This window comes from Xenopus laevis, chromosome 2S (assembly GCF_017654675.1).
Source record: "Xenopus laevis strain J_2021 chromosome 2S, Xenopus_laevis_v10.1, whole genome shotgun sequence".
Classification (NCBI taxonomy): domain Eukaryota; kingdom Metazoa; phylum Chordata; class Amphibia; order Anura; family Pipidae; genus Xenopus; species Xenopus laevis.
This window is the reverse complement of record NC_054374.1, coordinates 71158351-71230439: the sequence shown is the minus strand read 5'-3', so window position 1 is coordinate 71230439 and position 72089 is coordinate 71158351. Positions and strand designations below refer to the sequence as shown.

General features: G+C 39.9%; 3 protein-coding genes across 3 annotated transcripts; all 3 read left to right on the top strand.

Annotated features, from left to right (window-relative positions):
• Positions 1-10293: 10293 nt before the first annotated feature.
• On the top strand, positions 10294-12507 carry gja9.S (gap junction protein alpha 9 S homeolog). Its single transcript, XM_018241313.2, has one exon. The coding sequence runs from the start codon at positions 10311-10313 to the stop codon at positions 11871-11873; it is 1563 nt and encodes a 520-aa protein (XP_018096802.1). The 5' UTR covers positions 10294-10310; the 3' UTR covers positions 11874-12507.
• A 4164-nt stretch (positions 12508-16671) lies between these two features.
• On the top strand, positions 16672-24372 carry mycbp.S (MYC binding protein S homeolog). Its single transcript, XM_018241311.2, has 5 exons — positions 16672-16827; positions 20477-20549; positions 21715-21763; positions 23217-23346; positions 24182-24372. The coding sequence occupies exons 1-5, from the start codon at positions 16813-16815 to the stop codon at positions 24224-24226; spliced, it is 312 nt and encodes a 103-aa protein (XP_018096800.1). The 5' UTR covers positions 16672-16812; the 3' UTR covers positions 24227-24372.
• A 13719-nt stretch (positions 24373-38091) lies between these two features.
• On the top strand, positions 38092-57018 carry rragc.S (Ras related GTP binding C S homeolog). Its single transcript, NM_001094934.1, is given in 7 exon segments — positions 38092-38315; positions 45776-45979; positions 46444-46643; positions 51365-51479; positions 53897-54039; positions 54668-54816; positions 55107-57018. Coding segments are annotated over 7 exon segments (1149 nt in total). The 5' UTR covers positions 38092-38129; the 3' UTR covers positions 55259-57018.
• The last annotated feature ends 15071 nt before the right edge of the window (positions 57019-72089 follow it).

The window sequence follows — 72089 nt, the reverse complement described above, 5'->3', positions numbered from 1 at the left end:
CGTACGCGCGTCGCGCGTCTCTGTTATTGAAGGCGCAATGCGCACTGACGTCATGACGTCAGCTCGCAATTGGCGCGATATTCAAAAGTTTAAAAGGGACATTCATATGTAGAATCTTTGCCCGTTATAGGAGTTTGTTCCTGGAGCTTTCTGAGCGTTTGCTATACTGTTTTGAACCTGTTTTGATTCCTGTTGTGACCCCTGCCTGGCTTTTGACTATTCTGACTTCTGGATCCTGACCCCTGCCTGAATACCGACTACCTCTTCTGCTTAACCCCTCTGATTGACTTCCTGGTTTGACCCTTGCCTGCCTGACTACATTTATTCTCTGCCTGCCCGACCCGGCCTGATCTGACTACTCTATTGCCTAACGCCTTTTACTAAGACCTTCTGCCCAAAGACTTTGCTTTACAGTCGTGGCCCTATGCCTATCCAGAACCTATTGCCTTGCACCTCTCGTTTAAGTCTGATGTTGGGTGCCGACCGTGACACATTGACTTCAATTGAATCTCGCAAGCTTATACTTGCCAAGTTTTTCTTGGCATTCTAATACTGTCAATTCAAGTTTCTGAAGAATATTCTTGAGGATATTTCCGTTCTTGTTTTTTACTGTGTTTTTTCTCGAAATCGTGGCAAAACCATGATATCTTCATTACTACTTCATAGAATCAAACAATACACTGAGACCTGAAACATTAACTTTTTATATGCATTTGGGCTAATAAACCAATACTTTGACCATCAGTCAGGGGGTCTCCCAGAAGAACCTCTCATCTTGTTTGTTCATAAACAAAAATATCATCAGGAAAAGCTGGGAGTGCAATTGGGGGCATAGGCAGGGGTATAATAGGAAGAAGCAAAGACACCCCCACTATTTCTTTCAGTCTTCTTTTAAAACATAGCTTTGTAATTTATAAAAAAAAAAACTCTTCACATCTATGATTTTTTAAAATGAGGACGGTAAAGGCCAAAAACATGTTTCTTCTGTGTACCCTAGTCACATTTGATTCTATGTTTTCTAACTTATCCCTACTTATTAGTTCAAAAGAATCTTTCTGTCAGGATCAGCCCGGGACTTGAACTCTGGTGGTGCTGTTCTGCTCATTGCAGCACTTACCTGATGAGACACTGGGGGCTCTCAGGGCTGATTCTGAACTTTGGTGTGTATTGTTTTCTGTTATCTGCCATTCACAGTCTGTTTTCCACCCACCTCGTTTACCCTCATGTGTTTCCCATTTCCTAATCACCTTCCCTTTATAAACCCCGCCCTGAGCTTTGCTCAGGGCTGAGTCATTGATTGTATCCTGTTTGTTCCTGACCTGCTATTTTGAATCTGAACCTGAACCTGAACCTGAACCTGAATCTGAACCTGAACCTGAATCTGAACCTGAACCTTGAAAACCTTGTTTGTCTTGTTCCTGAAAACCTTGTTACCTTGTTTCCTGAGTGAGTACTTTTGTTCCTGTGTTCCCCTTTTTTCCCTCACCATGTGGATTCCTCGATCAGCCATTCTGCTTGTTCCTGCCTTTTGTGTTTCTGTGTTCCGTCTGCAATAAACCTGCTATAACTTCATCACCATCATGTTTTTGCCTACTATTACCTATGGCTACACCCCTGGGCGTCCACCATATCCACTCCCCTTGGAGTGGCTATCCTCGGTCACAACAGTTCCTAGTTGTGAACGTTACAGAATGACTCAGCCAAACTACAGGAAGCCTTTGGGAAAGCCCTCCATGCCTTCTGACTCTGTTGTTAAACTGCAACTCCCTTGGGATGGAGAGGGTAAGGCAGAAGACGCCATCCATTTCACTGATGATGTCTGGCAGGATTTTGTCTCCGATGATGAGTGGGAGGATTCAGCCTTCGATGAGGACTGGGAGGATCTAGACTCGGATGAAGATGAACTACAAACCGCTATCTGGCCTGTGTCAGATCGGCCACTTCCAGTTTTTGGGCCCTTGTCTCCTCCACAACCTTCTGCTCCTGTGGCAGCTGCCAAACCCAGGTCACCCTCTTTTTCTCTCAGACCTGAACCCCAGTTTATTAGTTTTTCTACAGTTTCCCAGCACCCTCTCCAGTCTCCAGCTCGTGTGCCGGCTCGCCAGCCTCCAGCTTTGGTGCCGGCTCGCCAGCCTCCAGCTTTGGTGCCGGCTCTCCAGTCTCCAGCTTTGGTGCCGGCTCTCCAGTCTCCAGCTTTGGTGCCGGCTCTCCAGTCTCCAGCTTTGGTGCCGGCTCTCCAGTCTCCAGCTTTGGTGCCGGCTCTCCAGTCTCCAGCTTTGGTGCCGGCTCTCCAGTCTCCAGCTTTGGTGCCGGCTCTCCAGTCTCCAGCTTTGGTGCCGGCTCTCCAGTCTCCAGCTTTGGTGCCGGCTCTCCAGTCTCCAGCTTTGGTGCCGGCTCTCCAGTCTCCAGCTTTGGTGCCGGCTCTCCAGTCTCCAGCTTTGGTGCCGGCTCTCCAGTCTCCAGCTTTGGTGCCGGCTCTCCAGTCTCCAGCTTTGGTGCCGGCTCTCCAGTCAGTCCTTGCTCCTGTGCCGGCTTCCCAGCCAGTCCTTGCTCCTGTGCCGGCTTCCCAGCCAGTCCTTGCTCCTGTGCCGGCTTCCCAGCCAGTCCTTGCTCCTGTGCCGGCTTCCCAGCCAGTCCTTGCTCCTGTGCCGGCTTCCCAGCCAGTCCTTGCTCCTGTGCCGGCTTCCCAGCCAGTCCTTGCTCCTGTGCCGGCTTCCCAGCCAGTCCTTGCTCCTGTGCCGGCTTCCCAGCCAGTCCTTGCTCCTGTGCCGGCTTCCCAGCCAGTCCTTGCTCCTGTGCCGGCTTCCCAGCCAGTCCTTGCTCCTGTGCCGGCTTCCCAGCCAGTCCTTGCTCCTGTGCCGGCTTCCCAGCCAGTCCTTGCTCCTGTGCCGCTTCCCCAGCCAGTCCTTGCTCCTGTGCCGGCTTCCCAGCCAGTCCTTGCTCCTGTGCCGGCTTCCCAGCCAGTCCTTGCTCCTGTGCCGGCTTCCCAGCCAGTCCTTGCTCCTGTGCCGGCTTCCCAGCCAGTCCTTGCTCCTGTGCCGGCTTCCCAGCCAGTCCCTTGCTCCTGTGCCGGCTTCCCAGCCAGTCCTTGCTCCTGTGCCGGCTTCCCAGCCAGTCCTTGCTCCTGTGCCGGCTTCCCAGCCAGACCTTGCTCCTTGCCGGCTTCCCAGCCAGACCTGCCTGTGCCGGCTCCCCGAAAGCTGCCTGTGCCGGCTCCCCGAAAGCTGCCTGTGCCGGCTCCCCCGAAAGCTGCCTGCAGCCCAGCCGGTTCCAGCCTCCGTGCCTGCAGCCCCAGCCGGTTCCAGCCTCCGTGCCTGCAGCCCAGCCGGTTCCAGCCTCCGTGCCTGCAGCCCAGCCGGTTCCAGCCTCCGTGCCTGCAGCCCAGCCGGTTCCAGCTCCGTGCCTGCAGCCCAGCCGGTTCCAGCCTCCGTGCCTGCAGCCCAGCCGGTTCCAGCCTCCGTGCCTGCAGCCCAGCCGGTTCCAGCCTCCGTGCCTGCAGCCCAGCCGGTTCCAGCCTCCGTGCCTGCAGCCCAGCCGGTTCCAGCCTCCGTGCCTGCAGCCCAGCCGGTTCCAGCCTCCGTGCCTGCAGCCCAGCCGGTTCCAGCCTCCGTGCCTGCAGCCCAGCCGGTTCCAGCCTCCGTGCCTGCAGCCCAGCCGGTTCCAGCCTCCGTGCCTGCAGCCCAGCCGGTTCCAGCCTCCGTGCCTGCAGCCCAGCCAGACTCCGTTCCCGTGTCAGCTCGCAGAAGACTGCTTCTTCCCGAGCCAGTTTCTGTACGGTTTGCCCTGGCCTCCGGGCCTGAGGACCTGTTTGCCCTGGCCTCCGGGCCTGAGGACCTGTTTGCCCTGGCCTCCGGGCCTGAGGACCTGTTTGCCCTGGCCTCCGGGCCTGAGGACCTGTTTGCCCTGGCCTCCGGGCCTGAGGACCTGTTTGCCCTGGCCTCCGGGCCTGAGGACCTGTTTGCCCTGGCCTCCGGCCTGAGGACCTGCCTGCCCTGGATAGTGCCACTTTCCCTGCTACTGGACCTGGTAGGGCGGTTAATCCTGTCTCTATCAGGTCTATTGCTGTAGGTGTTGGTATTGCTGTCCTGGCTTGCCTCTTCCTATTTCTAACGGGTGCCTGTGCTCCTGGTCCGCCACCTGTGATGGGTGCCTGTGCTCCTGGTCCGCCACCTGTGATGGGTGCCTGTGCTCCTGGTCCGCCACCTGTGATGGGTGCCTGTGCTCCTGGTCCGCCACCTGTGATGGGTGCCTGTGCTCCTGGTCCGCCACCTGTGATGGGTGCCTGTGCTCCTGGTCCGCCACCTGTGATGGGTGCCTGTGCTCCTGGTCCGCCACCTGTGATGGGTGCCTGTGCTCTTGGTCCGCCACCTGTGATGGGTGCCTGTGCTCTTGGTCCGCCACCTGTGATGGGTGCCCGTGCTCCTGGTCCGCCACCTGTGATGGGTGCCCGTGCTCTTGGTCCGCCACCTGTGATGGGTGCCCGTGCTCTTGGTCCGCCACCTGTGATGGGTGCCCGTGCTCCTGGTCCGCCACCTGTGATGGGTGCCCGTGCTCCTGGTCCGCCACCTGTGATGGGTGCCCGTGCTCCTGGTCCGCCACCTGTGATGGGTGCCTGTGCTCTTGGTCCGCCACCTGTGATGGGTGCCCGTGCTCCTGGTCCGCCACCCGTGATGGGTGTCCGAACTCCTGATCCGCCACCCGTGATGGGTGCCTGTATTCCTGGTCTGCCACCCGTGATGGGTGTCCAAACTCCTGATCCGCCACCCGTGATGGGTGTCCGAACTCCTGATCCGCCACCCGTGATGGGTGCCTGTATTCCTGATCCGCCACCCGTGATGGGTGTCCAAACTCCTGGTCTGCCACCCGTGATGGGTGTCCAAGCTCCTGGTCCGCCACCTGTAATGGGTGCCTGTATTGATTTTGTCTGTCTTCATGTCCTGGTTTCCGACTCTGGCTGTGATATCTTGGCTCCTAATTCTGCCAATGTTCCTGTTCTGGCTCCTGACCCCAGCAATTTCTTTGTTTTGTTTTCCAATCCTCAAGAAGCTCCTGTTCTCGTTTCTGGCGAGGCTTCGGCCCATTTCCCCAGGGTTTGGACTAAAATGGATGGGGGACCATTTGATCCTGGGATCGCCCGGAGGTCGATCCTCAAGGGGGGGGTAATGTCAGGATCAGCCCGGGACTTGAACTCTGGTGGTGCTGTTCTGCTCATTGCAGCACTTACCTGATGAGACACTGGGGGCTCTCAGGGCTGATTCTGAACTTTGGTGTGTATTGTTTTCTGTTATCTGCCATTCACAGTCTGTTTTCCACCCACCTCGTTTACCCTCATGTGTTTCCCATTTCCTAATCACCTTCCCTTTATAAACCCCGCCCTGAGCTTTGCTCAGGGCTGAGTCATTGATTGTATCCTGTTTGTTCCTGACCTGCTATTTTGAATCTGAACCTGAACCTGAACCTGAACCTGAACCTGAATCTGAACCTGAACCTTGAAAACCTTGTTTGTCTTGTTCCTGAAAACCTTGTTACCTTGTTTCCTGAGTGAGTACTTTTGTTCCTGTGTTCCCCTTTTTTCCCTCACCATGTGGATTCCTCGATCAGCCATTCTGCTTGTTCCTGCCTTTTGTGTTTCTGTGTTCCGTCTGCAATAAACCTGCTATAACTTCATCACCATCATGTTTTTGCCTACTATTACCTATGGCTACACCCCTGGGCGTCCACCATATCCACTCCCCTTGGAGTGGCTATCCTCGGTCACAACAGTTCCTAGTTGTGAACGTTACACTTTCTTTAAAAATCATACTTGGGATAAATGCAGACATATGTGATCTATAATAAGGTTTTTTTTTATTTATTTGCATTATTTTCCATGTGTAAATTCAGAAACAGATTTTTTTTTAAAAGAAAAACTTCAGTATGGACAGGATTCATAGTCTGAATTCATATAATTAGGTTGTTAGCTATTGTAGCAACTGTCAAAATTTTAGAATGATGGGCGAATGATTTGGTTCTTTTTTTAGATCCAGACACAGTATATACTGAGAAAGAGCAGACACAATAACTTGTGGGTTTATATGTTTCTGTCGATATGTATAGATTTGGTTGCCTGTACACTCCAGCCCATGTTTCTGTGCCTTAAAGCAATACGCCATCATAAATGGATTTTACATTGTAGCTACAAAATAACAGAGTAATAATCTTTGTAAGAAGCTCTTAAAGGAGAAAGTAAAAGGGAAGGTTTAAAAACTATCCAGGTGTAAGTTCTGCTTAGGGTGAAGAAGTAAGAAAAGATTCAGTTCCTAGTTTGCTGAAGTTGCTAAAATGGCCCCCAAAATTGTTTACAGCTGGATTAACTATATTTGGACAGAAGATGTGAAATATTTGGCTACCAAATTAATAAGGACTGGCAATGCATTGATATTATTAGTATTAGCTTTACAATGTCATAGTAGCCCTGTGGATCTCTAGTCACCTGCCTATTACTACTACACACAAGCATGTAAAGCAATCATGTAGTTGCTTACCCAAATCGTGAGTTCTTTCCCACTTGGAAAATATGTTTCTTGCAATAAAAAACTTTCTACCTTTTTATATGTCTGCATCTGCTAGATATATTTTGTATTATGGCACATGAAACTGGAATGAGTTGTGTTTCTATTTGGTATTCTGCCTTTAATCTTTTCAAATGAAATTCCAAATGTCATTCCAAAATTCAGAAACTTAAAAAAAGACTTAACAAAAGAACTGAACTGTCTCCTCTTATATTCTCTGTCCATCTCTTGATCTTGATAGATGAAAGTATGTAGGTTGCTTCTGCCAGAGGATCCTTTTTGCTTATTCCTTGCAGAATATTGTGGGTTTCCAAAAAAGCTGTTTTTGGTATATCAGTGGCTTTTTTTTTTTATTTCCCTTGCTTTCCTGTGATTTCAGGTTGGTTTTTTCTTTGTTTTTTTGGTGTTTTGACTTCCTTCTAAGTTAGCCAATAAAATCTACCTTTAAAATTCACTTGCATTTAACTGCTGCTTCTAAAAGCTTTACATTCAGTCACACCGGGTTCAGTTATTCCTAGTATTTTTTTACCTTATGCAGTTTACCAAATTTAAGGGGCTTCTTTACTAAAATCCCCATATTCCTCTCTATTTTCTGAAAACCACTGACCAAACTCCAGTGCATGTTTTTAGCCTATTTACTGTATCGATAAATTTACTTAAAAAAAATTGGTGCGGGAAAAGACTCTTGAAATCTTGAAACCTTGAAAAAAAACTTGTCCTATTTTTTCAGATTTGATGCTTGAAAACTCTGACTTTTTCAGATAATCACCCAAAAGCCACACATTCTTCCAATTATTTTACGAAACCCAGCATAGATCATATCTTCCAATTGTAAATGGGACAATGGGTTTGAGTTGGGAGTACTTTTTTATTTGGACTTTTAGCACCATTGGGGGTCTGAAAAATTGTGTTTTCCCCTTTAAAAACTCCAAACCCATGGCCAAAGATTGGATCAGCCCAAATTGATCCAAGGGGTTTATTCAGGCAAAAATCTGCTTGTGTGGGCCCATGCATCATCCTCTTGTGTCCCCCACTTGTGCTGGGGTGGTCTTTACATGTATGGCCACCTTAAGGCTACAGTGTAGTATATCATTCTCTTCCTTATGCGGTATTGAGGTATATGATTATAATAATCAGATATAACAGACACCTATCCGTTTCTTGTCTCTTCAGCATGTTGGCATGTTAGCAAGCATCTCTTGCACAAATGTATTAGCATATTGTGACAGATATATAGATATTTTTACAGTTATTTTAAAAAAATTCTTACAGTGTCAGCTCCCAACTTTTACATATTTTAGCATAGTATCAGAGCCTCAGTTTGAGTCTTAATTGAATCATGGTGCACTTAAGATCCAACGTAAGCTCTGGACCAGTTCCACTTTTTAAGAATTGTAAAAGAAAAGAAGAAATGTCTAGTTTACCTAGTGCAGCACAAATAGATAGCTTGAGATTTAATAAACATAATAAAATATTACACAGAGCATTGTCTCCTATTCCCATATGATTATTCAAACTGTAACAAATGCTTGGAATAATGTGGGTTAACCAGTTTGTTTTAGCTGGAAGCTATGTCAGGCTGTCACACATTGATTTTTATATGCTGACTATAAGTTCAACGCACACCATTAGTCTTCTTTTCCTCTCGCCTTCATCCTGGAAGCTTCATGGCAAAGAATGGATTAACCTAATGGATTCCCACATAACCCAGACTAAACACAAACGGTAATTGTAAACAAATTTAAACTTTTTGATCTTAAACTTGTTTTTTTATTGTTTTTATCTGTTTCAGAGAATGTTGTGTATATTTTCTTTACTTCAAAATAGGATAACAATATGAAGCCTTAGAAAAACATTTGGATTAAACGCTTAAAAATATGTCCACAAAAGCAAAATCATTGCACTTTTTATACAAATAAAGATCAACATAAAGATCATAGAACTGGGGACATCAATTACATTTTTAACAATCTTGCCTGGATGCCAAGAGATAAAACTCAATTTTAAAACATTAATTATTTTGCAAAGCATTTTGCAGTGCAGCATTTTTAAAATATAAATAATACAGAATTATATATAAGAAGTCCACTTTCAATTGAATACAATTAATTTAATACACTTGGGGGCACATTTAATTAGCTAGAGTGAAGGATCAGAATGAAAAAAACGTTGAATTTCAAAAAAATTTTTTGGCTACTTCGACCATCGAATTGGCTTCTTCGACCTTCGACTACGACTTTGACTTTGAATCGAACGATTCGAATTAAAAATAGTTTGACTATTCGACCATTCGATAGTCGAAGTACTGTCTCTTTAAAAAAAACTACCTACCTACTTCGCCAGCTAAAACCTACCGAGCACCAATGTTAGCTTATGGGGACCTTCCCCATAGGCTTTCTAAGTAATTTCTGATCGAAGGAAAATCGTTCAATCGATGGATTAAATGATTTATCCTTCGATCGTTCGATCGAACGAAATGCAGTAAATCCTTCGACCTCGATATTCGAAGTTGAAGGATTTTACTTCGATGGTCGAATATCTAGGGTTAATTAACCCTCGTTATTCGACCCATAGTAAATGTGCCCCTTGATTTTGAGATGTGATTAATTGGTAGTTTTTAATGAATGCTGAATTCCCCACAAAAGCTTTGCCCAAATACCAAACAAATGCAGAATCATAATCTGCATATTCATATTTGATCAGAAATAGCACAAATTGACTATGAACAAAAAGATGGTGTCTTCAATTTTCCATTATAAACCCCAACACAGGGTTCAAATATTGTTGACTGAATACAAAGGATTATTCAGAATTTGGAAATCTGGTACTCATATTTAAAAGAATTGAGAACCTTCATCTGGAGTCTCTACAACCCTATTTGTTGCACCTACCTAACAAAAATTATTTAATCTCATAATATTATTTTGGCTAGATATGTAGAATGCTTCTCAAGGTTTTTTTTCATTTTGTCACATATGAATTTTATCATAGTGTGTGTACATGGTGGGAATCTTAGATCTATTGGGGCAAAGACTGATGAAAATGATGACTACTGTGTGTGTGTGTGCACGTGCTAGCAATAGACACATAATATTTACCTTAGGTTTTTATCCCAGTTTGCAATAAGCTTCTGTAAACTATGCCATACAGAGTATTGAATGCCAATTTAATCAGGCCATGGTGCTGTGTGCAATGCAAATATTGTTCAAGTGTATCAGATATTGTAGTTAAGGATGAGATTTGATTGTTTTTGTAGTTTTGAAAAAAGGCTAATACAGTTTAAATTTGGCAGATACCAAAATCCCTTACTTAGGTATACAGTATATGGAAAACTAAATGAAATCATAATCTATGAAACTAGAACATGAATAATCTGGTCATGCCCTAAAGATATTTCTACTGTTTTCTGTTCATCCCCACCCTCATCAAATGTCCCCTGGATGTGGGCAGCTGCACTTATAAGACTATGATCATGTAAACACGTTCACTGCTTTAAATATTTACATGTTTAACTAAGGCAGAAACATATTCAAATGTAAAATTAATAAAAAACGATGACATTAGCTCCCCTTTGAACCCTAGAGATAATATATATGACCCAGTCTGTTTGGAAATGACCTGGGAAAGAAGTGTTTCTCCTTCTGATGTTTCTAGTAAACTTAAAAATATCAATAAATTTGAAACTGCAGTAAGATTCATGCACCAATAATTACCCATATAATTCCTTTTGCATTGCAGTTTTTAGATGGTGGACTAATCATGGGAGACTGGAATTTCCTTGGGGTCATCCTAGAAGAAGTCCACATCCATTCCACAATAGTTGGAAAAATCTGGCTTACAATTCTGTTTATATTTCGCATGCTTGTCTTGGGAGTGGCAGCTGAAGAGGTCTGGAATGACGAGCAGTCACAGTTTGTATGTAACACAGACCAACCTGGCTGCAAAAATGTCTGTTATGACCAGGCTTTTCCTATCTCACTTATCAGATACTGGGTTCTTCAAGTAATATTTGTATCCTCGCCTTCTTTGGTTTATATGGGCCATGCAATTTACAGACTGAGAGCACTGGAGAAAGAAAGACATAGAAAGAAAGCTCACCTTAGAGTGAAGCTTGAAGGAGTAGAGTATGATTTGAGTGAAGACCGCAGAAGGTTGGAGCACGAACTCAGACAATTAGAGCAAAGAAAGCTGAACAAGGCTCCATTGCGGGGTTCTCTTCTCTTCACCTATGTAATACATATATTCACAAGATCGGCTGTCGAGATTGGTTTTATGATTGGACAGCATCTGCTTTATGGAGTTCATCTGAATCCTCTTTACAAGTGTGAAAGAGACCCATGTCCCAATGTGGTTGACTGTTTTGTATCCAGGCCTACAGAAAAAACAGTATTTTTGCTTTTCATGCAGTGCATAGCAGCTGTTTCTTTGTTTCTAAATATCTTAGAAATTGTACATCTTGGGGTTAGAAGACTCAAAAAAGCATATATGATGAGATATAAAATGAAAGAAGAATTTGATGACTTTTATGTAATTAAACCCAAGAAAACATCCACAGTAAGTCATACTTGCATAGGTACGTCCTCTAGTCCACAAAAGACCCATCCTTCTGCACCTAGCAATTATACATTGTTGATAGAAAAACAGAGTGATCCCACTGTATATCCAGTTTTAAATCCTCCATGTGGATACCATCCCATACAAGATGACCATAATGATATCTGTGATACTTTCATGGAGGATGAGCAAGAAACAAAATCAGTCAATGGTATCATTGCTGCAAACATACTTGAAAGTCACTATCATGACAACAGCGCCAACAATGATGAGAGGATAAACAAAATATTAGATGCAGATGTAAAAAATTTGCATTGCCATGGAGAAAGAAGAACTGGTTTTATAAAAAGTACTTATTCAAGTGTAGAAAATGCTCCTCTTGTACAGACAGCAACAAGTGATGATACTGTGAATTATTCATTACAAAATATATCCTGTCCAAAGTCCACGAACCTGCTCCGGAAATCCGGGAGAGTCAGTGCTCCATGGAATGGCTCTAAAGCAGCGGAGAAAGGAGGCTTTTTTCAAGATTCAGGATGCAGCAACAGGGGACGCAATAGCTGCAGTGCAAATATATCATGGGAACTCTCCAAGTCTGACCTGAAGACAGTTAGCAGGCCATCCACACCAGAAGTTATAGGAGAAATTAGCCCAAAATACAAACAGGATAAAGCATGTGAAGGTTCTGTGACCTTCTCTCCATCACGACGGATGTCACTGGCAAGTAATGCCAGCAGCCGGCGTGCCCCAACTGATCTACAGATCTAAACGTTAGTTGCCTTACCTACACATTACCTTGACGGATTTCCAGGCAGTTGAGGCAAATGAGGCAATATACTTAGTTTAACCCTCAAAATCAGTATATATAACTGAACACTTGTGAAAGTTGCAGGTGGATATAAAATGTAAAAAAAACAGAATATCTGCATTGCCTTACCTTGATTGGAACAGATATTAATCAGTACTATTTGCCCTTTCATACTTCAACAAAAGATTCTGGTGCATTTATTGCAAGTATCTAACACATACACATGAATACACATCTACCCCAGTGGCAGACACAGATACTCCAATGGGAAACACACAATAGGAAACAATTAAAAGCATAATATTTGTGCTTATGATATGAATTCTCTGTATATTTTCATTTTTGAATATGAATGGAAACTATATAGTTCTACAGACTTCAATAAGTGTTATTCTTACTGAAGTCAAAGGGCAAATACTTTAGCTGCTTATTTCATAATGAAATTTTGAACAAAAAAATGGTCAATGCACATCATAATTCCTTTTCATATTCTACAGTCTAAGTAAAAAATTGGAAACTGCTAGGTACAGCCTACAATATGTTATACTTGTAAGAACATGCTAAAAGGATACATGTTAAGAGCTAACTTGTAACTTGTTACAACAACATATTAATATATTTTTTTAATATTTTGGGTTATTAGATGTTCCAACTCCTTGGGGTATATTTATCAAAGAGTGAGAGTGAGAGATCGCCATAGTCTGCTTCACTGAAATCCCGCCAATCTCCATTCATATCTATGGGAATTCTAAAAGAGTATTTATCAATGAATGAAAATTAAAGTTTACCCTTTAGGCCTTTCAAAATGCCATAGGTATGAATGGAGAGTGGCGGTATTTCACTCTAGCGGACTGTGGCGATCTTGAAATTTACTTTTTTTGCCCCCTTGTCAAGTTGAAGCATTATGCTTCCTGTTTGAATACAAAAAGTCAAAGAATAGGGGACAGACCAGCCTTCCACCTGTCAGTCAGGATTTTATTTTAACATGAAACCAAGTCAAATAAATATTTACAAATATTTATTTATATGCATTCTTAAGAGATTAGCTGAGGAAAAATATTAGTGTTTCCAAGTGCTTTTAAATGATTCCAGTGAACACAATGGTAAGAGGTAATAGTGAGTTTATGCATTTTGATAATATATATAGGCTATATGTAGGTTGAAAAAAACACCCTGTGGACAACATGCAGAGAACTGCTTCGTGAAACAGGCCTAAGGGGGAACTTTACACTGGGTTACATTGCCTTTACTTTTCTGTAAATATGTGGCAAATGTATATGCTATGCTATGTTAAAGCTGTGAACATTTTAAGTGCATCTTATTAGTAACCGTATTTTTTTTTATTGCAGGTGCCTCCTTAACACTAACAACATTCTTGACTGGCTTGTGGCAAAAAAAAATGCTATAATTAGGAATAATCTTAATTTACTTTGCATGAATAGCAATAGAGAATGATTTCTTAATCCTTAAGTGTTTAGCATTGTTCCATTTACTGGACTGTCTGGCATGTGGCGATTCACATTGTGTGCAACACACTTTAGTATTCTGCTGCTCTGTGGGAAGCTATTTTGCAGCAGATGACAAGTGTCCACTGTGCCACTGCCTAAGTAGTAGCTGGCACAAAACACAGAGTGGTTATACAATACAATCTATAAAACACCAATCAACATTCCTGTTTGGAAAATCAGGATGTTTAGGCCAAGCCTTGATACTCCTGATTCACCCTAAGCTACACCCACTTTTGGCTAACCCTTGCCCATGTTCTGTACCACAAATAGGACCTGTCCCATACATATATAGAATACTGGTATGGTATGTATGCCACGCATTATTTAAAGTGTCAAACCCCAAATGTGTTCAAACACCTGTCCAAAAATTGATATTGGAAGATTAGTGGTTTGCTTCTGTTTAGTCACAAGAGCATTAATGATGTTGGGCAATCAAACCTGGTCTACAGTCATTGATCCAGTTCAACCCACAGATGTTCATTTAGGTTAAGGCTCAATGCAGGCCAATTAAGTTCTACCAGCAAACCAATACTGTAAAGATACTTTGTGTGTAATACATTTTATTGCATTTTGTATTCAGGCAAGTAATACTTTCTTAGAATTAGCCAAACTCAGACTGCTATTCTCTGAATGATTAGTTCTTGAGCTGAGAAAGCCATATAACATGACAGTTTTAAACATGGCACTGAGTGTTCAATGTTGATGTTTGAAGGATTGTTTTGTGTGCTCAAATAGGGGCAGATTTATCAAAATGTGACATTAGAACTCCCCACAGAAAAAATTACTAATTTTCTATTCATTCCTATGGGATTTTTTAGAACTGTATCTATCAATTGAGTTCACTATTTGATAAATATTCTTCTAAAAGTGCCATAGGAATGAAGTGGGTGGGTTTTTCTGTGGTGAGTTCTAATCTCACATTTTAATAAATCTGCCCCATAGTGTTTGCATACCGAGATGCACAACAATATTTCCTTTAAGAAATTATACCTGATGCTTTTCCTTCTGTCATCAATAGCAGAAGCATGTCAGGCATAGCCAACCTTGCCCAGATACCACATAGTTATCTGTAGTCTGGGCAAGGAACCATATTACAATATTATTGTTAATACAGATTTTTAAAGGTCGGCTGAAAGATCTAGTTTATTTTCAGTGTTAGGACAGGTATAATGAATTGTATTTCTCTTTAAGAATAATGAGGCTATTTAATATAATAAGAACAGCATATATTGTTTGCTGGACAAACTGACTACAGATACTGATAAGGGAATACATTTTGAATTATGTTGCAAATTGAAATGTTCAAAGGAGATGATGAGGCAAGTGAAGTATATTCTAATGACACATATTAATAACTGAAACTTACTGAAACAGAAATCATGTCCCAATAAACTTAATAAGTTTCTCACTTGTCCTGCCTTACATTTTTATTAGAATTTTCTTTATTTCCAGGCTATGGTTTTGCAATTGTCTTCACTCATGAAGAAGCATTAAGAAATAACCACAACAACAGCCTTATTGATTGTAAATTATGAACACAACATCATACCTACCAACATTTTGGAAACGGAAAGAGGGGAAAAAAAATTTGTGTGTGGCAATTTTTTACCATGCCCCTTTTTGCGGCCACACCCCATAATTACCATGCCCATTTTACAAAATTTACCAGGTTATGAACACAGTTCTGTAGTTTTTATGTTTTATTACAGTTTTTTTAATAGTACATGTAAGTAGTACCAGCAGTGCAGAGAGCGACATAGCACAAAAACTAAAATAGTTATATCTTAAAAATAGGATGATCTCTGTTAGTTGGAATACTAATTTGGATGTGATATCCATATTTTGTGGAATACAAAATATAAAGTCAAAACTTTTTTATTTTATTTTTTAGAAATTCTAGGGATTATTTAGGACCCAAACTCAATTGCAAAACTTTAAAATAGATGCCATTCTCATACAAATAGAGTAAGGAAACTGTATGGTGCAACTTGAATGCAGTTTGCCAAAATACATAGGTCCCTGGTAAGGCCTCATCTGGAATATGCAGTGCAGTTTTGAACTCCAGTCCTTAAGAGGGATATAAATGAGCTGGAGAGAGTGAAGAGACGTGCAACTAAACTGGTTAGAGGGATGGAAGACTTAAATTATGAGGGTAGACTGTCAAGGTTGGGGTTGTTTTCTCTGGAAAAAAAGCGCTTGCGAAGGGACATGATTACACTTTACAAGTACATTAGAGGACATTATAGACAAATAGCAGGGGACCTTTTTACCCATAAAGTGGATCACCGTACCAGAGGCCAACCCTTCAGACTAGAAGAAAAGAACTTTCATTTGAAGCAACGTAGGTGGTTCTTTACAGTGAGGACAGTGAGGTTGTGGAATGCACTGCCGGGTGATGTTGTGATGGCTGATTCAGTTAATGCCTTTAAGAATGGCTTGGATGATTTTTGGACAGACAGAATATTAAAGGCTATTGTGATACTAAACTCTATAGTTAGTATAGATATGGGTATATATAATTTATGTGAAAGTATGGCGGGTTGTGTGTATGGATGCTGGGTTTTCATTTGGAGGGGTTCAACTTGATGGACTTTAACTATGTAACTATGTAATTGTATGGGAATTTGAATCCAGCACCTATCACAAGTGGTGACTGGTGCTTTAAAAGGGTGTCTGCTATTATGCTGGAATTTAAAGAAAATGTGGGTGGTAAAAAAATAAAGTTGCACGTTGCACTGGGTTCATAAATAAACCCTTCTATGCATGTTTTTTTTCTTGACTGTGAAAAAATGCTTAAAGCGAATTACTAGACACCTCAAAATTCACAGTTTATTTGTAGGGTTCTGAAAATGAATTAAAACAAAATTAATGTTTTAAAATTAGTTTTTTGCATGAATTTCCTCAAAAGAAAAAAAAAACGATTTAGTGGCCATTAGAACCTTATGTTTTAAATCCAATAAAAGTATATATACTATTAGTAAATATACTATTAGTAAAAAGGTAATTACATCTTTAATAATCTCAGAATCTGCAATTATAACACTATTTATGAGGGATTTTTCAGCTTTCACATGACTTCCAGTGATGTTTTGATTCGGTTTTTTTTTTTGTAATTGTGACACGGACGCTTCCACTGCCACACGATCAAAACCTAGTTAACATCTGAAAGGTCAAAAACGAGGGACCGAATGATTTTGTAGCTAAATGTCTACACAGAGCAACGGTTGCCGTGGCAACTAAAGCGGAACTCCCAGTGCAACAGCAGACCGGGAATGCGACTGCAAGAGCGACATTCACTTCCTTGATAATTGGCGCCTGCGCACAACGCCGTCAGCTTGTTACTGAGGGGATTGTTTGTGAACAAACCAGACTTGAGAGAGTGAGTTGCAGAATGGCGAATTACAAGGTGAGCAATAAGGCACTGGGTACAGACTTATTAAACGTAAACACATTAAAAAGGACACGTTTATTTATCTCCTTATTAGTGTACTGTAAGCTGCTAGTGCATACGCTTTAGCTGTGTTGTGTTTGTTCGTATGTGAGCCAATAGGTCTCTACTCTACTATAAATGTGGAATTGGCAATATTTTACTTTCTGGAGAATATCTGTGTATGCATTGCCCTCAGACAGCAGCTCATATGTCAGGGCTGTGAGTCTGTGACCCAGTGCATCTCTTTACAGAACACAACTAAACATTTCTAGTCTGTCCATCTGCTCAGCTAGAGGCAAAATTGGAAGATATGGAGCCCCTGCTGTAAGACCATTTTAATAAAAATATTCAAACTGCTTTAGGCTTTGTCTCACTGCCCCATTATCTACTCCAATGCTTTACACAGTTAAGGGATACAAATACACATCTTATCAGTTGTATTTACTTTGCTCTGTGGGAGACAATGATGTTGAATCCCCATTTTACATTTTTCAGGGGACCTAAAGGAAATGGTGTTAATTCTGGGAAAATATAAAGTCAGGGAAATGTTTTATGCACAATTAGTCGCTGGGACCACAAAAAAAGAGGGGAAATTAAAAATCAGGGGATGCAATATAGAGGTTTCACTGTATTACATATACAGACACACGTGTCACTAGAACAGATGCACAGTTACAATTGCATTTTGTTAGGAGACAAGGGGGGGGGGGGTTGTTAGTTGTGGACCCTGCTTGCAAGAGCTTACAAACTAAAGCTGAACATAGATGCAAAGATCCGATCGTTCGAATCAAGGTACAATGGACTTCCCCATCTCCCGACCTGCCACTAACCATTCAGATCAAATAAAGTAGTATAAGAACAGATCAGATGTTCTGCCCCTACAGCAATCGTACGAAAGTCAGACGAAAGCTAGTGACAGTCTCCCCCTGAAGATCGTCAGATCGTATTATCGGCAGCCGACAGAAATTTTCTAACCTGTCCGATCGACTGAACGAGCGATCGGCATTGCACGACAGATGTCGGGACACTCCACATATGATTCCAAAATCATACGACTCGAGGATTCGTACAATCGGATCTTTGCGTCTATGGCCAGCTTAAGAGTAAGAGGACATGAGACATAAGTTGAGGGTAATTCCTGTTAGTGGTGCAGCATTGTCAAACGCTTTGCAAGTTAGATGAATGCTCTTAAAAATCTTGTGCATGATTAGGGTGGCCACCTTTTGGCCCGGTTGGATCCGGTCAGGGAGGGGCTATGACGTTGCAATTGGTGATTGCCCAATCGCTGCGCCAATCATAGGGTATCCTGCCCGGTTTTCCTAATTTTTAAAGACGGGCAGGCACTTTTGACCTAGGCAGCCCTTCTAAAAACCAGGCTGTCCGGGTCAAAACCAGACAGGTGTCAACCCTATACATGATTGATAGACCATGTAGGGACTGGCAGAGGGACGCAGCCCTTGTGGAGTGGGAGGAGAGTCTAGCAGCAGAGTTCATTGTAGATTGAAGGAGTCCATGGAGCAGTGAGTTACAGTAGTCTAAATAGGGTATGAAGAGGGCATGGATGAGAATTTTAGCAGTCTCTTATGTGAGGAAATATTGAGTGTGAGAAATATTCCTAAGTTGGAAGATTCATGAGGGCATAGTCAAAGATGGCTCCTATGCAGTGAAATTGTCTAATTGGGTGATATGGTTGCGTTCAACACTAATCGCAATGTTAGGCAGGGAAACAGAAGTGTAGGGTGGGAAGATAACCAGTTAATTTTTGTCTACAGGACAAATGCAGAGACTGCGGTAAGTCTGTGCACAAGCTCAAAGTGACAAATGAGCTGACCAGAACCAGTAGTGTATATTGAGAATAGGGGGTCCAGAAACAGTGATGTACCCCAGTTGAGAGAGCAAGGTGAGCAGTGGAGGCAATGTGGGAGAAACAGAAGGATTGATTAGAAAGATAAGAAAAGAGACAAGATAGAACAGTTTTTTTGAATCTCTAATAAAGAAAGAATATTGAGCAACAAAGAACAATGTCAAAGGCTGCATATAGGTCAAGCAGAATTAAGGAAGTAGTGGCCTTTGGATTTAGCAGCAAGCAAATCAATTGCTACTTTAGTACTGTTTCTTTTGAGTGGTGGTGGGGGCGAAAACCAGATGCTAGTGGGTCTAATAAGAGTTGGCTGATCGGTAGTGTGAGAATGCACTGTGTACAAATCATTTTAAAGAGAAAAGAGATTGAATGAAGGATCCAGAGAAAAAAATTTAGGGTAGGGGCATACGAAGCTACTGGGGGAGATTAGTTAAGGGTTGAATTCTCCTTTAAGGGTTGATTTGAGATATTGAAGCAAGAGTTTTAGAAATTATGAGTGAAAAGAGGAGGGAGAAAAGAGATGGCCTCCTCCTTTAGTGTGAAGAGCGATGTGAGTGAACTAGCAGCTGAGGCAATGTATTGTAGTGTACTCTCCTTTGGGTAATTCTTATCTTCATGTGTTCTTGTGTTTTTACATTTTGCATAAAATAATAACTTGGAATGTTGTCTAGAGGAGGTAGTAGGTTGAGTGGGTCGATGTAGTTGGGAGTTGAAAGTGTTGAACAGTTTAGTAGGTGGTGTGCAGAGAGGGGTGCAATGGTTTCCAAAACAGTGGTGATTGTGTCAGTGTAGAAAAATACAGCACATTCAGAGCTGGGAATGAAGTCCTTGATAAAAGCAAAGGCTGTAGAGTGGAGAGATATTGTAAATTATTTTTGTGAAGGTTCCTGCATCTGATGGTAGAAATTATGGGTGGTGGTGGTGATGATGATGAGTATAAGTGGATAGTGGGAAAGGTTAGTTTAAAGTCACCTTTAAATATGTGACTAAGCCACTTTTCAATTGGTTTTTCATTATTTATTTTTAAAGTTTTAAATTATTGGGGTTTTTTGTGGCTCTTTCCAGCTTTCAAATGAGGGTCTCTAGCCCCATCTAAAAACAAATGCTCTGTAAGGCTACAAAAGTATTGTTATTTTATTATTCATCTTTATATTCAGGCCCTCTCCTATTCATATTCCAGTCTCTTATTTAAATGAGTGCATGGTTTATAGCGTAGTAAGGACAATAGCAACCAGATTGCTGAAATTGCAAACTGAAGAGCTGTTGAATACAAATCTAAATAACTCAAAAACTACAAATGGTAAAAAATAAAACTATTTGCAAATTGTCTTGGAATATCTTTCTCTATTTCATACTAAAAGTTAACTCAAAGGTGAACAACCCCTTTAAGAGGTTAGATAAAGACCAGAGGTAATAAAAGACAAGGGTGTGCCAGTACGGGTAGGTGGGGGCTGACATCCATGCCGACTAAGATTATGAAACAGAACAATCTGGGGATAGGATGAATGTACGAGCAGAGATTGGAAGGGGGTCCTGAATTTAGTGAGATATCCCTTACTGCCAGGAGAAGGAGATGTGAGTGGGCCTAATATTTTGAATACAATTACCTGGACTGTCAAAAGCTGCTCCTTTCTTTCAGCCCAGCATAGCTAGAGGATCAGCATACACAGTGTGCAGTTTATTCACAGAGGATTCTAATTGGTGGAGAACTATCCCTCTGCCACTGTCTTTTGAATTTTGGATGATTGCAATTTTTCTTTATAGGCTGCTGATTCCAAGAGGGAACAATTTAGAAGATACTTGGAGAAGGCAGGAGTACTTGATACAATAACAAAAGGTAGCCCATTTACATTTATTGAAGAAATCATTTTCCTTGGAATGCAAAAAGAGGTCACTGAACCCCCTATTAAGCTGGTATTTCTTGTAGCTGTTTATTCTTATGTGTAGCCTGTGTATGAATATTGCTTGTGCAATAACTTTATCCACTAAAATATGGCATGTACACCGCTATATAATTTGTTCAACTTTATAACTTACCTGTATATTTTTTTTTTATATAAATTGTTAAAAACTATAAATATTCTCAGAAAAGGTTTTTTTCTTTTTTCTTTTAAATTCTATTATTATTAACGCCTAAAGTACCAACATACTGTATTTCCCAGCACTGTATAATAAATGGTTGTATACCTTGAACATGCAGATCATTCATGGCACTGCACAAAAGAGCTTACAATTTTAAAATAAATATTTATTACTTTGAATGTTTTAAAAAAAAAAAAAGTAAAAGTTGTCACTGAGGGTGACATAAACTGGAGTCTTCAGGATATTACAGGAGTAATGGTGGAGACATAAAAATCTAAATTAACTTTCACTCTAATCCTCATCAACTATAGAATAAATATATGGTCATTATTTCTTAAGTACCTTGCTATTAAGATTTCTTACTTTGAAGATTTATAGCAGCTTGTCCGTTATAGACCTGAATCCCAAACCTGCAGTGCTTCTATTACATATGGTGCTCTGAAATTGTATTTGTTCTAATAGTACATGCATTGAAGCACCAGGAAGGCCAGGATAAAGTTAAATCTCCGTTATGTATTTATTTATTTATCCATTTAAAAACATAAGCCGTTCAGGATCACATTCATATCATAGGATCAAACCCTTGATGCGTTTCGTAGCCTAGCAGCCGCTTGAGTACTAGGTTCTACAAAACGCGTAAGCGTATGATCCTGTGATATGAATGAGATCCTGAACTGTTCATGTTTTTAAATGGATAAATAAAGAAGGAGTTTTAACTGTATTCTGGCCTTTGTGGTGTTCTGTGATATTCATTTAGTGACCAGAAGTAAATCAACTGCACATAGTGGCTGCAATTAGAAGTACCAAAAATAGAGGACTATCCTATATCTATATTAATGAATAACTGAATACTTTGAATACCATTTTATGAATCCTGTAACATTCTGTAATAATACCTGACTATTTTTTTTCATTTCTAGTTCTGGTGGCATTGTATGAAGAGCCAGAAAAGCCAAACAATGCATTGGAGTATCCTTCATAGAAATATTCGCGGCAACTAGCAGATTTATGACAGCCCATAAGTCAGTACAGCATTTTTTATTAATTTGAAATTAAAGGGGTTGTTCATCTTTAAATTAACGTTAAGAGTGATGTAGAGGGTGCTGTTCTGAGACAGTTTTCTATTGTTCTCCATTTTTTTTTTTATTATTTGCAGTTTTTGAATTATTTAGCTTTTTGTTCAGCAGCTCCCGGTTTGGAATTTCAACAGTTATCTGATTGCTAGGATCCAGTGTAACCCAGCAAACAGACAGTGTTTTTTAAAGAGATACATGAATATCAATAGTGTATAAAAAGAACAGAGGCGCCAAAAGAATAAAAGGATATAAACGAGTTTAAAAACCAAAACTTGGTAATCAGAGGAGGCAGTAGTGGACTTACCTCCTCCAAGCAGACACAAAACGACTGTAAATAAGCAGTCAAAATTTATTAACGAACTCCAATCAGTGCAACGCGTTTCACGGGCTCAGACCCGCTTCTTCAGGCAATAAACATAGGAGTTACAGCATCTGGCAGTAGTATACACACTTAGCACCTCTGTGTATACTACTGCCAGAAGAAGAGATTCGGGGAGATTTTGTCGCCTGGCGACTAATCGTATCGTCTTTTGCGCGACTATCTCCCCGAACTGCCTCACTGAGGCAACTTCGGGCGACTATAGAAAACGCATCGCCGCATGTGCATTAGCGCAGGCGACTTTGCATTGTAGCCTATGGGGAAAAACGCTGAGGCAGTTCGGGGAGATAGTCGCGCAAAAGATGAGGCGATTAGTTGCCAGGCGACAAAATCTCCCCGAATCTCTTCGTGTGGACTAGCCCTTAAATGTACATACAAACATGGAAGTGAGTTTGTGTTTTATCTGTTGGCTGCCAAAATGCAACACGTGCTATAAAGATTAGCCAAATAATGGGTACATCTTTGTTTATGTGTAGATGGTTTGTTTGGAAACGTGTGTTATGGGGTTCCAAAGCATTCTACACAGTGTGACTTTCCCCCACTACATAGCCAACTTTACTCTGCCTGCCACTGACACTTGAATTTGAAACTATCGTTATTCCAATATGGCACATTTTGCCACAGTACTTGCAGCTAAAGTTCTGTATAAACAGCATTTGTTTTAAACTGCACTTTTCATGCTTTTTGCTTCATGGTATGGCAACATATGTTTGCTAATTTTCCCAATGTGTATGTACTCCAAGGTATGGAAACCAATGTTTAACACAATAAAAAAAATTTGGAACCATTGATCTCTTCTTGGTACATGCCCATTTGGAAACATTAACATGTGCTTTGTTATGTGGTGAGAACAAAACCATTAAATTATATATAAATACTACTTGGGATCTTGTTAAAAAATCACATTAGCAATGAACAATAAGAAGTTTGCTAGTGTAGTTTTGGAAATCCTTAACTCATTATGCAGTTTCTTAAAACAACACATGGGTGCTGCCGGACCTGAAACGGCAGATGTGGAAGCTCTTCGTTTAGAGGTAGCAGAACTGAAACAGAAATATGAGGCAGTACTGGAAGAAAACATAGAACTGAAAGCAAAGGTATGTTTAACCTTCTAAGTGCCAGCAGAATTTCCCATTTCATGTGCCATCTGTTTTTTTGAACATTTTGTGTTCTGTCACTTTAGGGGCATTTCCTGGGAAAATTTTTTAGTTTACCTAGGAAAATAATATATATTGTTTATCGTCTATAAAATTATAGATAGATATACATAGAATGAGGGGGGGGTGTCATACAGGACTTTAGAAAAAAAACTATTTATTCTGTATGTTTACATTTTGGAGTTATTCAACTTTCTTACTGTGTGAGTGAACTAGAGAGAGGATTTAAGAGTAGTGTGTGCCTGCATTTCATTTGACACTGGAACATATATCATAATGTAAGTGCCACCTGGTAAATGATACACATTTACTACATGCATGGTCTCTGTATCATTTTCATGTATTGCCTTTTCTGGAGTGCATCCTTCCCTTTCCATATAATACAGTAACCTGTTTTTGATCCAACCTCAGTGATGGCACTTTTCTATAGTTTTATAGTGTTGTGCAGGGATCCCCAACCTTTTCTTACACGTGAGCCACATTCAACTGCAGAAAGAGTTGGGGAGCACCACAAGCATGAAAAAAGTTACCGTTGGTGCCAAATAAGGGCTGCGATTGGTTATTTGGCATCCCCTGTGTGCATTGACAGCCTACAGGAGACTTCATTTGGCAGTACACCTTATTTGACTGAACTTAGTGTATTGACTTTTTGTTACTGTTAATTATGGTTTGGCAAGCTTCAGCTGACTCCAATGTATATCATTTTGGAATTATTTCAAAGTAATGCTGATGTATGCTGGCATTTTAAGCTAATTGTATTCCTTTACTCTTGCAGCTTGCACAACATGAACCTCCTCCAGATGAAAAGTGTTCAGAATAAGTCATTTTACTTTCTACCTACATCAATACTGCACTGGAAATGGAAATATATAAGCTTGAGTTTTGTTCTATTTTGAGCACAAGGAGAGGCACATTTGGTATCAAATTTCTAAAATTATTTTCTAAATAAACTACTTATTTAAACCAGCATTTCTCATTGTATTTTTCATTTCATTCATTGTAAACATTTGTGAATGTGCATCCGGCATCAGCAGAGGAACTTCTGTGGAGCCTTCATTCTGTGTAATATAATGAATTATGTACAACATTAAATGGGTCATAAAATATGAAATTTATACATACATACCACAGAATCTACAATAGATACCTTTTTGTTATGGAGCTATATAGGGAAAACTAGATCCTATTGTGAATAAGCAAAAGGTATGCACAGTCCAAGCCCTATTCGTTGAACAGTACAGATAGAAACAGGGAGGATTAAATATAGTGGCTTACATAAGTATTCAATTGTATGTACTTCAGTTGTGTTACAACCTAGAATTACAATTACATTTCACATGTGAAACTTAATTGGGAGCCTATCGCCTCGTCCTTGGACGAGGACTATTGGGAAGAAATAGTAGATACTATTTAAAGACTCCTCATTAGCGCTTGGGATAAAAGATCCTGCACCAAACATATCTTCCCAGTATTATTTTACTGAAACAATTTTGAATGGGGAAAGTAGCCACCCCAAATTGCCGGAGATGTAATATGGTAACGGGCACCTCTTTGCATTTGATTTGGGAATGCTGCTATATTCAGACATTCTGGTCACAAAAACCACTTTATGACAGAGGAGCTCCAACTTCCAAAGATCTTAGATCCTAAAATTTGCTTGTTGGCACTGATATACTCTGTGGTTTCTCTGAATAGTACCAGAGAACTTATGAGGCTCCTTTTGTTCTATGGGAAAAAGACTATAGCCATGCATTGGATGAACTTTCCACCACCTACTAATCATCACTGGAAAAATCTGGTAAACACACAACTTGAACTTTATAAACTGACGTACTTATCCAGAGGAGTGCGGGATACATTTGATAGAATATGGGAACCTTGGACTTCATCACTAGCAACAACATAAACTACTTGATACTCAATATATGCAATATATAAAAAAAGTGTAACTTTGTCTGCCATATCTTAGTAAGTTGTTTGTCTGTTTAATAACTGAAATAAAAAGATAACTAAAAAAAAAAGAATTATAATTAAATTTGGATTTTTACCTATTGATTTATACACTTATTTTTACATTGACGCACAACTAATATAAGAATTTTTTTTTTACAGCTGCAGATCTTTTGTGGTGAGCATGTAGCAGTATTGTCCATTCTTCCAGAAAATTATATTCTCCATCAAATAACCGTAACACCAAACAATGAAAGCGTTTTAACAGAATGAAAATATAATGTAGTATTTCCCTGTACTGGGAAAATTGGTATATTTGCTTCAGAAACTCTACAATAGTTTATATACTGTAAATGTGCTGTATCCATGGGAGCAGCCATTCAAAGCTGACAAAGGAGAAAAGGCACAAGATTTACAGCAGATAACATAAGCTCTGCAGTATACGATGGGATTCTTCAGAACTTATCTGTTATCTACTTCAGAACTTATCTGTTATCTACTATGTGTCCTGTGCTTGAATGGTTGCTCCTGTGGCTACACATCAGCTTGTTTATATAAAATATACACAGAAATTTGATTGTAGGCAGGCACCACTCCGGAACACCAAAGTCAAAAAGTTAGTAGAACCAAGGAGCCCAAAATTTAAATAATACAAAAAATCTTTATTTTACATTATGTTTAAAAATAAAAGCCTTATGCGTTTCGTGTCCCCCAAGAACTTTTTTTCTACTTTTGCTTCTTTTTCTACTTTTGGCAACATCAGTTGTGCACTTCATGAATCAAAATGAATGGGGACAGTTGTGACATGCACGCAGGGAAGCCATCAGACTCTGAAGATGGTCCTTCAACAAAGAAAAGGAAGGTCTAAACCTTCAGAGAAATTTTCGAAAAGACATACCGTAGGATGAAAACTCACTTTTATAGAATGACTTTATAAAGTCTTTGACCTGAAACATCTTAATTGTATTTTCTTTGCCTGCATCAGGCACTTGTAAAACCATTGATAACTCAATGTAAATAATTCTAAAAATAAAAAAAACTAAAGAAAAACTTTTTCTTCTTTGTCAGTGTTTCCTAAAAATATTCATGTGTGCAAAAGTGTTCAGCTAAATACAGATGCCATTTTCAATGTTAAAAACAGTCCATAGTCATAGTTGCTCATTAGCAGCAAGTAGAGAATCTGCATCTTTCATCCCAACCTCATATGTTTTTATTTCCTTATTAGAATCAGGGAAGGGAAAGAATAATCAGCTAGATAAAATAGGTATTGCTAGCACCTTGGTTGAAAACAGGGGCCCTTCTTCTAAGGAAGAACATCAAAATGCATTTTGGTGGTATAATAGGAACTTAATGCACTTTTTTTTATAATAGCACTTTCCCTGGCCCTCTCCATGTCCACACCTTTCAGGATAGCCCCCCCTCTCCTCAGTGAAGAACCCAACCCCCTAACTAATAAATTAGGCGGTCACCCTTCCCCCGGTGTCTTTTTTGGGTTCTTCCCTGTTCTCTCGCTCCTGTATTCAGGAGCCTATTTTTAATTTTCAGGGGAAGAATCAGGGGCTTGTTGGAGTGTCCCAGGGACGAGGGTTTTGCCTCAGGGCTTTCCCTCTGCAGCTTACCTCACATCACATGATCGGCGTTATCAGCTGCGTCTCCCTGGACCTTGCCCTATTGGCCTGCCTCACCAAAGGCATCTAGCGGCATGAGCGGTGCCCTCTCCTGCCCATCTCGATATTTTTTAGGTCACAGGAGGGGTGGCAGCAGGTTAGTTTCAGCTAGGATCGGTAAGCTACAGCACTTCCGGTTTACTTCCGGGTTCGGCAATTTGCGGATCCTGTGGGCATCATAGCCATTGGGGAACAGGATCAATATCACACTTCCTGCCACAAACCAGCTGGGTAGGCAGAGCGTGTCACTAGGGGAGGAGCAAGAAGGCCTATTAAGGCATTCACTCTTCAGTGTCCTCGTGGCTGCAGCTTCCAGAGTGCTAGTTTGCACTGTCATTGCTGTGCTTGGTTAGGTATGTAGAGGAATGTTTAAAGGGGAACCTGCCCAGAACCTCCTAAAGGTTCTGAATTCTTTTTTTTATTGTTTTTTGCAGGTGATTCTTTTTGAGCCCTTGTTACATCCCAACTGCCACCCCAGATAAAACTTCTTTCCCTGGTTGAGGGTTCTGTAGCACTGTATCACCGTGTTATTTTTGGTTTACAGTGCCATCATGAGACCATCCTAAAGAGAGGGACATCTCAGAGGGACATCTCAGAAAATACAGAGGAGACCCAACAGGCTTCATCCTTCATATGTCTTAGATGTGCTGCTCCTCCCTTACCTAACAAGAATTTATGTCAGTCATGCTTAACAGCAGCTTTGGGCATAGAGGCAGGTCCTAATGCAGGAATTCTAGCCTGGATTAAAGAAGCAGTAGCCAAAGAAGTGTCCAATGCTACAGCTTCTACATCATGGGGTCCTCATGCGGAATTGGATTTAGATCTAGAGGACACGTTTGCAACAAGGATTTCAGAGGATCAATCTTCCCTATCTTCGGAGGAAGAAGAGGACGTTCAATCGTCCTTTGACTTTGCGCTCATACAACCGTTAATTAAAATGGTTAGAGCTTCCTTAGCTTAGATGTTAACCAAGCTTCATCTTCGGCATCATTCTTGCCATGTTCAAAACCAAAGGGACAAACGTTCCCATTACATCAGGATGTCGTGGATCTGATTAAAACTGAGTGGGATATTCCATCAAAACGCAGCACTATGCAATCCAGCCGTAACAGGCTATATCCTTTTAAGGAAGATGAATTCAAAGACTTTTGCATTTTACCTAAAGTTGATGCTCCAATCTTGAGTATCCCTAAAAATACTTTGTTACCCATAGAGGAACAGGTGGTCATGAAGGAGCCAATGGACAAAAGTCTTGATACAGACTTGAAAAGAGTATTTTCCACGGCTGGTGAAAGCCTAAACCGGCAATTGCTAATCTTTCGGTAGCTAAAGCCTTGGAGATATGGTTGGCTAATCTGGATGCAACCTTAAAATAAGGTCGAGAGACTTAAAGAATTGAAGTTAGCATCAGCTATCCTGGTCAACTCTTCAGTGCACCAGATAAGGATGGCTTCCAGGTCCTTGGCATTATCAGTTTTGGGAAAAAGAGCATTATGGCTGAGGGCATGGGAAGCAAATTCAGCCTCCGAGATGGCTCTATGTTCATTACCATTCCAAGGTCAGGTGTTTGGAAAAAAACTAGAGGATCTCATTTCCAAGGCCTCGGGCGGCAAAAGTCAGCTGCTGCCTCAGAGAAAGAAACGCCAACCATGGAAGCAACCATCAAGGGGAAAGTCTTCTGGCAGATCTAGATTCATGCCATACGAACGTCGGTCCTTTCATTCAGGAAGGGAAACATTAAGACAAGATAGTTGGAAATCAGGCCAATCAGGCTTCTTTCGCCTTCCCAGGAGTAAGGCGGGAGAGAATACCCGCAAACAATTATGAAGGTGGTGCAACCCAGGGGCCTGCTCTAGGAGGCTGCCTGGGAACGATCCATAGAAGACAGATGGGTTCTAGGTATTATAAGACAAGGCTACAGTCTGGAATTCAACTCCAGTCCTCCTCTTCCGGGTTTTCTCACATCCCCAATACCAACAGATTTCTCCAAGAGGGTTGATTTGAAGGCTTGTCTCTCCAAGCTGGAAGACCAACAAGTGATATCCCACATTCCACCAGACCAGAGAGGAACGGGGGTTAACTCTCGGTTCTTCATAGTCCAAAAAGCCTCGGGCATGGAGACCAATATTAGACCTGGAAAGGGTCAACAAGGCATTAAAGATCCAACATTTCAAGATGGAATCCATCAAATCAGTGAAGTCAGCAATATCTCCAGGGGACTGGATGTGAACCCTGGACATCAGGGATGCTTATCATCATATGCCTATACTGACAACAGATCTTTGCAATAAGAAATCATCACTACCAATACAATTGCCTACCCTTTGGGCTATCTACAGCCCCAAGGGTATTTTCAAAGGTTTTAGTCACCCTGGTGGCTCATCTCAGGTGGAAAAAAGTACGCCTATTCCACTAATTGGACGATCTAATCTTAATAGCCTCGTCAAGAGAACAGTCGATCAGACAAAGGGATCTATGTCTGGAAACCTTGTCAACCTATGGCTGGCTCATCAATCAGATAAAGAGTAATCTCACTCCATCTCAGAGAATCACGTATCTGGGAGCCACTATAGATACAGTATCATGGAGACTGACATTAAAGAAAAGGCAACTTTCTCTCTCTACAGCAGTGCAAGGGTTAATGACAACACAAAAAGCGCAAGCAATGGCGTTTGTAAAGATCTTGGGGATGATGTCTTCCATGATTGGGTTAGTACCATGGGCCCATTGGAGGATGAGGCCTCTCCAAATGTCTTTTCTACATCAATGGGACGGAGAATCTCAGCATCAACTGACAAGAATGTCACCTCCGATAAGAGCATCTCTCCTTTGGTGGAAGGAGCAGACCCACTTAAACAGGGGCACCGAGTTATACCTAGAACCATGGGTCATAATGTCTACAGATAGAGTTGCCACCTAGCCGGTAAAACACCTGCCAAGGCCGGGGCTGGTATTACAAATTTACCGGCAATGCAATTTGTAATACCCTTTAATATAAGCCCCTGGCCTGCCCCCAATTCGCAAAGAACTTACCTTTTTCCAGCACTGTGCGATGTTGCTCCGCCCCTTTTGCGTCACACCACATAGCTCCGCCCCATTTTAGCATCACAGCCCCCTTTTGGTGCCACCCCCCACTGACCAGTAGCATTTTTTAATAAAGGTGGCAACCCTATCTACAGACGCCTCAGGTCTAGGCTGGGGAGCAGAGCTTGGAACCAGGGTAGCTCATAGGCTTTACCCGTTAACAGACGTACCTTCAAACATTTTAGAAATAAGGGCAATTTGACAAGCCTGTCTCTACTTCAAGGATCAAATAAGAGGAAAAAGATTTGAAATAAAATCGGACAATGTGACAGCAGTAGCCTTCATAAGAAGACAGGGAGGCACAAGAAGTCTGGAGCTACTGGAAGAAGTACAACCCATTTTCCATTGGGCGGAAGACTTCTTGGTAGATTTCACAGCAGTCTACGTTCCAGGTCAGTTAAACAGAGTAGCAGATCTGCTCAGCAGAAACTTCGCAGAAAGGCATGAGTGGGCACTCAGCCAAGAGATATTCAGGATACTATTCAGGATAATCGTGCAGAAGTGGGGTCAGCCATCAATCGACTTGATGGCATCATCCAGCAACACCAAAAGGCAGATGTATCAAGGGTCTAATATCGAGGGTTAATTAACCCTCGATATTCGACTGCCGAATTAAAATCCTTCGACTTCGAATATCGAAGTCGAAGGATTTTGCGCAATTCCTTCGATCGAGCGATTTTTAGTTTGAATCGTTCAATTCGAAGGTCGTAGTCGAAGGTCGAAGTAGCCAATTCAATGGTCGAAGTAGCCAAAAAAACCTTTCGAAAATTTAATTTTTTTCCCTCTATTCCTTCACTCGAGCTTAGTGAATGGGCCCCCAAGTGTCCTCAGTTTTTCTCATGGAATGGAATTGGGATCCGAAAGCACTGGCAGTGGATGCCTTGACACAACCCCGGAGATTCCATTTAGACTATATCTTTCCTCCTCTACCTCTGATTCCGAAGGTGATACAGAAAATTAGAGAAGATCAAGCGGATGTGATCTGCATTGTCCCAGCATGGCCACAGAGGCCTTGGTTCACAGACCTGGTCCATCTATCAACAGACCAACCATGGAGGCTCCCGACATCAGGCCACATGTTGACCCAGGGTCCATTCGTACACCCAGATCCAGGATAATTGTCCCTGACGGCATGGAGGTTGAGAGGCAAGATTTAGAAACCCAGGGGCTTTCCAATAGAGTTATTCACACTCTACTGCAGTCCAGGAAACCTTCAACCAGCAACAGATACGCCAAAGTGTGGGAATTGTTTAGAACCCTTTCTAACATAGATACCACAGAATCAATTTCAGCCTCAAATATCTTGGAGTTCCTTCAGTCAGGAATAGAGAGAGGCCTAAGTGTGAGTACATTGAAGACACAGGTCTCAGCAATTTCAGCAATATCAGGAACAACATGGGCTCATCATCCTTTGATCATTCGGTTCTTCAAAGCAGCTATAAGAATTCTTCCAGTAAGGCGTTCTACATGCTGAGCTGGGACTTACCATTGGTTTTATGCATGCTCTCATCAGATTCATTCTCAATCAAGCATTCCATATCACTCTGGTGCCTAACTCTCAAAGTGGTATTCCTAGTTGCCATCACCTCGGCTAAAAGAGTGGGCGAGCTACAGGCAATCAGATATACAGAAGATAGTCTGGCTATTTTCCCAGACAGATTAGTACTAAAATTCTGTCCTTCATATATGCCTAAAGTGGTTTCCCCATTCCATTTAAAGGATGAAATTGTAGTTCCTACATTTCCTCATCAAGATTCGGAATTGAGGGAATTGGATGTGGCAGAACATTTTAAGTTGTACTGTGAGGCGAAGCAGCAGCTAGTACCACAATTTCCAGATGGATATGTACGGTCATAAAGAAAGCTTATTCCAAAGTGAACCTAAGGGAACCTAACAAAATCAAAGCACACTCAACCAGGGGTCATGCGCCTTCGTGGGCAGCAGATGCGGGCATTTCCTTGGAATTAATCTGCAAAGCAGCATCCTGGTCTTTGCCAAGCACTTTTATTTCGCACTACAAGTTGGATGTCAGATCTTCAGACTATGCACAATTTGGCTCCAGTATACTGAAATCAGACAGTTCGCTTAAATAAATATTTGGCATAATTTGTCTATGCATTCTTGATTGACCCACCCAGGGACAGGACAGCTTTTTAAGTCCCGAAAGGTGTGGTCATGGAGAGGGCCAGGGAAAATTGTATAATACTTAACGTGATCTTCCTTTCCCTGGACCTCTCCATGTCAAGTATTCCCTCCCTTAGATAATATAGTGAATAAAGTACCCCCTCTTGTAAAATATAAGGATATTATAAGTTACCGAGGAGTTTCATGACCATTTATACAGGTCATGGAACTCCGAGGTAACTTTTAATATCCTCATATTTTACAACAGGGGGTACTTTATTTATTATAATACACTCAGTAAGTCATGTGACAGAAATGACATCAGAACTCACCGTTTATAACTGATGACATCAGGACTCACCGTTTATAAGGATATAATTTACAAGATATTCATGGCTTTTGTGTATTATAGTAGAATATTGAACTTTGTACTAGACACTGGGGGAAGGGTGACCGCCTAATTTATTAGTTAGGGGCTTGGGTTGTTCATTGAGGAGAGGGAGGGGCTACCCCATTTTATAAGGATATAAGGAAGCTTTATGGAATAAATGGTGATAAAAAGAAAAAGAAAGCAGTCGATATGAAGACATTCCATGCAAAGTCACTTTTACAGCGTGACTTTGTGTCAACTGACATCAACGTAAACATGGAAAGTACTAAAGTAAAAAATAATATCTTCACTCAAATGCTAAAAGCAGAGCCATTCATTTTTTAGGACAGAATTTTTTTAGTGAATTATTGAATTAATTATTGGTGGGATCACAATGAAAATTATTACACCCATATATTTAAGTAAGATTGAAAGCAGTATCTGAATTAAAAAATTTCAAATTTTACAAAATTAAAGTGCAGTGCATAGAGTGCATACGCAGTGCATATGCGTTTCGCATAGATGCTTTATCAAGGCGAAAAGTCTAAAGTATCTATGCGAAACGCGTGTCAGCGCTCTCATTGCTTACAAGTGGTTTTATCTTGTCATGCTTAATAGAGATTTTTTTTATTAGTATTTGTTTGGATTTGGTCACGAAGGATTGGAGTGTTTCTAACCTGCCTGCGCAATTCATAATCTAATTTCTTCTCTTTGTTATCCTATTTTCCATGGGGCCGACGATTTGTGTTTTTTTTAGAATAGTTTAATCTCCTAATTCAGGACAGAAATAGATAAATAATGAGACCACAGTCCCATTAACCCTGCCTGCCTTTGCTTTGTAGTGTCCCAGGGAAAGAAAATAATAGGTACCGTATATACTCGCGTATAAGCCGAGTTTTTCAGCACCCAAAAAGTGCTGAAAAAATTGACCTCGGCTTATACGCGGGTACCTCTTCTAGATGAAATACGGTAGGAAGGCTGCCTCACCGGTAAATTTCAGGAGGCGCCACCCCCGAGTCCTCAGCCCGAGTCCCTGGAAGCCCCACAGCTCGAGCAGCAGCCGGACGCCCCCCTCGCGTTTCCCCGCAATTTACACCCGATCCCCGGCCGCCTCTGCCTTGTGCTCCCGGCCGCCTCACCTCTCTCTGCTCCGAGCCATATCTGCGCAGCTCTCTCCACTTCCGCCGGGAGCGTCTGTGTCTCTCCGCGGCTCTTCCCTCGTCTCCAGCTGCTGCCGCCGGGTCTCACCTTCCGGCCAATGGGGGAGGAGGAGCCGGAGAGTCGGGGAGAGCGACCTCAGCAGCCCCTGGCAGTCTGTGTACGACACAAACAACTACCGGTATTAGAAACTTTCTCAGCTCTGCATTAACATACCGGTATGTTATCAGCCTTGTCATTATTGTGTGGGGAGTGTGTGTACGGTATATAGTGTATGATGGTGTGGGTAGAGAGTTTGTGTGTGTATATAGTATATGTGTGGGGAGTTTGTGTGCATAGTATGTGTGTGTGATTATTTTGTGGGAAGAGTGTGTGTGTAAAGTATATGTGTGTCTATGTGTGTATAATTGCTAGTGGAAAGTATATTTTGTCTCAGCTGAAAAATATCTGTAATATAAATCCACTGGGGGGGGGGACAAATTTTCAGTGATTTCGTTTGCGCTGTAGTGATTGTAGCATAAAGGGTCTTAGTTGTGTCTAGGCTTATACGCGAGTCAATACATTTTCCCAGTTTTTGTTGGTAAAATGAGGTACCTCGGCTTATACACGGGTCGGCTTATACACGAGTATATACGGTAGTCAGTTTTGGGACAGCTCCACCGTTCTTTTTCACCTTTCTTATCTAATTTCATATGAATTGAGTGCATGGTTCTATATGTTCTTATATCCTAATTTTATATTGGTCATATAATTCTGCTACTTGTTAACCTACTAATATTGAATTTTTGATTGGGATTTTAACACTATTTATAGCACTGCACTTTAAATTCATGAATTTGGGGATTGAAAAATAGAGGAGTAATTGATTCTTATTTAACTTACAAAGTGATTAATTTAATTGAATAAATTTCATTTAATTATTAAATTAGCATTGCACTTTAGTTCGAGAGCCGGTAATTAATTGATTACACATTGAGTCCTTCAGCACATTATCAATTTATTTTTAACTCTATGCACTGCACTTTAATTTTGTGAAATTTGAAATTTTGCACTTAAAAGGCATTTTAATCCAGATACTGCTTTTACTCTTTACTTAACGTTTGAATAGTTGTTATTTAATGTCACTGATTAATTCAACTTGGAATACCTTGTGAATTGTTATTGGTGGGGTGTGGACCTATATATAGGAGGGACGCTGAGTGTCCAATACCAATCGTGCTAATTGGAAAATTTAGTTGGTTTGGAGTAATTAAAGATTATAGAGTGACCATTTGATTAATAATTAGTTATTGCGGGGTACTTTATTATTTTTGTCAGACTTCTGCTATAACTAAGTGGATATAAAATTTGTTTAAAACAATTAAAGAGACTACCTTAATATTTTTCTTACACCCATATATTTAGCAGATGCTGAAGACTATTTAAATAAATCAGGGTGCATTAGGCTAGGGATGAGCAGCCTATTAGTCCTCTTGCTAAATATCTGTCCTGTGTAACAGAAGTTATAGGCCATTACCTAATGGATCCCAGTTAATCTCAGCAGCTTTCAGTGTATATAGAACAGCTGAGTTTGATTCCTTTTTCTTTTCCTTGAGTTACCTACATTAAACATGGGTGTTTTTCAATGCATTTACAAATGCATGTTGATGTAAAAAAAGGTGCATATATTGCATTTGCATGCATTATTTAACTAAGAGAGTTTTTGTTTGTCACAAACACTACCTTTTGAATTCATAAAAAAACATGAAAAAATGCCACAAGAAATCATGAATGCAATGAAACACAACTTTGACTATCCAAGGGTACAACCATGTAGAATACAGTGTGATCAGTTAGGAAGTGCATATAGGTGCGTTCAAACATGTGTCAAATGCATAAAATAATCTTTATGACAATATTATACTATTTCAACACTGTGTTTTCATAAATATGATTAAACATTCTGTCCGGTTTCAAACATTGAGAAAACTGGAATGAACTCTAGCCAACTGTGTCTAAGTAATGCAATAACCCTGGTGTCATAACCCCACCCAATATCATTGTGCCTGTCCCTGATATCATCATGGCCAGCTCCAGCATCACTGCCCCACTCCATATGCCATTGACCCCGTGCCCTTTGTCTTTAGCCACCAAAAAAGGGGGCAAACCTACATCATGCCCACCCCAACATCACTCCCCCAATGCTATCTGCCCCACCCCTTTGTTCAGGTTTGTTCTGCACTTACGACCAACCCATGCTTCCACCACATACAGTTTGCCAGAACCAACCCCCAATCAAACTATTCCCCACCCATCTGACCCCTCATCTCCAGCGCTGCTTAAAGGATGAGTAAACCTTTAAAATAAGTGAATGGAAAATTGAGGAGAGTGCTATTCTAAGAACTTTTGCAATGTAAATTCCTTATTTATTTTGTTTTTATTCCAAGATATTAAGGGATACATGTGCTATTAATATGAATGACTTTTGTTACAACAGCTCCACCTGCTGATCAGTTTCTGACTAGTCTGACCAGTGTCGGACTGGGCCGGCGGGACACCGGGAAAAACCCCGGTGGGCCCCGGGCTCTTGTGGGCCCCGCCGGCCCAGATCCGCTACTTAGTGGGGCAGCGCGACCCCACTTTGTTTGGGGTCGCGGTAGAATAGAAGGGCTGCGCATGCGCACAAACGCGGCGCCGCGCGCATGCGCACAAACGCGGCGCCGCGCGCATGCGCACAAACGCGGCGCCGCGCGCATGCGCACTAGCCGCCTGCAGCACTCCGGAGCGGCAGTGGCGGCTGGAGGGGGCCCTGGGGCAGTAGCCCCGGTGGGCCCCATGCCTCCCAGTCCGACCCTGAGTCTGACTACCAAGTAGTCAAGGAGGTTGTGTGATGAAATAAAGAGGCTGCTCTGATGTTCTTCTGCTTAGGAAATATTTCAGAAAGTTTTCTAATTTTTGTAGAAGAACATCAGAGCAGCCTCTTTCTCTCTCCTGACAACTTGCTTGACTAATTGGTGGTCAGACTGGTGGGGAAATAACCAGCAGGTGGTGCTGTTGTAACAAAATTCATTTATATTAACAGCATATGAATCCCTTAATATCTTGGAATAAAAAGAAATTACATAATATATGTAAATTACAAAAGTGCTTAGAATAGCCCTCTCATCAATTTTTCATTTATTTTAAAAGGTTTACTTAAACCTTTAATCACAATCAAAAGCAGTGAGTTTTTTTTTTTTTACTGTTCTACACTCCTTACAGATGTAAGCAGTGTCAATCAGTCGGTTTTTGCTACATTAGCATACCTCCCAACTGTCCCTTTTCGGAGGGACAGTCCCTCTTTTGACAGCTCAACCCGCAGTCCCTCATTTGTACTGGAAAGTCCCTCTTTTCTCTGCACTGAACAGCTAGAAAAAGAAACAAAGTTTCTCACTTAATTTGCTTTTAGCAGAGAGCCCAGAACAGCCACAGGTGCAAATAAGATACTTTGTAACAATTTTGAGACACAAAAACACAGTTTAGATAAGGAGAAATATTTTCAAACTTTCATAACCTGCCAAATTTTGTAAAACAAACATGGTAATTAGTGGGTGTGGCCACAGAAAGGGGTGTGGTCAATAAATTGCTGCGCTACATGCGGAAAAAAACTTTTTGTCCCTCTTTTTACTTCCAAAATGTTGGGAGGTACGCATTAGCAGTTACAATGGCCAGTGCAAAAATAATAAGGAACAAGTCAGATTTGCTTCAATAACAATTCTATTTACAAATACATGAATTCACATTTTTTCAAGTAAAGCTGCCTATTATTATATTTTCTATTATATTCTTAGTTGGGGAAGATTTCCCGATCCCTGCGTTTAGCGCCCTGGGAGCTTCCAGTTTTGTAGGTCAAAGTTCGCATTTAACACCCCACCCCCGTCTGTACAGTCAGGTGATTCCCAAACACATGATCCTGGAGCAACTCAACATGTTTAGCACTGCCGGAGAGTGACGTACGCCCGCGTCCAATCAGAGAGCCGAACGACTGACTTGATTTTCCAATCAAGAGACGCGAAACAGAAAAAGTGGGCGGGAACAAGTAATGGTGTTTGGTAGCACAGTGACAGGGGGGAAAAGTGTAGTGACCGCCGCTTAATACGGAAACCTTTTTCGTGTTTGTATCGAGACTCGCGTATTCCCGTATTAAGGGAGCCCGAGGTTCGTTCCTGAGGATACAGGGGATTGACCACTTCCCAATTAGGGCGCGTGATCAGCGGCGGGCACAGAGGAGTCCCGTGACAGCTTGTCCCCGTCTTTTAGCTGGGATGTTGGTAGCTGCTTTACTCATTCCAGTTCGGTGTCTCCATTAGATTACACGGCTATCACCCTGCCTCCGCTCCCGGCGTGCTGCCATGTCTATTCAGTACTCGGGCGAGGAGCAGCTGCCCAGCAGTTATGGGGTGGCCGACTCCTTCCCTAAAGACTTCGGCTACGGGGCTGACGAGCCAGAAATGGATGAGAGTTCGGCCTCCCCGGATAGCAAACCTCGGATCCTTCTCATGGGCATGCGGCGGAGCGGCAAGTCCTCCATCCAGAAGGTACGAGAGACCGGGCACGTTGTCCCTCCGGCTGGCTTTCTCTTTCCTTGCAGCCTCACTCACTTCGTGCTTTTGGGGATGCTGGGAGTTGTAGTTTAAAAACATCAGTTGAGCAGCAAGAAGTCTAATATAGAGCCTAAGATATGATATTCATGCATGGACTGTGTTTGATGCCCCCCCAAACCATATATATATTACCCTCCGACTCCTGAGCTCCCTGGTAACACTGGACAATGTGCATTATACACACATACAATCATATCACATACAATAGAATCACATACAATCGTATCGCATACAATCATATCGCATACAATTATATTACAGGCCAATCTGAATGCTTTAGATCTTTTACCAGCTCCTATCTGGGGGTGTTTCTAGAGCAGGGGTCCCCAACCTTTTTCACCCGTGTGAGCAACATTCAAATGTAAAAAGAGTTAGGGAGCAACACAAGCATAAGTTCCTGGGGGTGCACTGCCAATAAGGACTGTGATTGGCTATTGGTAGCCCCTATGTGGATTGGCAGCCTACAGGTATCTGTTTGGCAGTACATCTGTTTTTTTTTATACAACCAAAACTTGCCTCCAAGCCTGGAATTCAAAAATAAGCTCCTGCTTTGAGGCCACTGAGAGCAACATCCAAGGGGTTGGGGAGCAACATGTGGATCACTGTTCTAGAGACTATCCTGTGATTCCAATGTTTTGCAGTTGGTTTTCATGGCAGATAATCTGATCTGCTAATGATCTATCCTTCCATTCTGGGCTTGGATGTGGCTAAAGGACCCCATACACGGGCCAACAAAAGCTGCCGACAGACTGAGACAGCAGCTTATCAGCCCATCTGTGGGGCCCTCCAACCGGCTTTCCCGATCGAAATCTGGTCGAAATTCGATCGGGCAGGGTAAAAAATCCTGTTGGATCACAGCCGCATCTGTTCGTTGATGCGGTCCAGCGATCCGACTGCCCATATAGCCTCCATTCGGATCGGATCATTGGGCTCTAGGGCCCATTATCAGATCTCCCCGATACTGGCCTCCTCTTTGTGGGCATATTAGGGAGAGTGTCGCCAAACGAGCGGATCTCCCTGTGTATGGCCATCTATATGGTCAGACAGGCCTGGACTGGTAGACAAAATAGGCCCTGCAATTCCAAGTACACAGAGGCCCTAACTGTCCCCTACCAGCCCACTATATGGTAACTTTCTATGGAACCATACAGCAGCCCCTCTGGCATTTGCCAGAACCCACAGATTGCCAGTCCGGGCCTGTGGTCAGACAAGGAAATGACCTACAGGTGACTCCCTCTTATGTCTCATTGGTTTTGGTCTATCAGCCAGGCAAACCCATACAGATTGTTATATGAGCCAGTGGCTGTCCTTACACGCCCTACACTAATGAGTAAGGTGACAGATCAAGTCATCAGCTGGGGCATGTTGGCCTTTAAACTAATGATGTGATGTAGTTGGGCAGCACAGATAAAGCCATTGTGCATATTACAATAACTTATTGACTGGGAGTCAAAATAGGCCCTGGCATTTCCACTGCACAGAGGCCCACACAGCCCCCACCAGCCCAATAAATAGTGACTGTTTATGGCATTTTACAGCAGCCCTTTTGGCAATTACCTGAACCGACAGATTGCCAGTCCAGGCCTGCTTATTAAAACACATTGGGGTATATTTATAAAAGAGTGAAAGTTAGAGATTGCCACAGTCCCCTAGATTGAAATTCCGCCACTCTTCTTTCATTTCTATGGGATTTCGAAAGGCATATTTATAAAAGGATGAACTTTCACCCATTGATAAATACTCTTTTAAAAATCCGATAGAAATGAATGAAGAATGGCGGAATTTCACTCTAGAGGACTATGGCGATCTTTAACTTCACTTTTTGATAAATATACCCTATTGTCCTCTAAACTCGCAGTAAAACTATTTGCTATAGGTATTCTAGCCAAACTCGGGTGTTTCTCAGCAGCTTTTGGATAGGAAATGCATGCTCCTGACCGATGGATTCTATTTACTAAAAGACATGTTGGAGTATACACACCAAGTGCCTGGGGCCTGAAGTTACAAATACTATACAAATAATTACAAATAAAATCCAAGAAAGAAAAAAAAAAACTAACATACAACTAACCTGCACCATTTATTTTATATATCACTAGGAGAATGTACTGGTAAAATGAGTGTTGGACTTGGACAGAATCGGTCCACCAAAGAAATGCAACTCTTAATTTATGAATTATACAACTGGTCTACACAACATTGCCTTTCTTCTGTCTATTCTCTTCTCCTTCTTCATTTACCTCCTGACCAGTTTCTTTCCTTTCCATTCTCCCCACCCTTCTTACTCTTGTGTCAGCTATACTTCCACTTTGTTTTTCTTTCACAGAATTCTTTCAGTCTCTCTCTTTTCAAAATGACCTCTCCCTTGATCAGCCATCCTGCCCTTTTCTGCTCTGCTACCTTCTTCTTTTCCATACACTGCCAGGGCTATAGCAATTGTGCCAATGAGCTGTGCAAACAGCTGAGCCGCTCAGTAACTGGAGAAATCTGCAGGTATATTAAACATCCACCACTTTACCTGAGTTGGCACAGCTGTTAGTCGGTATTATAGCTAATGTGCTGCTGATCAGCCTAGCAAAGAAAAAGAATTCTCCACAGAGGTGCTGGGGATGCTGGACAATGTAAGACACAGTAGAAAGGAGGGCCCACTGTAATATTTCCTGAGAGCCCAACTGGCCAGTCTGGCCCTGAGTAAAATACTCTACAGTATGGAGTTTTTGTGTTCCTGTTAGTTTGTTTAGTCATTTAGTCATATTTGTAAATACATTGCAAATAAATGAGGTCTAAATACATATTCTTTCTCCATGGACTTTCATAGGGGTATTATAACAAGGGAGGGACCGAATCCACTATTTTAGGGTTAGGCCAAGCCCTGAATTATTTGTGAAAGGTTCAGCCAAATACCGTACTGAATCTGAACCCTATTTTGCATGTAAATTAGGAAAATAGGGGAGAACTTTTTTTTTTTTTTAAATTTTTTAAATTCCTTGTTTGTGTGACAAGTCACATGTGCATCCCTAAATGTTGAGGACTCGGTTCTCAGACCAAGCTAGGCTGCAGCACAGATATTTTGTTTACAGATTACACCAGATCAAGCAATTTGCATGCATTGAGTTCCCAGCCTTTGGAGCAAGCAGTGATAAGTTGGCTGATCACTCCTTCATTTGGGTAATGCATCTTGCTGTCCTTGCTACTTTCTATAGCCTGACACCTTGGAGCATTTCTACTTCTTTCAGCTAAAGGCATGCTGCATTACAGTGAATTAGTGGAGCTGTATTGCTCAATTTTATTACTCCTTTAAAGTAGGGATGCATCGAATCCAGGATTCAGATCGGGATTCAGCCTTTTTCAGCAGGATTCAGATTCAGGCATATGCAAATTAGGGGTGGGGAGGGAAATTGCGTGACTTTTGGACACAAAACAAGGAAGTAAAATGTTTTCCTCCTTCCCACCCCTAATTTGCATATGCAAATTAGGGTTCGGATTCGGTCGGTATTCGGCCAAATCTTTCACAAATGATTCTCGGGTTCGGCCAAATCCAAAATAGTAGATTCGGTGCATCCCTACTTTAAAGGGGTTTGTTCACCTTTGAGTTAACTCTTAGTATGTTGTAGAGAGGGATATTCTAAAACAATTTGCAATTGGTTTTAATTTATCATTTGTGGTTTTGTGGTTATTCAGCTTTTTATTCAGCAGCTCTCCAGTTTGCAGTTTAAAGGGATACTGTCATGGGAAAATTTTTATTTTTCAAAACGCATCATTTAATAGTGCAGCTCCAGCAGAATTCTGCATTGAAATCCATTTCTCAAAAGAGCAAACAGATTCTTTTATATTCAATTTTGAAATCTGACATGGGGCTAGACATTTTGTCAATTTCCCAGCTGCCCTGGTCATGTGACTTGTGCCTGCACTTTAGGAGAGAAATGCTTTCTGGCAGGCTGCTGTTTTTCCTTCTCAATGTAACTGAATGTGTCTCAGTGGGACATGGGTTTTTACTATTGAGTGTTGTTCTTAGATCTACCAGGCAGCTGTTATCTTGTGTTAGGGAGCTGCTATCTGGTTACCTTCCCATTGTTCTTTTGTTTGGCTGCTGGGGGGAAAAAGGGAGTGGGGTGATATCACTCCAACTTGCAGTACAGCAGTAAAGAGTGATTTAAGTTTATCAGAGCACAAGTCACATGACTTGGGGCCAGGCCTGGACTGGGAGTCAAAATAGGCCCTGCCAAGCCAAGTACACAGAGGCCCAAACAGGCCCCTATCAGCCCAAATAGCCCCCTACCAGCCCACTACATGGTACCTTTCTATTGAACCATACAGCAGCCCCTCTGGCATTTGCCAGAACCCACAGAATGCCAGTCCGGGCCTGCTTGGGGCAGCTGGGAAATTGACAATATGTCTAGCCCCATGTCAGATTTCAAAATTGAATATAAAAAAATCTGTTTGCTCTTTTTAAAAATGGATTTCAGTGCAGAATTCTGCTGCAGCAGCACTATTAACTGATTCATTTTGAAATTTTTTTTTTCCCATGACAGTATCCCTTTAAGCAGTCTGATTGCTAGTGTCCAAGTCACCATAGTAACCATGCTTTGCTTTGAATAAGACACTGGAGATGCCCAAAGAGAAAGATGGGTAATAAAAAGTACCAATAACAATACATGTGTAGCCTTACAGAGCATTTGTTTTTTAGATGGGGTCAGTGACCCCCATTTGAAAGCTGGAAAAAGTCAGAAGGTGAAGGCGAATAATTTTAAAACTATAAAATATAAATAATAAAGACCAATTGAAAAGTTGCTTAGAATTTGCCATTCTATAACATTTTAAAAAGTTAACTTAAAGGTGAACTACCCCTTTAGGCTAGGGCCACACGGGAAGATTCAGGGAGATTGGTCGCCTGGCGACTAATCACTGCGTCTTTGAGGCGACCAATCTCCCTGAATGGCTTGCTGGTATCTTGCACCCACTAGCGCTAAAGTCGCCTGCACCTATTCACACGCGGCGATACGTTTTTCAAAGTCGCTCAAACTGCCTTTTTGAGCGACTTTGAAAAACGTATCGCCGCGTGTGAATAAGCGAAGGCGACTTTAGCGCTAGCGGGTGCAAGATAGCAAGCCCTAAATGTATTTTCGGCGGGATACCATATGAAAAACTTTAGCAGCCTCTAACTAAATCACATCCATTTACATCTGTAAATAAAAGGTCCAAGTTGCTCTTCCCTTCCACTTGTAGACATAGATTTGGCTAGCAAGATCTATAATGCGGATAACCATGCTGGCACCCACACATAATGTTGCAGTTTAAAATGTAGTCCTATATTACATCCCTTCTAAAAGCTTTCCTGCAGTAAAAGCAAATTTACAGGTCTACAGTTTCCTGGCCGAGGAGTTTGTTGGCTACAAAATTGAGTATCTGCAATATACCAGTCTGTTAGTACAATGTCAGATGTTTTACAGCCACTGAGCTAAGCTTATTTAAGTGTCCTGTGATTAGTCAGCCAGGTGGACCTTTATTTACCTTCATATCTGATATATTTCAATGTCTTCCTGAGTCAGCTAGCCACTGTTTATATTTACTGCACTCTGCCTAATGAAAATGATTCATAAACTGGCCTTTCTATGTAAACAGAAAAAGATTAATTACAAAACTCACCTTCTCTATGTTTCCATCAAGTAGTTTAGCTGGATAGTTTATAAGGATCCCACACTTCTGTATAAAATAACATTTATGCAGTTGTCTTGTTTCCTTTTCTTTGTCCTGTCTTCTGTTATATGGCCATATAAATGCTTTAAAAGGTTTGCTCTCCTTCTGTGGGCCCAGGTTTGTGGCATATACTTGAGTTGTAAGTTTACAGTGAAGTTAATTAATAAAAAGGTTGTTAATGGCACAGTATACACCTAAACCCCCCTTTGCTAAAATATGCCTATTTTTTGATGCCTTTTATTAGGGAATGCTTTCCCGAAACGCATAAGTTTGATGCTGTTACCTTAATGTTGCAATAAACCTCCTCAAACGTATCCGGAGTGCCACCTGATTTGCTTATCTGGACTTATGCATATTTTAATTAAAGAAAATAACAACAATATATAACGGTATGGGATCTGTTATCCAGAAACCAGTTATCCATAAAGCTCTGTATTATGGAATGGCCGTCTCCCATAGACTCAATTTTATCCAATTAATCCTTATTCAAAGCAAAACCAGCCTTTTTGGTTTATTTAGGGCAGAGACACACGGTCAGATTCGGGGAGAATAGTCGCCCGGCGATAAATCTCCTTTTCTTTTGGGCAACTAATCTCTCCGAACTGCCTTAATGTCAGCTAGAATGTAAATCACCGGGGGGATGGCAAGGGAAGGCAGTTCAGGGAGATTAGTCGCCCAGAAGAAGAGGAGATTTGTCACCTGGCGACTAATATCCCCGAATCTGACCGTGTGTCTCTGCCCCTTAATGTTTATATGATTTTCTAGTAGATTTAGGGTAAGGTAACACTGTGAGATTCGGGGAAATTGAGTCGCCCCCGGCAACTAATCACCTCTTCTTTGGGGCGACTAATCTCCCCGAACTGCTTCCCCGTGTCTTCCGCCTGCTACAATAAAAGAAAAATGCCTGCGGCATGGCACTCCCAGCACTTCGTTTTCCAAAGTCGCCCCAAGTTTCCTTGTGAGGCAACTTCGGAAAACGAAGCGCCGCGAGTGCCATACCGCTGGTGGTTTTTCATTGAACCCGGCGGAAGATATTGAGAAGCAGTTCGGGGAGATCAGTCGCCCCAAAGAAGAGGCGATTAGTCTCCGGGCAACTAAATCTCCCCGAATCTCACAGTGTGACCGTACCAATTTCAAATTAAGGAAAGATCCGTTATCCGGGAAGCCCCAGGTCTTGAGCATTCTGGATAACAGGTCCCATACCTGTATGTATTTTTTGTTATTCAAAAGCACTAGTTCTCAAGCTGGACTGTTTTCACTGACCTTACCCCCCCACTCGCACACCTTACTTTATAAACAGGGCAATTTGTACAGAGCTCCCTATCTACATTTCCCTTATATAAGAAGCAGATATTTAACCACCAGTCCACTGAGAAACCCCTGATAGTGTTATCATCTCCTTTGAAGTTCTTGAACTGGAAGTGACAGAAAGTGCTAAAATGAAGCTGGCTTCAACAGTTCAGTGACAGACATCCATGGATATTTCTTACTTAAAACAATATGCAAAAAGTATGTTCTGTTCATTGAGCTCGTGTTGAAAAGGGGTATATACTGTCCCTTCAAGAATTGTGTGTTTACCTTTATAAAATAGAGTATTAATAACATTAAAGGATCACAAATGAAAAGTGGTTCTTGATGTGTTTTTTGGTACAGAATGCCTTTTTTTAACAAGCCTTGAACTGTTTGTTTATCCACAGGTGGTTTTTCACAAGATGTCTCCAAATGAGACCTTATTCCTGGAAAGTACCAACAAGATCTACAAGGATGATATCTCCAACAGCTCCTTTGTAAATTTTCAGATCTGGGACTTCCCAGGACAGGTGGACTTTTTTGACTCTACCTTTGACTATGAAATGATTTTCAGAGGAACGGGAGCATTAATATATGTGATTGATGCCCAGGTATTTCATTTAATATGTCTGCATATGCAATGGCTTACACAGTGTCCTGTGCATTGATATGATCCGTGACTATTTTACACTTGTCCGGGCAATGACACACTGTGCTATTGGTTGCTCGGTGTTTTGCCGTGGCTACTAAATACCGGAAAATACTGTGCCATAAATCATGCTGAGAATTGTCTCTGCTAACACACTGAAATAATGTAATTGCTCAAAAATGCATTCACATGAATATTAGAGCAATTACATGATTTTAGTGTTAATACTGAGAATTGTCTCTGCTTAATCTATGGCAATGTATTTTCTGTTATTTAGTAGCCGTGTCAAATATCACCAGGTGTCAGTGCCTTTACAGCGTCTCTTTATTTTTTCATTTGATTTTTTGGAAAAAGTTTGTGAGCAATATTGTTCTTTTTTTTACCTGGCAAATCCAGCAGGAGAGGATAACAGATTTTTTTTTTCAGGATGATTACATGGAATCCTTAACAAGACTGCATGCCACAGTTTCTAAGGCCTACAAAGCAAATCCTGACATGAACTTTGAAGTTTTTATTCACAAAGTAGATGGCTTATCAGATGACCACAAGATAGAAACACAGAGGGATATCCACCAGAGAGCCAATGATGATCTTGCAGATGCTGGACTTGAAAAACTTCATCTTAGGTGGGTTACTGATCGATTGCCTGGAAAATTCACATGATTGCAACTACTGCTTTGGTGCGGTTATCTTTAACCCATGTCTCTGGAGAACATGAATCAGCCAGTTAGTGTCATTTTAAGGGAATCCATATTTTATTTTCTACCACTTCCTTTGTGAGGTAGCTGTTTACTGAGGTACCCCTTTGTTACATATGCAAGTTATTATACAATATGTATGCTCTTATATGTGTTAATACTGCACTAGGCTTTTCACATGTCTTGTCCAATAGTGTAAAATCTCGATGATGGACAGCACCGTTTTTGTATATATAAAAAGCCTTTATTATTACATGGCTACGACCAGAGATACAGTAACGTTTCGAGCCACATCTTGGCTCTTTGTCAAACTAACTGATACATTTATCAGACTTCCTTTTTAAAGCACTCCAGATAGCGCCCTCTGGTATGCTGAGTTAAGTACAAAACATGGTCTATTTAAACATTTAACACACAAAGTTTACAATACCATACAATATAGCAATACAAATGTAAACAATGCATCTTGTTGCCGCTGGCACTTATCTGGTCATGGAATCCAAACTGTTTACGTAATTGTGTGTAAATAAATCTGTAAAATATAAATATTAAAATCAAAGTTAAAAGTAAAACTTTAGAAATATGTCTGCAAGTCGAGTGAACCAAGGGTATTGCCCAACAGCATTTAGAAGTGGAACAGCTAGATAGAGACCAAGTATTATTGGGTGGCCCCCAGAAACAGTTGGAACGTATTACATTCGTCTGTATTTTTACCACAATAAGTCCCCAAATAGCTAATATTTTACAGAAACATTGGAGTCTCTTGAGGGATGGCATTCCCAATGTACCAGCCTTTAAATCTCCTCCCATAATGTCCTACAGAAAGGAACGTACGATTGGCTCAATGCTGGTAAAATCTGACTTGGGAGTTGTGGATGATAGACAGTTGACCTTACAACGCAGGAAAAATGGAACGTTTCCATGCTTGAATTGTAAATGCTGCACTAATTGCCTGAAAGGTCCTAATATCTATCATCCTCAGAAGGGTACCCCTATTAAAATCAAAAGGTTTCACACCTGTTTGTATGATCAAATGCCCGTGCAAGTTTCTTTATGTAGGACAAACCACCCGCCAAGTGAGGGAAAGGATACGGGAGCATAAATCGGCCATTAAAACTAAAAGGTTGAGCAAGCTGTAGCGGGGCACTTTGTAGAGATGGACCATGGGGTACAACAGCTACGGTTTCAGGTGGTGGAAAATGTCCCCCGCCCTAGACAAGGTGGTAAGGAAACTTTTAAAAAGGGATGCATACTGGATCTGCCTAAATTGCAGACAATTTTCTAAAGCTTTGCTTTTACCTTTGATTTTAATATTTATATTTTACACACAATTACACGAACAGTTTGGATTACATGAACAGATAAGTGCCAGTAGCAACAAGATACATTGTTTACATTTGTATTGCTATATTGTATGCTATTGGAAACTTTGTGTGTTAAATGTTTTAAATAGACCATGTTTTGTACTTCACTCAGCACACCAGAGGGCGCTATCTGGAGTGCTTTAAAGGGCAACTAAAGTCTAAAATAGAATGTTAGAAATGCTGTATTTTATATACTAAATATAAACATGAACTTACTGCACCAGCAGCCTAATAAGACAAATGATTTATGCTTTCAAAGTTGTCGCAGGGGGCTGTCATTTTGTAACTTTCTTAGACATTTCTGCAATATCAAGACTCGCACATGGTCTGGGCTTCAGTTGGGAGGTTAAGCTTAGGGATCGTCATGAATTATCAAAACAGCACAAGTCAAATAATATCTGCCATAGAAGCCAATACAACAAGACTGATTAGTAATCAGAATATAAAGACTGCACTGAGTCTCTGGATACAAATCTCTACAGGGAATCCAACATTGCTGCTCGAGTTCCCCCTGCTATTTGAAAGTATGATCGTTTACCTGCACAGCAGTTGGGGACTGTCTGACAATTCCTATCCACAGCAGTAAAAGAAGGGGGAATTTCACTGCATACAGTCAGGTTTATTATAAAAACAGTAGCCATTTTTTAATTAAAGTATATTGGAGATAGATTTCGTTTTCATTAAAGAAAGTAAAAATGGGATTTTATATTTTTGCCTTTACATCCCCTATAAAAAGGAAGTCTGATAAATGTATCAGTTAGTTTGACAAAGAGCCAGGATGTGGCTCGAAACGTTACTGTATCTCTGGTTGTAGCCATGTAACAATAAAGGCTTTTTATATATACAAAAACGGTGCTGTCCATCATCAAGATTTTGCTGTACTAAGTGGTGTATGCTGACTCATATATTCTTGTCCAATAGTGTATACATTCTAATTAAACAAAATACTTCTACTTTTTGCATGTCAATATTAATATCTGCTTCCTGTCCTGTTGGATTTATTCATTTAAAATATTTTTCATAAAACAGACTGTATTTGTCCAGTTATACGTTTATACATAAAGTGATTAAAGGCAAGCACGTTATCACTGGCAGCTGCCAAGATGCTTCTGATTTTTGTCAAGATCTTTCCTTCGGAATTGGCAAGGGCATGCTAAATTTAGTCCCAGAAAACCCCACTTATTGACTCCTCCTAAGCTGGTGCCACCAGATCCTTGCAGTAATTGATACCTGTGAGAAAGTCATCCAAAATATGAATAAGAGCTGCTCTGGAAACAGTGCGGTAGTATTTGTGTCACATATTGGGCCTGTTAGCATGGTCATTTCCTTTTCCTGATGGATTTTGTGTAGTCAGTGGCTTTGGCATCATATCTGACAGAGTAAGTGCTTCACCACGTACTTCAAGGGCACCTGTTGGGCAAAAATATTATCCTGCACTCCAGTAGGGGGTAACAGTATTTCTTTTAGTTGCCCTCGCCAGCGCTTGGCCACTTGCACAGGCAGGGAGCTCCCAGTGTGAGTGACCATGTCCCTTTAAAATTAGAGCTCAATAAACCTGGGATCCTCCAGCTGTTACTGATCTAAAACTACAACAGCCTTCATTAACATTTATTAAGGTTTGAATGTTAAATTTGAATATTCAAATCTTCTTTTTTTTTTTTTTTTTGGGTCAAAACTCACAAATTTGAATTTTACATCGCCAACTCAAATTTGAATTAGAATGTGAGATTTATCATATCTTGACAGTTCGAATATTTGCCACCTGCCGAGTTCATGTAGAAGTCAATTTATTTTATAAATATCCTCCCATTCGAGTTGTGAGTACATACAAATCTATAAGGGTTAAAAAAAAAATTCACATAACTTTGAAATTCGACCTTTGATAAATCTGCTTCTTGGAGTGCTACAGGTTGCATATCTGCTTTATATACAGGTATGGGATCTGTTATCCGGAAACTCGTTATCCAGAAAGTTCTGAATTACGGAAAAGGCGATCTACCATAGACTGGAAAAACAGGACTTTGTACTTGATCCAAACTATTGTAAGATATAAATAATCCACATTGGAAGCAAAACCAGCATAAGTTATATGATTTTCTAGTAGACTTAAGGTATGAAGATCCACATTACAGAAAGATCCGTTATCCGGAAAACCAAAGGTCCCGAGCATTCTGGATAACAGTTCCCATACCTGTACACCAAAACGAACTTGGTTTTGAATGTATAGTCTAGTCATATTTCCCTTTTATTGATTTTATATGATATTAATTTGTATTAGTACAGGTATGGGACCTGTTATCTCGAATGCTTGGGACCTGGGGTTTTCCAGATAATGGATCTTTACGTAATTTGGATCTTCATACCTTAAGTCTACTAGAAAATCATGTAAACATTAAATAAACCCAATAGGCTGGTTTTGCTTCCAATAAGGATTAATCATATCTTTGTTGGGGTCAAGTACAATGTACTGTTTTATTATTACAGAGAAAAAGGAAATAACTTTTAAAAATTTAGATTATTTGGATAAAATGTAGTCTAGGGGAGGCAACCTTTCCGTAATCAGGAGCTTTCTGGATAAGGGTTTCTGGATAACGGATTCTATACCTGTATAAGCTTAGACCCTGAAATTAGTAAAAGTATAGTTTTATATGTTTTGGACCAATCCTGCTGTGGGTGTTTTGTGGACAATACAAAAAAAGTGGCAAAATGCCAAAGCAGCACACAAATCGTTGTGTACAGGAAGGAGGGTGTACTTTACTGGCTTATATACAGATTTGTGTAGGACAATAACTTTGACTTTAATTTAAATGGGGGATTCCAGATAATATTTTTTGAATATATAATGAAAGGAAATTCTGAGTAACTTTCCAATATGCATTAATTAAACATCTGAATTGTTTTTGTAATTGCAATTTAAAGCAAAATTTGTCTCCTAGCTAGGGTTAATACCTGGCTGGTATTTTACCAGGTAAAAATTATGGTTGATCCCAATGTTATTAATAGGGAAACAAGATTTACGTTTTTGTATCTCACTGTGCAAAAGGAATGGTGTGAAGTTCCAAATCTAGATCCAGAGTTCTGCATGCATTTTTTTTCTGCATAATATCTACATGTGTGGCTATATAACATTTAGTTGTTTAGCTCCTGGGCTGATGCTATCATATCAAAGAAAATCATGCTGCTAATTAAGTTTAGAACATTTAAAAAAGAAATCGACAATGTTTAAATGTGTTCCATCCTTTAATTGTGTGTCTATCAATCTGACCGCTGCTTATTTTCTTCCAGCTTTTACCTAACTAGTATCTATGATCACTCAATATTTGAAGCATTTAGTAAAGTTGTGCAGAAACTTATTCCACAACTGCCAACACTAGAAAACCTGCTGAATATATTTATATCGGTAAGTAAACGTTACATATCCAGTCACTTTTGACAGAATTCTAATGTATTTTTGGCATGTTTCTTGATGCTTAAAGGGATACTATTGCTTTTTCATGTAAGGTTATTCTTCCTTTAATATTTACCAGACATATTTTTTTAAAAAAACTTTAATTACGATTAACTCTTTCTGAGCCTGCAGTCAGGAGACCCTGGTCATTTTATGAAGGCACTCTTGATTCTACATTTGGCGACACAAAATGGATTCAGTGTTGTATTTTTCTTGCTTGAAAGTCAGCGGGCTTTTGCAACAGGCTATCTGTGTTTGAGCACTGCAGCTATTTCTCTCTTTTCTGCATTACCTGTCATAGACTTCTTGAGGTGACCTTAAAGGGTGGTTCCTATTTGTAGCAACTTTGCAGTTCTTTATTATTTTATTATTGTTTAAGCCTTATGGCACACTGGAGTCAAATAAGATAGCTGAACAGTGCTCAAAGCTTTCCCTGTTGCCTTACATACATAGTAATAACATACATAGTAACATACATAGTAACATACATAGTAAGTTAGGTTGAAAAAAGACACACGTTCAACCTTTTAACTCTATATATAACCTTCCTAATTGCCAGTTGATCCAGAGGAAGGCAAAAAAACATCATCTGAATCCTCTCCAATTTGCCTCAGAAGGGGAGAAAATTCCTTCCTTTGTCCAAAATGGCAATCGGACTAGTCCCGGAATCAACTTGTACTATGAGCTATCTTCCATAACCCTGTATTCCCTCACTTGCTAAAAAGCAATCCAACCCCTTCTTAAAGCCATCTGATGTATCAGCTTGTATAGCTGATTCAGGGAGAGAATTCCACATTTTCACAGCTTTCACTGTAAAAAAAACCCCTTTCCGAATATTTAGGTGGAAACTCCTTTCTTCTAATCGGAATGGGTGACCATGTGTCAGCTGGAAAGACCTACTGGTATATACTTGTATAGATGGGAAATGTATTGGCTTGAAAAATGTCAGTACTTGTACTTAAGTCAGCGGCTGATACCAGCTGTAAGACACGAGGAGATATCAAGAATAAATGTCCAAGGTTTTATGGTGCTATTTGAGTTGTGCACAATAATGAAATAAAAAAGCCTAGCAGTGTTTCTGTTTTCTGCTGCCATCAAGTGTATAAAATAATTATTACAAGAACAATTTTATGTGGGTGATAAAATTGTCGGTTTATTTTCTGGAAGCATGTGTTGTGTTAACTTTGATTTGTAATGTATTTACCGGTACTGTTTACTTACAAACATAATGAACTGATATTTGAAAGTACAGGTTTGGGACCTGTTATCCAGAATGCTCTGGGCTTTCTGGATAACAGATCCTTTCTTCATACCTTAAGTCTACTAAAAAAACATGTAAACATTAAATAGCCCAATAGGCTGGTTTTGCTTCCAATAAGGATTAATTATATCTTAGTCTGGATCAAGTACAATGTACTGTTTTATTATTACAGAGAAAAAAGCAATGCATTTTAAAATGTGTATTATTTGGATAAAATGGAGTCTATTGGAGCCTTTCTGTAATTCAGAACTTTCTGGATAAAAGGTTTCTGGATAATGGATCCCATACCTGTACCATGTGTGATTATTCATTTTTCCCTTTTGTTTGACTGCCCCATGGTGCTCCAAAGAGACTAATGCTTGATTCTCTATATAGGGGGTGGTTCACCTTTACGTTAACTTTTAATATGTTATAGGGGTCCCCAAACTTTTTCCCCCGTGATCTACATTCAATTGTAAAAAGATTTGGGGAGCAACACAAGCGTGAAAAATGTTCCTGGGAGTTGCCAAATAATGGCTGTGATTGGCTATTAGTAGCTCCTATGTGGACTGGCAGCCTACAGGAGGCTGTTTTTGGCAGTACACCTGGTTTTTATACCGCTATAACCATGCCCCAATGCAGGAATTCAAATATAAGCCCCTGCTTTGAAGCCACTGTGAGCAACATCCAAGGGGTTGGGGAGCAACATGTGGCTCGCGAGCTATAGGTTGGCGATCACTATGTTATAGAATGACTAATTCTGAATAAAAAGCTAAATAACTCAAAAACCACAAATAAAATAAATATAAAGAATATACTTGCTTCTACTTTGTCTTCCCAGTCTCCCAGTGCACTTGCAGTATAGTGATATTATTTGCTTGCGATTTTTTTCAGATGTTGCTTTGTACCAAGGTACCTCGCATAACAGCACAACATATTCAGTCTGCTGTATGGCTTTCTCTTCAGTGACAGGCTTGTTGGTTTTGCAGCTAACGCCTATAAACTGATCACACTTGGAAGATGCCTATGTCACTGGAATCCGTGATGATCTCAGAAATTAAATATATTTCTTTTCTTTTTTTTTTTTTTTTATACTCAAAATGATTTATTTATTGTTTTTTTTTTTCAGAATTCTGGTATTGAGAAGGCTTTTTTGTTTGATGTGGTCAGTAAAATCTACATTGCCACTGACAGCTCTCCTGTAGACATGCAATCGTATGAATTGTGCTGTGATATGATAGATGTTGTAATAGATGTGTCCTGTATATATAGGTAAGCATTCTTGTAGTCCCATGATCATATATCTATTTTTAAAACTGATTTTGCACATGGAAGCAAATATTATTCTAAGCAAATTTTTGATATACAATAATTCTATTTTAGTGGTTTTACAATTAGTGAATGCAACTGTTATTGAAAGCAAAACAGGTATGAGACCTGTTATCCAGAATGCCCAGGACCTGGGGTTTTCCATTTTTCTGTCATTTGGATCTTGATACCTTAAAGTGATACTGACACTAAAAAACTACTTTTTAAAATATGTACATTAAAACTTACCTATAGGCCATGCTGACCAAATACTTTATGGCAAAATTATAAGAAGCATGCAAAGTCAATTTTATGGTAGATGTAAAAAAAGGTTACATTTCTGGTGTCAGTATCTCTAAGTCTACTAGACCGTCTACTATAAATAAACCCAATAGGCTGGTTTTGCATCCAATAAGGATTAATTATATCTTAGTTTGGATCAAGTACAGGGAACTGTTTGATTATTATTGCTGGATTATTTGATTATAACGGAGTTCCTTTCTTCCCTCCATGTTGGCTATGTCACAAGAATAAGGAAGGGGGATGGTTGAAACTGGTTAAAAACTGAATTTGTTCTTTGTTTATTGCACAGCTTGCATGCAGATTGCAATGGGAGTGCTTATGACAAGGAATCAATGGCAATTATCAAGCTTAACAACACAACAGTTTTATATTTAAAAGAAGTTACAAAATTCCTGTCACTTGTGTGCATCCTTAGAGAAGAGAGCTTTGAAAGGAAAGGTGAGTATATACATGGACATATATTGTATTTGTGTCCCTTTCAGCTTCAGTAGTTAAAACTTAAATAAATAAATGATCATTGAAAGAAAGAAACTAACAAACTGAATTAACTACTAATGCCATTTTCTGCATTCAACATCTATCTTGACTTGGTGCAACAAGTGTTGTTATATGAAGGAAGTGCTTTGTTTACTTCACCAGTCTTTTTATCATTCTCATTGATGTGCTATGTTTCCTTTATGGTGACATGTTTGTGCACTCCCTTAATTCTGATTTTCTTTTGCATTTAGGTTTAATAGACTACAATTTCCACTGCTTTCGTAAAGCAATTCATGAAGTGTTTGAAGTGGGCGCTGCTTCCCACAGGACCTTCAGTCAGCAATCAAGCAGCCCAAATCTCAATGCTGTGACTCATAATGGCACACCGGCCAATGCTGTTTAATACCTGACCTACTGGCCTTTTTACTATGGAACTAATAGCGAGAGCACTCTGCTCGAGGGACATTGCAATTCGTTTGTGACCAAGCCAGTCTGATATAGTGTTATGGAATGACCATTGTGGAATTCTAGTCTCTGATATATCTATACTGTATATAATAATGGAATGCTGAACCAGTCATTTTCAGATATTGGCTATGAAATTTAAAATATTGGACTTTATATTTTAATACAGGTTTGATTCTTGTAATAGAGCTGTTTGGCCTTATATCTATAAGAACATTCTCAGAATCTAATGTCCAATGGACTTGCATTGTACAGATATTTTGAGTATATACTAACCCTGGAAAATGTACACAGTTATGCTTGTGGTTGTAACACTGTTGGAAGACGCACACTGTTCTAAGATCTGAAAACATTCCAGGAGCTGTCACTGTTTTCATAAATAGATCTATCATTCACATTACATGTTACCGAGAGCATGGGGCATCAAGGTCTTCTTCAGACATTCCTGTAACGATAGATGCATCTGTGAAGTCTGGCGACAGAAAAGCTGTGGGTTTCTGTGGAATGTCACTTGAGAAAGAGTGCTTTGATCCATTGGGTAGTTTGTTCACTGTAAGGTGGTTTACACAGGAATGCAATCAAAAATTGAGTTTTTCAAAGGATAAAAACCCCCCAAAAAATAGTAATTCGAATGTGCCATAAGGGTTTGCATGCCTCAGTGTAAATCAGTTCTTGTGGTCATTGTCCTAAATCTGTTAATGTTTTTGTTACCTTTTTATTCTGTGTTTTTTTTGTGTAATGGTTTCTGTACATATCACTGAAAAATGTAAAACATTCATTGTGCATAAATCAAGGGTAAGCATTTGTTTCAGAGCTGCTAAACAACTGCACTGTTCACTGTACCGGTGAAAACTTTTCTTTAATACACCTTTTCGGGGATGTGATTTTCTACCTTTCACCCTTTTATCTGCAAGTGTCCTCATATTTTAAACAGTTCAGGGATAGATGTTAATGCTTTTTAATCACTTTCGGTAGTTTGAATTCACTTTAAAACCTTGGGCGCCTGCTCTATGCTCCCAGTAGTAGTACTGCAGCTCTCCTTTTCATTTTCCGAAGACTCCCAAAGTTGTCTCACGAGGAAACTTTGGGTGACTTTAGAAAGCTGAAGGGATCCGACTGCCATCCCGTTGGCTATTTAAATTCTAGCTGGCAGGAAGGCAGTTCGGGGAGATTAGTCGCCCGAAGAAGAAGCGATTTTTCGCTGGGCGAACAATCTCCCAAAATAGCAGCGTGTGCCCTGGCCCTGGAAGAGTTACACAGATATTAACCCTTCTCATATTGGATGTATTCATAGTTTTCTTTTCTTTTTTTTGAAGTGTAGACTTGAAGAGATTTCTAATGCATTATCCATTGTCTATATTTCATTTACTTTGTTGGCTACATTTTAAATCCCCTCCATTGTCACTTGCCTAGGGCACTCTTGTCACTATACCACATTGCTGCGCCTGTTGACAAACCAAAGGCCTTTGTATTGCTGAGCTCCTCTGGATCACTTACATAAGTGCCACTGTAAAATGTTTTTCAGAATCTGTACTTCGAGTGATTGTGCATTCTGCAAAGAGTTTGTGATTTTGCTTGAACATTCATATGGACCAGAGTGAAAGTCTTAAAAATGCTTTTATATTTATATTTTTCTTTCACTCCGTTATGTATAAAAAAAAAAGGGGGTTCTCAATAAACTTATTTACTTGCAACACGGTTTACTTCTCTCACTAAAAGAATTCTGGGATCATTCTGAATCTGAGGTCAAGAACCTGGCTTGATACTAAAACTTGAACAAAACAGTAAAAAAAAATACTCTGATCTATAGAAGCTATTTTTAAAAAATTATACAAACTTGCTTGACTGCAAGAAAAAATAAATCCGTTAGTGTTGTCAAACCACATCATGCATATATATTTAAATTTGAGTTTTTTTTTTTCCAAGATCAGGTTTTATTAAAATCATTTATGTTCTCAATAGACAGTCAATTACACTGGGTACATAGGAAATCAAGTAAGCAACATAATTTTCAAGTTTTGTGTTAGCACTGTATAGGATAGTTAAGCAATAGGTAAAATTTTGCTGCACACCCCCTTGTTCCAACATAAGAGCAGTGAATCAGGTCTTGATCATAATTTTTCTATTGTTTAATTCATAATACAAATATATGCATTTTATTACTTGTTCTAAGCAATGAAATTGAAGCTACTCCATGTTTGGTTCTTGTGAGGCATACACCCTCCCCCTTTATTGTGACTGTTTTGTTAGCAGGAGTCCATCAGGCAGGGGGATTATCTTTGTATTGGTAATCAAATGATTTATATCACAGCGACCAAACAAGGAGTAGCGTAGACTCCGTCTCCTCCTTCCCTGTTGGCCTGTTTTTTGTTTTTTTTTAAGAAAACAACATTACAAAAAGCGGTATATTTTTGTGCCTACAACAATAGGCAGAAGTTGTGTTCAGCACCACTTAATGACTCATTTTGATCAAGTAGGTAGACTGCCCCTTTGGTGCAGGTAATAACCCCCCTAGCATTGAACCTTTAGATATACAACTTAATAGTAACTATCAGTGAGAATAAGGATAACCCTCACTAGATGAACTGTTGGGGAATGTGTGAATGTTGCTCTTTTAACCTTTTCACTGTTGGAGGTAAAAAATACATCACTGCTGCTCTTTATGGGATAAGTGTCCCTTTTTTAAATTCCCCACCATAACAAATGGTTAACTATTGAACATCCAATTTTTTTTTCTGTATTTAGTTTTTGTCCTCTCCCCATGGTACAGGCCCATAGTAGCCAGACATGGAAGCATTCCACCTTCATTCTCGGACAACAATATGTTTCTATATCATGAATTTGTTTAGTTGTCTTCATACATTTTGTATGTGGGCTATGGCACGCCAGGTGACTTTTTTCGCTCTGGCTAAAGTGCGAATTTTATTGAACATTACCTCTTTCGCCAGAGTTGACTTCGCCACCTCAGACCAGGCGAAATGCTAAAAAGAAGCTACATCTTCCTCAATCTTCTGTCACTTACATCATATCCTGTCTGCTGAAAATGCATTAAAGTTGCAAAAAATGCTGTTGACTTCTCCTTTTTTGAAGCAGGATTGCCTGCAAAAGTCCTAAAACTTCTTTTGGGGAACTGGTTTTCTCCAGACATTTCCTAACATATGGAACATTCATTTTACAGTGGGCTCATGTGTAGGGCATTATATAGTGAATAAAGTACCCCCTCTTGTAAAATATAAGGATATTATAAGTTACCAAGGAGTTTCATGACCATATAAAAACACGAGGCCGAAGGCCGAGTGTTTTTATACAGGTCATGGAACTCTGAGGTAACATAATATCCTCATATTTTACAACTGGGTGTACTTTGTTTATTATAATACACAAATTTTAGTGAGCCATGTGACAGAAATGACATCACTACTCACCGTTTATAACTGATGACATCACTACTCACCGTTGATAAGGATATAATTTACAAGATATTCATGGCTTTTGTGTATTTTATAAATTCTCTTGTCTTTATTAAGGTTCCCTGGACATTTGTAATAAAAAGTGGTAACTTCAAGCATTTGCACCAACATTTATAATAAAGACCTGCATACAAGTTTAAATTACCCGCCGTATGCAAATTGACCTTAGCACAAGATCACTAGCGAATTTTTGCTAGGCACAAAAGAATGCTAGCGCATCTTCGCTATAAGATGCTCGCACTGCCGAATTAACGCCAGTGAATCGCCAGCATTCGGTGTCCAGGGCACAACTTCGCATATTAGTGAATTAGTGTAGTGGTAGCGAATTTGCGCCTGGCGAAGTGGTTCAATGTGTGCGAAGCGGTCGCTGGTGACAATTTGCCCTTTAATGAATCTGCTCCTTAGATACTTTTGTAAAAGTTTAAGATAAGGAGGTCTCTTGGGAGAACTTAGACTCACATCTGAAAGGGAAATTCACCTTCATTAGCAAAACTGTCATAACACATAAAAACCACAGAATTGTGTGAACATGGTAATTAGGACGTGGTCAAAAAAGTTTCGCCACGCTACCTGTGGCAAATCTTTTTTTCTCTCTTTCTGTTTTCAAAATGTTGGGTAGGTATGTGTTAAGATCACTTAATAAATAAGTGGACATTCATGGTTTTTTTTTATAATATGATTTTAGTTGAAGTTGAAAAAAACCTCAAATACCACACTTTTGAATACGGAACCCCCAGCAGGGCTGCCTGAGTCAATTGAAAATGTTTATCATTTATCCTAATGGACTCAATGTTAGTCCAGGGATTACTTGTTCACCTTTTTGGATAACTTTGTTAATTGCTTTCAAAAATTGAATGAAACACCCATGAGCCCGAGAACAACATTTGCAACTGAGCCATCTCTGCAGTGTTAACTGCCAACTCTTTACTGATTTCACATGCTGCCATGGTGTGGCCCCTGGTGCAGTCACCTGCCCCTGCTACTTACACCAATAATTGCTTTAGAACTTTATGTGGAGAACTAGACTTTTAATATATATTTAACTATCATATCCTTACTCATGTTTTAATGTTTTAAACTATTAAACATATTTTTGTTTATAAGGGACTTTATAAAAGCAAATGTGATTAACTAATTCTTTATATTGAGTATACAATAAAGCAGATAAAAATTCCCCTCTGTATAATGGTACAGATGGTTCAAGTGACTGACACTGGGTACGGTACCTTGATGTTTATGCAAAGGACCCAAAGCCTGATGGGATACACCCTTGAGTACTTAAAGGAGAACTAAACCCTCCTCAAGATATAACCGCCCCCCTCAACTGCCCTCGATCTGCTCCATTTACCTCTCCCTCCCCGCACAGTGTATTACCTATATTAGTGCTCCTATTTGAAATCCTGAGTGCAAGAAGCAGGAGTCCCTCGGTGCAATCTTCTGTCGATTTGTATCCTTTTCGTGTCTGTTCCTCGACACGGAGCCTGCAAGCACAGGCATGGTTGGGGCTAGTCAGGGTTTACATCAGGGGGACCAGCTGAGCTGCAGAAGAAGCCGTTTTGCAGAAGAACGAAGAAGCCTACAACAGAAAAGAATGAAGAACCGGCAACAAAAAAGAACAAAAGAAGCTGTTGCTGGAGAAGAATGAAGAAGACCTCTCGCTGAGGAGGAACTTTAAAGGAGAAACAAATGTGCATGCGCCTCGGAAATTTTCATGACATTTTTCATGAGTTTCGGAAATTTTCGTGACTTTCGGTGCATGAGCAGTTGTTCGGGACCGGAATATTACTCCAACTGCGCATGCGCCAAAAACGATGGTCTGCTTCCTAAGCTTAACGAAGAAAAGAAGATGGCGGCCTTGAACTTCCCAGGACAGAATCTGCACCGAGGGGTAAGTAAAAAGTTAGGGGCATTTGCCCCGGGTATTAGGCAAGTTGGGAGGGAGGGGGGTCTACGTAGTGTAGGGGGGTAGGGTTTTTTTTATGTTACAGGTTGAATTCTCCTTTCAAGGATAAGTTTCACTGAACGCCAATGTTCTTTTAATTAACCTACTGGCTGCCAATTAACCCAGTAGAAATCCCCTGGCCCTGACCACCAATGCTTTTTTTTTTTTTTTTTGTACTGCCGGTGCTCTATAAAAGCCAATTTGGAATTCTACATAATTGTCTAGAGCCTATAGTGAATCTGACATTAGACTTTATCTTTTCTATGCAGAAAACGTCAATGTCAAAGCCTATGACTTTTGCTTCACAGGGTGCTTTTTCTCTTATACTGCAAAAGCAGTGGCACTGACATTTTACAACAGAAGTCATAGGTTTCTTTGCCCAGTATTCTTCATTATTTGTTGAATACAAATACTGTAATAAATTTTCTGTATTTTCTGTCTTTGGACATCTTGGCTGCTTTTCCAGTTTTTAAATTAGGCATACTTCAATGATATTTCTGTAGTAACTCTGTAGGTAAGGCTTTATAAAGTTTGATATAAAACTATATAAAAGTGAATTTTCATCCTATGTCTTGTGAAATATGCATTATTTCTCTGAAGATTAGACCTTCTTTCTCTGTCTTCATGATCTGAAATTTTTCTGGCACATTTGTGATTTTTTTCCTTAAATAAATTCCGAATATCAGAGGTTTCAGCAAATACTTGCGCATTTTTCCATGTATACATTTTTTTCTTTGCGTTTTTCTTGAATCGATAAGAAAATGCTAACTCGATTTCTGATAACTCAGCCCCTATGTCTAGCAAATCATATGGACAAGTCAAGAAGTTAAAGGCCTCTTACAAGCTTCTTTAACTGTGTTCCCCACTGTGGATGTTTTATGTTTTCCACCCCAGAGGAACAGGATTTTCAACTTGCTTGAACATAGGACAAAAAAGTCACCATAAGAAAAAACGCCTTTAAACGACTTTAATGCATTTGGAGCGGAAAAAATTGTTGTGCGCGTAAAAATTGATTTCAATGCGCTTCGCAAAAAAGATTCACTCATCATTATGTACCAGTTCCTCTCTTTGTTTTTATCTATACCAGATAGTATAATCATATAATAGCTCAATATTTACAAGACACTTTAAATTCAACAGGATATGCAGCATATGTCGGACTACCCTGTTCTGAATATTTCAGATATTTAGGCTGTGAGGCAACCTTGGCAATGAATGGTTAATTCAATGTCCTCCTAGTGCTCCTACACACTTGGGACCGATTGTATGAAAGCATATTATATATTATGTAATGGCATCTAGGGCAATTGCATACTAAATCATGGCATACAGTAAGTGACCTGAGCAGTCCCTTGTCCTGTAGCACTTTAGGTGCATATCATCTTATAGTAGAAAGTATTATTGGTATTGTACTTCACTCATGCAGGCATAATGTATTTGTATACCATTATTAGACAAGTCTACTTTATGTCAGTATTGCACTGTTTTTATAAAACGTTTTAGCTAGACAGGCTTTAACTTTTTAGCAGTTATTAAAGTCTAAGCTTCATAAAACAATCTGTCTGAAACAGAAGAATATAATATATAGAATAATATAATAGAATATAAAATAAGGAGTTTCATACAAATTTTAGTACAGAGAGGATGGCTGTAGTATAAAGCAACCAATTTACAATCACTATTCACTTAATACCCCAAAGTTAAATCCGGTGCGGTCCTTTCTCCATCTACCCTTTACTGACCATAATATGTGTTTAAAACTTAACTGTAGTGCATCAAACACAGTAAGTAAATACAATGAAAAAAAAAAAATGCCACTCCATTTTATAAAATGGTCCATGTGCCATAAAACAAAAAGATGTTGCAGGTTAGAGTCTGTTTTATTGTGAAATGAAGCAAAAAGGCAGCCAATGAGTGTGTTAAAAGTCTCAGAACATGACAACGGCAAGAAAGCAGAGCAGCCATGAATTTTAAGTCAAAGCTGGAAATAATTTGAAATGCTAAAATTAAAGTACCGGTACACTGAATTTAGTGTGCAACAAATGAGGTTTGTGAAAGGAAAGCAAAAGTTTCTTTTGGAGCTCTCTAGATAATGGGTGTCACCAAAATAAAATCCTTACCCATAACCCTTATTCATAATGTTCATAATATACACATTTATAAGATGTGAGGGCTACTTAGATTTCTTTAAGCACAAATGTCGGAATTGGCCTCTATAGGCTTGAACGTAAATCCCACCTAAAGTGTAAATCATGATCTAACAGTTCATTCCTGCATTGGCCACAAATATCCCCATTAGATCTTTCTTGTGGGTGATTTTAAAGAGGTGCTTTTTTAATTTTTAAAACAATGTGGGTTTCCTTCAGTAAAACAAAATGAAGTTCAATCTTTTTGACAGTGTAATCCTTGAGATGGTAGACCCTATTAGGATAAAGCTACTGGTTATATACTGAACCCCCCTTGACCCCAGTCACCAAGTTCTTTTTATGTATCAGCACAGCTCCTGTAGTTCATAATTCTGCACTGCACTATGCCGCCATCACCCTGAGATGGCTTGCCGCTGCTGCCCCTCCCTTCCCCCCACACTCACCTTTTTGGTACTGGAGGGGGGTCAGCGGGAGGGGTCCATGATGCTATTTGCAATTGAGCTCTCTCCACTGATGAATTTCCAATTTGAAAACTGTAAATTCTGCTCTTAGGTTATCATGAGCGGCATACAACTAGGGATAAAAGGGGCTTCTCTTTAACCAATGGATATTGGTAATTTCACTTTCCTTGATCTTTTAAGTCTTTTAATTCAAAAGCAGGAAAAAGAGAATCAGTTTTCGAAATATTGAATTATTTGATTACGATGGAGTCTTTGGGAGATGTCCTTCCCATAACTTGGCCAAACCAAAGAAGCAACTGTGATCTTCATTGAAAAGAAGCCAACAAACCTTGGGGCCACAATGCTAGAGAAGAAGAGAATGAAGTTTCAATCCTTGTTATGGATGATTGGCTGGTAGTATGCTTGTGCTGTGCGGTTTAGTGGGAAGATTGTCCAGCAGGCCGGTGACATATTTGCATACCCTGGGAATCTGAGCCTCTGAAAAGAGTGTGGTCTCCTCTTGTGAGACCTTGGCTGGTCAAAGCATTGCTGGGCAGTCAGGGATTCTCAAACCTGGCTGATAATAAAGAATCAAAAGAAGAAAAAAAAAAAAAAAAGAGCTTTACTTCCTCCCCCCCTCTAGATTTAATTCCCAATACAGCCTCAAAAGGATTGGCTAGGCTTGTGGAAGAAATTTGAAGCTTCCTGCAGCCTAGCTAATCCTCTAGTGGCAGGACTGGGACTTGAACTATGAGGAAAAAAACACTGAAGTTTAGTCAGTGTCTGCTGCCATGATAACCTTGGCTGTGTGTGTCAGGGCCAGCACTCAGGTACCCTTTTTTCTTTACTCATTTGCTTTAATTTCCTTCTACCCCTTTCCCCACCAGCCTCCCAACTGTCCCCTTTTGAGCGGGACAGTCCCACTTTTGACAGATCAACCCGCAGTCCTGGCTTGTTACTGAAATGTCCCAACTTTCTGTTTGATCTGGTGCACTGAACAGCCAGAAAAAGATAAATTTCTAATGTAATTGGCTTTTGATAGAAAGCCCAGAACAGCTACCAGGTGCACTTGGATACTTTTGTAACAATTTCAGATAAGCAAATAAGTAATTGTAACAATTTAACATAAGCAACTTTCTTAGGGAAACTGTGACTTGCAGCTTAAAGGGCAATTCACTTTCATTAGCAAAACTGTAATAACACATAAAAACCAGAAGAAATGTGTACACATTTTCATAACCTGCCAAATTTTGTAAAATGAACATGGTAATTAGGGGGTGTACCCACAAATGCGCATGGTCAAAAACTTCCAAAATGTTGGGAGCATGCATATCAAGTTAATGAAGCATGAAGTCAGCGCACAGAAATATGGGGGGGGGGGGGAAGCAAGGTTACTAGTAAAGGTGCTTGTAAAGTGATAGAAGAGAAAAAGGATTGGGCAAATAACAAGAAACAAAAAAATAGTGCAGAGAACTTTTGCAATGTATATTCATTATTTATTTTCTTTTTATTCAATGATATTAAGGGATCAATGTGCTGTTAATATGAATGAATTTTGTTACAACAGCACCACCTGCTGGTTATTTTCCCACCAGTCTTACCACCAATTGGTCAAGGAAGTTGTCAGGAAAGAGAAAGAGGCTGCTCTGATGTTTTTCTGCACAGGAAAAAAATTAGAAAACATTCTGAAATATTTTCCTAAGCAGAAGAACATCAGAGCAGCCTCTTTATTTCTTCTATTTTTCTAACTCTTTATTTCACCACACAACCTCCTTTACTACTTGGTAGTGAGACTGGTCGGAAACTGACCAGCAGGTGGAGCTGTTGTAACAAAATTCATTCATATCAATAGCACATGTATCCCTTAATATCTTGGAATATAAAGAAAAAAAATAATGAATATAATATACATGGCAAATGTTCTTATTATAGCACTCTCATCAATTTTCCATTCACTTATTTTAATAGCTCAATATTTATGAGTCACTTCAAATTCAACAGGATATGCAGCATGTGTCAGTCTGACAGCTACCCCAAATGCTCTGAATTTTTAAAATCTTTGGACTGTGAAACAATGTTGGCCAACTTTACATGATCAACTGCTGTAATAATAACCATAGTAAGCTCCATCAATGGTTAATTCAGTGTCTTTCTAGTGCCCCTACCCACTTGAGATTAAGGGAGAAATGTAATAAAATTTGCAAATAAAATATGCATTATAAATCTTAATTGAACCTTTAACACCTGCTCTGCGGTTTTGTTAAATATTTTTTTGCAAAATTGGTTTGCAATTGGGAAATTTAATTACGTACACTGCAAACATGGTCTCTAATGGCGCTAGTGTCTTTGCGAACGATTTTTGCACTAGCGAAACATATTACATTGTATTAATTGTATGAAAGCATACTGTATTACAAATGTGATATAAAGGCTTTGGCTTGGCATCTAGGGGTATTGCACAGTAAATCATGCCATAAGTGACCTGAACAGTCCCTTGTCCTATAGCACTTTAAGTGCATAAAAAATTCATAGTGGAAAGTATTATTGGTATTGTACTTCGCTCATGCAGACATATTGTATTGTTTTTTTTTCATATTTCAATTATCAAACAAGTCCTCTAGATGTCAGCATTGCTCTGTTTTTAAACTAGGAAGGAATTCATAGAAGTGTCATTAGCCAATCTTAAAGTGAAAGAAAAGTTTTGTTTATGCCACAAATCAATCTAATATCTTCAGATTTTATACATCAACTTATGTTAAAATATATATCCCACCTGACTAGATGTTATGGGGCCCTACAGCTAATTCATTTTAGGAACACAGGTTCTGATCCTCTGTTTACTACCCTGTATCCAATCTTTCTAAATGTAACTGCATAAACTAAAGTTAAAAATGAAGACACTTTGCATTTAGAAAGCTGCATAAATTAAAATCAGTCCAAAATCACTGTTGCCCAGCAGCTTGCATTATTAGAAGTGTCCTTGGTTCTGCACGTGATCTGGTAATCTTATTATCACAAGCAAAATAGAGTTAATGACTTTAAAAAAAAAAACCCTGCACCAACTTTGTACTCTTGTATGTTCTGAAAAATGTGTACGTTTGGGCTTGGCTACTATTGAAGAGCAATTTGAAAATCGTAGCAATGCTGTATTTTATGTGGCCAAGCGGCTCAACAGCCTTATAACAGTATTGATCCATCAATGCCTTCATATTTTCACAGCAACTCAGCATCGTCTGATATTGCTGCCCATGATTTTGAGTGTCAGTGACACTGCACATGCTCAGTGTGCTTTAGGCTGTGGCTGAAAACTGAGTTTAGGGGTAATTAAAAATAAGCAGAAAATGAGATTATGTATGTCAGAGGCAGTGGCGTGACTGCTGATGCTGATGCTATTGATTTGTTAACAGTTGTGAAGCAGAAAGCATCTGTGCTTATATGTCATGTGAATTTTAACATTGCATATAGCTGACAGTAGGCAAAGCATATGGGGAGCTACTAGGGGGATATTTGGAGGGACAGGTATCACTGCTATAGAGCTGTGGTGGCTTGTACAGAAGTCCAAAACATAATTTCTATCCTTTGTTGATCTGTTCTCCTCCTTTAAGGCAACATTTAAACAAATACATGCAATCATGAAATGTATGAAAGGGGTGGTTCACTTAGTATTTTATAGAATGGCTTATTCTAAACAACTTTTCAATTGGCCTTCATTTTTTCTTAATTATTCAGATCCTTTCCAGCTTTCAAATGTCCCATCTATATAAAAACATTTGTTGTGATACTACTTTTTATTACTCATCTTTATATTCAGGCCCTCTCCAGTTCATATTCCAATCTCTTATTAAAAAAATTGCATGGTTGCTAGGGTAATTTGGATCCTAGCAACTATACTGCTGAAACTGGAGAGCTGCTGAGTAAAAAGCTAAATGACGCAAAAGTAATAAAAATGAAAACCATTGCAAATTGTCTCAAAATATCTCTCTATATATCATATGAAAAGTTTATTTAAAGCAAGTCACATCCAGTTTATTTGCCACCAGAAGGAATGACTGCACCCAAACATTAACTTGAGATTTGCTCAAGGCGAAGTTCACCTTACAGTTAACAGTTAACTCCAAATGTTTTCTGGGACCCTGGTGATGCTAAAAGATAGCATTGTCTGCATGGAAAAAGTTGGACATCAGTGCTATGAACCCCCCTTCCAGACATTCTATTGCAAATATAAACTTTCCACATCAATACACTTACCTAGAAAACATTGGAATTGTGAAATATCAATATTCATTATAAAGTAAATATTTGAATATTGCTTCTTGAGAATCTCCCTGAAATCTATGTGAACATTTTAGATTCACTTGGCCCTCCAGAGCTCTCTCAGTCTCGGAGATAACATTGCACCCAGTGCCAACATGACGGCAATAACTTAGCATGCACTTTTCTTTAAATTCTAATTTCATCATTTCACAGAAGTCAAGATCAATAACCCTGCTGTTAACAGCTTTGTTAAGAACTTCGCTGTAAAATGAAATAATGCTTTCTTCCCCTGGCTGAAAACGACGGAGATGTTAATTCTTTGGATTTCATGTCAGTTAAGGGCAAATTAGCCTTCCAGCTTCAGTCATGACTCATTATGCCATTACACTACCATGCAATTTAGATCCAATAAAAACTATGACAGCGTTTTTATCCACTTCATTAAGCTACTAATTGCCTTAAAAAAAAGTAAAGTACATTAATCTTTTTATAGCTTCATGCAGAGCAGCATATTTTCAGTCCATAACATTGATTGGGTCTTGGTGGAAGATAATTTGGTGGCACTTCATTTAATGTAAATAAAGTTCTTATAATTAAATTTTTCAATTCAGCGGTGACAGTATTGATCTTTCGGGCTTGGCTTTAAAAGAAGGAGGGAAGTAGAGAAACACAATGTCTTGTTACTTTAATAGTTCTTTGGTCTTTTTTGACTGGTTCCTTTTCTTGCTTGGGGCCCAGGATATGCAGGCCAACCTTCTGCTTAGTTCATCATGGGAGCTAGATAGCTAAGCTGCTCCATTAAGTACCTCCCGCTTTCCAAAATCCACTTCTTGTCTTCTTTTGATATTTGCCACTAGCTGTACCACTAGTATCTCAACAGCTTCAGATTCCCATGGATAAAAAGGCCTTCTAGACATGTGACATTGGAAATCTGGCAGCAGATGCTACTATATATTGGGATAATGTAATAAAATGTAGGAATGTACCAAATCCACTATTTGGGATTCGGCTGAATCCAGAATCCTTCATGAAAAATTTGGGAGAATACTAAACCGAACCATAATTTGCATATGCAAATTAGGGATGGGAACGGAAAAAGTGGGAAAACATTTTTACTTCCTTGTTTTGCGAGGAAAAGTCATGTGATTTCCCTTCCCACCTCCACTACGGCCAGGCCCAAGGATTAGGCCAAATCTGAATCCTGCTGAAAAAGGCAGAATCCTGGATTCGGTGCATCCCTAATAAATAGTGCAAAATATAGTCCAATTCCAGTTACCCATAGCAAATGATAGCTTTCAGTATTTAAACTACATTTTTTTTTTACCAAAAAAACTAATGTCAATGCTAGTTGAGTGGTGCAGTTTAATATCTGTTTAAAAAAAAAAAACGAGCCACTGCTTATTTTGCATGCTTAGTCTGTTCTGCACACAATTGTCTGCAAGTCCTTCATTGATGTAAAATAACCACAATTGGATTATATTAATTAAAATGGAAGAGAATTTCAGCCATGACAATGATATTATATTATATAATGTATGTTAACCCACAGTTATTGTGTTATAGCACCCTTATAGGTACACAACAATAAATAAGAATCAAGCATAGATTAAATTAAAGCAGAATAACTAAATGGAACCATAAAACCCAAATAGCAGACTAATAAATCTGTTACTGGTTTTTACAAACCTGTTAAATATACACTAGCAAGAGAGGTACATTTATTGAAAAAAAAAACTACTGTAAAGAGATGGTTAAAGGAATTGTTCAGTGTAAAAATAAAAACTGGGTAAATAGATAGGCTGTGCAAAATAAAAAATATTTCTAATATAGTTAGTTAGCCAAATATGTAATGTATAAAGACTGGAGGTCTAACATAACAGAACATAGCCCAACTTCCTGCTCTTCAACTTTCTTGGTTTCCACTGACTGGTTACCCTGGTTAACAGGCAGTAACCAATCAGAGACTTGAAGGGGGGCCACATGGGTCATATCTGTTGCTTTTGAATCTGAGCTAAATGCTGAAGATCAATTGCAAACTCACTGAACAGATTTGTCCCAAGTGGCCCCCCTTCAAGTCGCTGACTAACTCAGAGTTAGAGAAAAGCAGGAAGTAGTGTTCTGGTTATTATGTTAGACATCCAGTCACTCCAGCCTTTATACATAAAAGTTTTGCCTAACTAAATAAATTAGAAACATTTTTTATTTTGCACAGACTATCTATTTACCCAGTTTTTATTTTCACGCTGAACTATTCCTTTAAATACCCTCTTTCTCCACTATTTAAATGCTTTATTAAGCCTTTTGCATGCCCACTCCACCTCATAGACCTTTCCCTGTGATGATAAAATAGATTTTGGATGACGTGATAAAGCTAGTGTGCAAGGAGGATAGGAAGTATAAATGATTAACCATTTGAATTTCTTTGGGGGTCTCAGAGTCAATGGGTGGCAATGGAAGTAATTGATGGAGTAATTGGGATAATACAGTAATGTGGATCTTCCCTTGAGATCTCTGCCTGGAGTGAGTGGAAATGGACACCAATGATGACAATCTCTGGCAGATAGCTAAAATCAAGACATTTGGCAAGTCATTTCCTATGCACAAGCTAGCTTTGTAATTACCACTCGTAGGGCCAACATTAAGTACAAGGCCCCATTGTAGCCTCCGTCTGTAAGGAGGTAAAATGTGAATTGTTCAATAGTTAATGTATAATTATAGTGCTTCCTAAGTTGAACTGTGAAAGTTGTTGGTACTGAAGAGTGAATAAAGCATACAGGAACAGGAAAAACGGTGGTGATTCTGGCAGTGATAGAGGAAGGTACAGCATTCTTTGTTAGGGAGAGGTGAGGATAAAAGGTTGTGCTGCTGTCTACCTGTTGTGAAGGAGTCACAGCAATAAAATACAACTGCTCAGAGAAAGTCTTCCATACCTTGTGTCTTAAGTTACATGTCTGCTGCCACTCTCTAATTTGCCTGCCAGAATTACCTATACTTTAATGGACAGGCAGGGGGCCATAGAGTGCAAGCTAACATGCCTCCTGCCCCTCATGAATGTAGCTCTGCCCAGGGGTGCTGTGCCAATGAGGTGAAAAAAGGCTGCGTCTGGTACCTTTTTGAACTGGAAATTTGGTGCTCTCCCGGCCCCCCTCCGGCAGTGGTTCCTGCATTAGAAACAGTCTTGGGTCTGCCCAACACAGTAGTCAGAGGCCCAGGTCTCTGTGCTTTGAAACAGAGTGCAAAGACCTTCTTAAATTCATTTAGACTGGAAGGCAAGTGCAAACATGAATACTTAATCTTTGGAATAACGCACAAAAATCTTTTATTTTTTCTTGTTTCCAATCTATTATATTGTCGGCTCATATCTTTGCAGTAATATCTCTGTACCCAAGACATCAAAAACTCCCACCGCCCACTTTTAACACTTCCTGGGGGAATTTCAGCTTCCTCCTATTAAGCATGAATAATAACATCTAAAGCTTTCATCCTAATGGGGTTAGGAGGAGGTGTAGGCTTTTTATAGCTCTTCATACAATCTGAAAGGAGATGAAAACTGCACAAAATTAGGAAACAGGACAAGTCAAAGCAAAAACTCTTTAAAAAAATATCAGTTCTAGAGTCATTGCAGATACTGTACCTGCTGCTTGTTGGTTTACATAAAGGTAAATTCGGAATGTGCTTGGAAATATTTTTGGCATCACATAGTAAGTGATTGGCTGAGAGCAGTGGTGTGGGAAACAAGCTTATCTTTGTTAAATCCTAAATATCAATATATGTCTTATTCACAACTACAGCAACTCACCAGTAAAAGCCCCCTAGCAAAAAGTAAACCAGTCACAAGATAGCAATCATTGGCAGTCCTACCTCTATATTTCAGACACACAATTCTAACCCCTAACAGTGTGTACCATGTGTAAATCAGACTGCATTGTGTATTCAGAAGTCACTGTTTCAAGTAGAAAAAAAACTCTTGTGACATCTGATAAAGGGGGCGATTTGATTAAGACATTTTGTATCTCCGCCATGATGGAATAATGTCAGAAGATTAAACCCTGTGCACTTGCATCCATGTGTGACTGTATATTTTTTCTAATTGTGTCTTCTATCACTAAATGAAATCTGTTGGTTGAACCATGGCACTAATGCAGAAGACATACAATTGCCTTCCACTTGTCTCAGTCCAAAAAGAACTTTGTTATTACATGGAGAGAGCTGGTAATTGTGTCTGGTAAGGAAAAACAACAGATAAATGAATAATAATTTAAAAGAAAAAAATTGAAAATAGTACTAGTTTGGAAATGAATTAGAATAATTCTAAATAGAAAGGTTATTTCTAACCATACCTGATTTTATTGGCAGACAGGACTAATTTGTACAGATTTGTATGTAAGGGATTATGCCTAGTAACAAGTATACTGTAACTATATACTGCATAAGTCAAGCCTAAAGTATGTCAACCCCAGGACCCAATTTATCCCCCTATAATTAGGCTGAAATTTGTTTGAGTCCATTAAACCCT

What these genes read in the sequence shown, in the direction of transcription:
- gja9.S (XM_018241313.2), top strand. Translation starts at nt 10,311, where the DNA reads ATGGGAGACTGGAATTTCCTTGGGGTCATCCTAGAAGAAGTCCACATC.
- mycbp.S (XM_018241311.2), top strand. An exon ending in ACTTGATACAATAACAAAAG is followed by an intron (nt 20,550 to 21,714) that starts GTAGCCCATTTA and finishes TTTCATTTCTAG; the next exon opens with TTCTGGTGGCATTGTATGAA. An exon ending in ACATAGAACTGAAAGCAAAG is followed by an intron (nt 23,347 to 24,181) that starts GTATGTTTAACC and finishes TTACTCTTGCAG; the next exon opens with CTTGCACAACATGAACCTCC.